Here is a 72089-nt window from a genome sequence, read left to right as displayed (position 1 = left end):
GTTTTTTTGGCTACTGTCAACTCTCCTGAAGTCACTGAAGCTCAGGGTTGTCAGTGCCAACATTTGATACGCCTGCTTTACAAACAAAAAACAGAAACATTGATTTCCCTCGTACATCTCTTTTTCAGAAAACATGTGATTCTAACACGTCGCATATTGAGGAGGAGTGTGTCATCCATGCATGTGACCACCACACGCTGAAGTACACCTTTTATACTGACTCTCTCTCTCTCTCCATCATGGAGGACAACGTGCAGCCCCTTATTCATGCAGATGAAAGACAAAACAATGGCAGAGCAAAAGAAGAAGGAACTTCACGGACAGGAGATTTCGTCAAAAGCATTGTATATGCAGGGCTAGACGCCATAGTGACCGGCTTTGCTCTAATTTCCTCTATGTCAGGCAGCCATCTTTCTTCTGGTGAGGTCTTCTTTTTTCAAGTTGTGTCGGTTGTCATCCATTTATTGAAGATACTAGCAAACATGTTACAACAATTTCTTCTGCAAATCTCCATTCAGGCCATCAATTCTTAGATCTGTGATAGAAGTGATATGTTGGTGTTGGTCATCTTGTGCAATGCAGTGGATGTGCTGGTGTTGGGCATCTCAAACTTGGTGGCTGATGGCATATCAATGGGATTTGGTGATTTCCTTTCAAGCTCTGCAGAGACGGACATGGCCGCAAAGGAAAGGGAATCAACTAAGCACAAGATGATGGACAATGCTCGGCAAGAATTGGTGGAGCTGATGGCAACTTGCCAAGCTCTGGAAATGACTACAGATGATGCCCAATTGGTTAGTTTCTTTGAACTATTGCCAACTTTTTGCCTACAAGGTCTCTCATCTGTTAGGAGTGACTTGTAATTCAATATCACCAAGTTGACGGAACGTCACAAAGTTCGAAACGGCATTCCTTGCCACGAGGTTGAGCAGGGGAAGAGGAAACTAATGTGCAGTCGGTGATAAGGGTTTTTCCGTTGGATTATCAAAAAAAGAAAACTATCGCCAATTTTTTAATGTTTGTGATTTTGTGCTGCTCGGATAACTGTTAGAAAGATGTTGATAGTGTGAGAGCAGGTGGTGAGAATTCTCTCTAAATATGAAGACATCATTGTGGAGGAAAAGATTACAGCAGAGTGTGGAATGCTGCCTCCAGATGAAGCAGATAAGCCATGGAAGAGTGGATTGGTGACTTTCATTGCTTTCCTAGTCTTTGGGAGTAACCACTTCTTTCCTATATCATCCTCATTCCATTCACAGATAACCAAACTATCAAGTTCATATATAGGGACTTGTGTGCTTTCGGCAGCTGCTCTTGCACTGCTTGATGTGGCCAAAGCAAAGGTTTCAGACAGAAGGTACGTGGTGTCTGTTCTCATGATGCTTTCTAATGGGGCCATGGCTGCTGCTGCTGCTTATCTTATAGGGTGGGCACTCATACATGTTGCTGGGCTTGAAAAATAATAGCATATTTGTATGAAGAACATCATAGTTTCTAGTCTCCATATGCTGCGTCGTCTCTCTCTCTCTCTCTCTCTCTCTCTCTCTCTCTCTCTCTCTCTCTCTCATTTTAGTTTGGAGATCTTTTTGTAATGTACTGGTGAATGAATGAAATTCCAAAGTGCTCAGTTCTTTTGTTTGTCAGTTTACATGATATCCACTCTTTGGCTGTGTGTGCCTTTGGCCGATTGGTGATTCAATTATTAGATTCAGCTGTGTAATTTGGAAGGGTGATTGCCTTTTTATCAGTTGGCTTAACAATGTCCAGAGACAGCTACGGCAAGAACCACCTATTTTGGTGACTTGTTGGTGATGTTTGAGGGGTGACAACCAATTTTTCTATAATTGTTGGGTTACATCAAGGATCTGCTTTAAGTCTTTTCTTATTTGCTATAGTGATGGATGAGCTTACGAGATCAATTCAAGAAAATGTGTCGTGGTGTATGTTGTTTGCTGAAGATATTGTTTTGATTGATGAGTCTAGAGTTGAGGTAATTAATGCTAAGTTAGAACTATGAAGACAAACATTGGAAGCAAGAGGTTTTAAGTTGAGTAAGAGTAAGACAGAATATATGGAATGTCGGTTTAGTAAGCAACAAAGTAGTGATAGGAGTGTAGTGAAGCTTGGTGAGCAAGAAATACCGGTGGATGATTGTTTCAAATATTTGGGATCTATCATTCAAAAGTATGAAGAAATTGATGGGGATGTAAATCATAGGATAAAGGTTGGGTGGATGAAATGGAAAAGTGCAACAAGAGTGTTGTGCAATCGTAGAATGCCATTGCGGTTGAAGGGAAAGTTTTATAGGATGACTATTAGGCCCGCTTTACTATATGATACGGAATGTTGGGCTGTCAAGAGACATCATATTCAAAAAATGAGTGTAGCTGAGATGCGTATGCTTATATTGATGTGTGGAAATACAATAAAAGATAAGATTTAGAACGAGAAGATACGTAAGAAGGTAGGCGTTGCACCCATTGAAAATAAGATGAGAGAGAATCATTTACAATGGTTTGGACATATTCGGCGAAGGCCTAATGATGCTCCAGTTAAAAGGATGGAGAAATGGGAGAATATATTAGTTAAAAGAGGTCGGGATAGGCCTAGGAAGACTTGGATGGAGATGATAGGAAAGGATATGAATGCTTTGAACCTCACCGAGGACATGGCAGTGGATAGAAATGATTGAAGGAGAAGGATTCATGTGGAAGACCCAGAATGATTTTCTTTTTTGGTTCATATCGCCAACCCCAATTGTTTGGGATGAAGGCATAGTTGTTGTTGTTGGTGGTGGTGCTGTTGGAGGTCTTTCAAATTCAATTTGACTGTGCCTAAAAAGTAGGCTTACTAATTTGCAGCTTTATAGTTCAATTTGCACAACTCTGAAAAGTAAGTCTACTTAATTAACTACGGCTTTTAAGGACATACTAGTCCTCCACTGGTCCCTCCCCATGAACATGACACCTAGAATATGGATGTTGATGAACTTCTGTCTCGTAGAATGTTAATTTCGCATGGTGGCCGCGTGTATAAGGGAAATATTTTCATTTATAGAGGGGCCAACCTCTTGCCCTTAATTTCAAATGCAGGCATCACATTTATGAATTTACTAATCTCTGATAGGGGTAGGCAACCGCCCCGCCAGCCCGATGAGCCAAGCTGACCCAGCTCGTCATGGGCTGGGTTTGGTCCATGATTTTAAGTTCGAGCCCATTAGATACTGGGCCAAAACCCGACTCGTTATATACGTGGGCCCTGTTCGGGCCAGATGGGCTTGAATTATTTATTATTTTTTTAATAATATAAAATTTTTAAAAATTAACTATTACATAGTGACTTTGTTAACGATTATTATTTACCTAATTAGTTGCATAAAAACTTGTTATTTGTTAATTATTACTATTTACCTAATTAGTTACACTAATTAAGAATTAGTTGCATGAAAACTTATTATTTCATTAACCCATAATTTCAGTCAAGCATTTATGCATTTTAAGATTGGGTCAGGCCGGACTTGGCCCGCTTCACATTGGCCGGTTAGGCCATGGGCTTCTCTTCAAATCCGAGCCTGTTAAGAACCGGGCCAAAACCTGGCCAGATGCCCACCTGCCTCTCTTTTTTTCTTAGAAACTGTCGAAACAAAGGCTTACTTTTGCCAATCAACAACTAACAATATTTTTTAGGATGAATGAGGGGTTTTTCATTTTCATGTCAATACAGGAGACCAAAAGGTTCATGTTTTTCCATATAACGGATGTGATATTTGATAGTGTCAAGAAACCTATGTCGCATATCAAAAATTTCATAAGCATATTTTTGGATTAAGGACAATTTCTACTGTATAAGGGTGCGTTTGATAGCCGAGATAATTTATCAGTGATCAAAATATCAAGGAAAAGTTTTCTTGGTAACTGTGTTTGACAGTAAAAGAAGAAAAAAACTGGTCATGCTCAACAACGTAGTGACATGATTATTGAAGGGCTTGTCTTCGGTTCATCGGATGACGGTTTTCCATGTTCAATACATGATTTTTTTGACAGGGAAAAAGTTTTTCTCAAAGAAAGAAATTTTAATAAATATAGCAGGAGGCCAGTGATCAACACATAAACTTAAGATCCACGGTTACGATTGAAGTGGCAGCGTTAACTCTTAAGGACTTTTTTCTTTGCATAACATATTCAAATTGAAGGGTTTTCACGAGTATTGCTTCATTGGACACAAGGTCAAAGCAGTAGGCTCTCGCGGATGGGAAGGGTGGCTTTGGGGTTTTACTGAGTGTGTCAATCATAGCGAGAGGAATTGGGTGAAATTACATTGTACAGATGCAATGTGCTGCTGCACCATATCACAATCCATGTGCTGTTGGGCCCCACTCTGACAACTGTACAACAGAAGACGTGGGTGATCAAGTACAGCTGCACATGGCATTTGTGCAATGTGATTGCAGTGTCAGAACCAATAATCTAATATGTTAACATATGTGGTTATAGTAGTTATTCATGTCTTTATTGTAATAATGATGTCTTTCATTCTCTCTCTCTTTCTCCTCTTTTTTTTCTCTTCCCAAAGTTCATCTATGATAAACTATATTCGATTGATCTATATTGATTTAATTATTTACGTTCAATTATAATAATCTCATTTTATTCTATCTTGTAGTCCAACTTTGACCTTTTAATTTACATGTATGATGTTGTTGAACTCCTTTGTTTATGTTTTTTCAAGCCTTATTAATATTTATGAAAATCTTATATCATCAATTTTTAAACCTTATAAAAACCTACTTACACATTGAAATCGAATGATCCAAGAGCCAATTATAGACACATATGTATGGTCAGACTTAAGAAAAACATGAAAAAAAACTTTCAATAGCCCCGCTAACTTGCTGTTAGCAGCTATATATATATATATATATATATATATATATATATATAGAGAGAGAGAGAGAGAGGACCATAACATCAAACAACCTTAAACGCTGGACACTTGCACCATTAGCGGCAGTCACAACTGCTGCTAATGTGCTGTGCGAAAAAATAGGAATTCATGACCGCCACTAATTTCAGTTTCAATTAAAAATTTATCACCACTATCCGTGCTCATCCACTGTTAAGGGCCTCTCTCTCTCTCTCTCTCTCTCTCTCTCTATATATATATATATATATATATATATATATATATATATATATATATATATATATATATATATGGTAGCTGCCTATCACTTTTTTGGGCTAGCACTACCCTACCCGGGCTTTTGAAGTTTTTTTGCATGTTTTTAAGGTGTCAATGGGTCGGGTTTGACCCCGTATCAAACCCTATGGGGTCAGGGTTTGGTGATAAATAAAAGTCCCAATTAGAATCCAGGTCGGACTTGAAAGATCCAATTGATATATGGAGCCGGGTATGGTTTGTGAAATTTCATACCAGACTCGAGCTCGACCTGAGTTCTAATTAAGATTTGCAATTTTTTAATGTAAAGAATGATAAAACAATATTATTTTACCGATCTAGTTCATGTAATCCTTATAGGATCCAGATATAGTTTTTTCTATAGTGGGTCAGATTAGACTTGGATTCGGACCTGGTATCATCATCTCAAATCAGGTTTGGATCTGGTTTCACTTTATCCAAACCCATTGATACCTGTGAACACCCCAAATTTTTCAAAATCTTTTAAATATCCCCTTTCTGCCCCTAAATTCATTTTTTGAGCAATTGAGTCATTTTTAAATCTAAATTCCAGTCCATTTCTCAAGTTTTACTGAAATCAAATTCATTTTATATGTTTAAATTGATTTCGGATCTAGATCCATTGTCCAAATCCAAATCTAAATCTCCTTGTTCAAATTTTAAATTTAAATTATAGAAAATACCAAAAATAGTCTTTAAATAGCTCGGACAGTCCATTCGACATCCGTTTGGATCCATCACATGTATTTCTCAATTCGAGCTTCAAAAACTCAAACATTTTCTCAAAACTCGGGTCCGAACCCATTTTCTGAAGAAATTTCCTCGAAATAGCCTTGAAAACCTTCTTTTTGTAAATATTTCTCAAAAATAAAAAATAAAAAAAAATTTAAATCCTGGTTTTGCCGTACATTTTAGGATTTTGTATTTCCCAAAATACAAAAAAAAAAAAATACTCGAAAAAGAAAAAAAAATCAAAAATAAATGAAGAAAATTGCAAAATAGTTTTTAGAAACCCGTTTTAGAGAAAACCTTTTTAAAAAAGGCCTTTTTTTTGAAAATCTGATTCTCGATGTTTAAAAAAATCGAGTTAGGGTTTTGAAAACCCTAACTCTCACTTCTCTCTCCCTCAGCCCCCATCAGCCGCCGCTCTCCTTCCCTCTCCATGGCCGAACCCTCCTCCATCGCCCTTCAATTTCCCCATCTTCGGCCCTCCATCACCAACAACCTCATCTCCAGCCTCCCATCTTCAACCGAACCTCCTTTTTTTGCCTCTTTAAAAAGTAGCTTAAGAAACCCTAAAAGGGGTCGTCTTCTACCCCAGCACCCCTCTTCTCCTTCACAATCGCCTTTCCCCTGCATCCCCTATTCTCCGTTGGCATCAGCTCCCGCCCTCGATCGAATGAAGGGGATCCTGCAATAAAGAGAAGACCCTGCAAGCAGAAGGAAAATCGTGCTTCACCCCCCTTTTCCTCTTATTCTTTTTTTTTTTCCATTTCGGTCTTGGATTTCTTCCCGATCAGTTGAAGAAGATCGACTGCTCGAGGTAAGGTAATTAATCATCATCTCCCCTTTGCATTTTCTGTAAAATCGTTATCCCTTAGCATTCCCCTCTTTTAGCTTTCACTTTTTTTCCTGTTTTCATTCCTTTTTAGGCATTAAGGGTTCGATCGACCTGCATATAGCAGGATCGATCCACTCAGTGCCATAGCAATGGAATCTCTAAATTCCAACATTTGTTTTTTATTTCTTTAAAAAAAAAATTTTCTTTAAAGATTTTAGTTTATGTTCACTGGATGCTCCATGTTGTTCTAATCCATTGGATGGATATCATGACGTACTTGCATTGGTTTAATTGGTCATAGCGTCCCTTCATTTGGATATGTTTTCTAGCATCATATTATACCAATATCGGCCTGAAGATCACTTATGGGTTTGAGTTTGGAAATGGATGATAAAACCTTACTGTCTGAGGATGTTTACAGCACCACCCTCATCCATAGCCTGATGGTTCCTATCTAATCAATATGCCATGCCAAGTTGTGAACAGAGCCATATAATCGATTGTCAGATCAATGGGAGTTTTTATTGCTGCCTTACATTTATGTTTCTCTTTTGCTGTCTTCGTTTTATCATTATGATTCCCATCTTCATTTTTTTCTCTTGTTAATCTGACTTCATTATGTCAGCACCATATTTAGCATATGGGATTGCATCGGTACCATCATTGGTCAATTCAAGTGCATAACAGGGCTTACTGCAAAGACTTGTTATTGAGAAATTCCTGGATCTCTTATCAAGTCTCCTGCAGAACAAGCCTTTAAACAAGAGTCGCAGCTCCCTTTCAGCAGATACACAGGATCGTCAGGCTTTGGAAAGGACCATTCAACGTCATCATCATTGTTTCAGACGCATAAGCAACTAATGATGGATTTTGCACTGGAGGTTTCAACATTGTTGACCGTCAAACATCTCAGCAGCTCTCGCGATGTATTTTTCTGCATCTTTGCCACTGTATCTAGAAACTGCTGCAATGACTGGATTCAATGTTTTGAAATCCTAATTGGCTGTCAGAGTTGAAGGATAATGTTTCTCTCCTATGGAGAGTTACTTGAAGATATTATTGAACGAATGCTGAGAAAAGATTCTGTGCTTTTTTTTGTTGTTGTTTCGAAGAGGCATCAGAGTCATCAAAGTGAGTCGCCAAGTCCGTTTTCCCTGATAATCTGGTTGATTAGCTGTTCTAATATTTGCCGCAATGATGAGTTCTACAATGTGAGTTGGTCTCACTCCCGTCCAGTTGGGAAAATGGCCATGGTATGTCAGCTTATAAAAAAAAAGGGGAATTGCCTGCTCAAGTCATGTAAATAGGAGATTTAATCCTCTTGCTTTATCTCATTTCATTAAAATTTGATTTGAGGTGTCTTCATTTTTCTGATATTACTGACATAAGCACTATTACATTTTTTTTTATTGTCTACGAATTCCTCATTTCGAATTAATCTTGTTTACTTACCCACAGTAATATTCCACGCACTACATTATTCCCCGTGTGCATTCTTCTTAGTTTAGGTAAGGGCTCTTTATCGTATATCTGTTGAATCCATAGGTATCGGTATGTCATCTTACCTACATTTTCTTTTTACCTTGTATCCACAATGTTAGCCCATGACATTCTTGCATCATTGTTCATTCTAATCTTCTGTTTTATATTTTTTTTTTGTTTTCGTTGTTGTTTTGTCTGCGTCTGTTGGTCATGTCTATGGTATAAGTAGTTCATGGCATACTGTTGCTATAGTTTATTAGCTTCCAGCTCACTATCGCTCAATTCATTCCCTCATAGCCCTGTATATCTATTTCATTCTCTGCATGACGTCGATCCCCTCATTCCCATGTGTAATATCATCTTTGTTGGTTTACATCATAATCATTCCCTATTTCCTGTGCATGAGGCGAATATGAACAAAATGAATACTAGGGCAGTATTTATGCTATGGATTGTGGAAACCTGTATATCACAGAACCTTTGCCCGGTGAAAGTGAAAGAGCCGTTGACTCTAAGGGTGACATATCATCGACCTGGTGGTGATTTATTATTTGCTTCTAACCTTGAATCTAATAGTTGAGTTCTGCAGGGAAGGTGGCCTTAAACTGAGGCGCATGTTGTACCTATTACCTGTTTTAAATCCAACCTGCTGCAAAAGAGGACATCAAAAATTTTGTTATATTCTATTACCTAATTAAAATTCTGTTACCTTTTCTTTCAAAATGTTGCAGTATTGATTCTCAGTTCTTCTTTGCATTTTACCTACTTGCAGAGATCTTCCAGATACTCGGGATGAGCTTCAACACAGCCCCACTTTACACACTCATCTCCATCCGGATGATGAGCCCAACCTTGCTCTTATAAGGTGTTAATGTTCAAGTCAAGGTTACTTGTGAATAATTGATCCCTGTACAGTTTCGGGGCGCAAGGTTCGAGGTTAGTAATCCAAACTTTGAGGATAGAAATGATGGCGTCATCTTTGCCACCTAAGTGATCTTATTTTGTTTAAAATGCTGTAAATATAAATTTATTTTACATTTTGTTCAGAAAATACTTCCTCTGTCAGATTCATCACTATCAATCGTCTTATAAAATTCGTTTTCCTTTTTCTGTTATCGATGTATGTCTTATATTATTCTGTAGCCTTCATGCTAATAATACTAGTTGTAAAGGTTTGTTACATGACCACCACAGCTCCATTGTGTTTTGCAGCTACCATAATACTTGTTGTGATTTTCATGTTAACACTCATAGCAGTAACTATGCGCCTTTAGCAAGGCTCAGTTCTGATGAAGTTCTCACTGTCCACAGCTGCCTTCATGCTATCTACAGCATATTCACCTTGAATATACCTTGTACCCCATTGCACTGTTGCAACACCATTGACAATAGCACGAATGTGCTCTGTCAATACATTATCGCATTGCCCATTGTGTATCTATTTGTATACAGCCTTAGTACCTATTAGCATACCCATTAACCCAAGGCATCCAACGTATGCCTTCATTAGTTAGAACATCATGAAAGACATCCACTTTCCATACATCTGGGACATTCATTATCCATACTTGTATCATACTTCCTTTTTAGTGTATGTATTTACACAAGTATTCGCATATTGCAAATGTGTATCTAGCTGTCCCCTTTGTAATGCCATTCAATTGTGAGATTCATATGTTTCGCAACTAGTCTTCACCATTATTTTAGGACATTACATGTATATTTCTGATATTATGTGTCTTAAGGTACATCTCATCATTTGTCTTGCAACTCCTTTTAGTATGATCTTAAGATTCCATGTAATATTATTATTTTCTACATACGTTTTCCTCTCAGGTTAACTTGAGTTTGCAGGGATCAAGACTACTTCTCTTCTTAGTCTAGGAATTTGAGTTTAAATTTCACCTGACAATGTAATAACTAGATACAATGAAAATTTACATTATTTGTATTAGAATAGAATGAATATGTATATATCTTCTAGAATTGCTTGATTCATGACATTTTCCTCTTTCATTTTCAAAACTTCACAAATGGAAACACGAATGGCACATGCACCATTTCGTAAGAGGTAGTTAATCCTAAGTTGATGATTTACATCAATGGCCATAGTCAGGATGTAAACAAGACTTACGATTTTTATCTTTTACGAAATAACACTGGATCTACACTGGATCCGTTTTCAAAATTCATCATATTTTCCTTAAATATTTTCTTCTTTTATCAGACTTTAACTTAAAATTAATTCAAAATATATACCAATGGCCATAGTCAAAGTATATTGAGAGTTAATTTCATTTTAAATTCTATAAAAGCACCAAATGTGTTTCATTCTTCACCTGAGCTTAAATATAGATTATTTTATAATACATTCAATGACCATAGTCAAGGATGTATTATCTTCAATCTTATTTTGACTCATTTAAAGAATGGAATAGCTTTTCAAAAACCAAATTCAAAATCCTTCAAATCCATTCATCATTTAGAATAGAACTGTATCATATTTTCAAAATTTCTTTTTCAAAACCCCAAGTGATGTTAATATCCTCTTCAATCAACCTTTGATTCTTGTAAAAACCAATTCATCTTTTCATTTTCAAATTCTACTTCATTTTTCAATCTCAAAGTCTAATTTGACTTCGAAATTTCAAATTCATTTTATATTCAAAATTCCAATTCAAAACAGATTTCAAAGTTCAATTTAACTTTAAAAATTCCAAATTCAAATTATATTCAAAACTCCAAATCAAATCCAAAGTTCAATTTAACTTTGAGATTCTCTTCATCTTCTAAAATTCAAAATCAAAGTCTAAATTGACTTTGAAATTCATTTATTCAAGATTCAAATTATAAATTTCAAGGTCAATTCAAATTTTGAAATTCTTGATTCATCTTCTAAATTTAAACAACTCCAAAAATCCATTTTAGGATACAGGATTCAACATTTATATCGGGTCTCAGAGTTCAGATCCAGTTCTCCTTTAGGATCCAAACTCAAATTTCACTTTGGATCTCAGAACACAGATCCAAATCCATGTTAGGATCCAGAATCCAATTCTACATTGGATCTCAGACTTCAGATCCAAATCCATGTTAGGATCCAGAATCGAATTCTACATTGGATCTCAGACTTCAGATCCAAATACATCTTAGTATTCAGAACCCAATTCTACATTTGGATCTTAGACTTCAGATCCAAATCCATTCTAGGATCCAGAATCCAATCCCAATTCTAGATTTCAAATTCATTTTCAGATCTCATCTGAACTCCCTAAATCCATTTCTATTTTTTAAAATACCATTTGATTTTCTCAGATCCATTCTAAGATTCAAATTCAATATCACTTCAAAATTTCGTCTTATTCTCCTAAATCCATGATTGAATTCAAAGTCCATTTCTGACTTTGAAACTTCATCTCTTTTCATTTCAGAGCTTCAAATCATTCTGTCTCAAAGCCAAGATCTATTCTTCCAAACTCTAAATTACTTCAAAGACTTAGAACTTCTCTGATCTATCTCAAGTTCTAAGTTAGATTCAATCATTTCTTCACTCCCTTATCAAGTTTATCCCTGAAATACTTGGAAATTTCTAAATCAATTTTTAAAAGAGCATACATCCTTGCATTGCACAAGCATGATTCTTTGTGCATTTAGAGTTAGAATAAATTCTTAGATTACATTTAGGCAAAGCAAAAGGCATAGATTTGATCCTTGGTTCGATTACCCCTGGTAAAGGCGCCAGGAACGGTCGAACCTCATACCGACGAGCGAATCCCGTCTCTCCATTTTTCCCGCAATATTTTCAAAACAGAGGTGAGTTATTTTTCTAAATATTTTTCAAATAAAGGTCAAGTGAAAACGCGCAAAATGGTTCCTCTTCTCTCTCTCTCTTTCTTTCTTTTCTCTTCTCTCTTTCTTTTCTTTCTTTTATCCTTCTCCCTTCAAAAAGGAGAAGAATAGAGGTTATAAAAGGGAAAGAGAAGGAAGAGAGAGAAACCATAAAGAGAGAAAAAAAATTGCGATGATCACAGGTTTGGCGACCGAGATGGGACTCGTCTTTGTCCGGTTGAATCTATGCCTTTGCTTTGCTTTTATATTTTCTAAGTCTTTATTCTACAAATGTCAGCTTCATTTCCATGCAAACCTTAGGAGCCTAGATCTTGTCCTAAGCTGACATCATTGCATATAGGATCTAAGTATGGTTTGGTAGGACCATATTGAGGATATTATATCCATGTTCACATTAGACTTAGGTCTTAAATACAACTCTCCTCAATTTTAGGGATTGAATGTAAACAATGTATGCAAGTGTATGCTTCTTCTTATTTAAATTTATCTCTTTAGGACTTGCATTAGAGCCTTCTGATCTTATTTGCATGTTGATCATATTTTGAAAACAACCTTACCTATATTGTCCCGGTCTTCACGTTGCTGGGCTGTCTCACTGAACCATAGTTCGGGAGAGAGCCTCACAACTAGACCACTTATTTGGGTTCGCGCCCCCCTACCACGTACCTAAGGGCCATAGTCCGAGGTATATCGGTAGGTGCTCAAGGATGTTGGGAAGCCTTTACCTTAGAACCGGAGTAAATACTTTATATGCCACGTACTTCGAGCTTCGGCTTGAGTATATCGGCGTATCTTGATTGAAATCAGATGATACAAATCTTAGAGTTAGGATTAAGGTCCTATCAGCCATTTCAAATATTGCATATAGAGTCAGCTTTAGGGAGTGTTGTTTGTGTATCCTTGCTTGTATATCTGTGATTGTGTGATATTTTATATCTTCCTTATATTTTCCAAAACCCTGGGTATATATTTCAAAATTTCCTCTTTGTTTTTTTTTAAAACCCAGGTGTATTATTCTTTCTCTTCTTCTTCTTCCTCTAAAAAATCTTCCAAATTCTTCTGATCCTGCCTGCAAGTTCTTCAAAATTTTAAATCCTTACCATTTATTCTCAAAATTCTATTTTTCCTTTTATTTTTCTTCTATTTTTATATTCTTGTTTATATTTTCATAAAAATCTCTTTCCATCAAGAGATATCCTTTTCAAAAATAATATTTTCTTTTCATATTTTCAGTTGGTTACTCTCCCTCGTAGAGTAAACAACGCAATTGTCACAAATTTGGTGGCGACTCAATCCCTAGTAATGGGATACAATTAAATTTTTAACCTAAATCCTTCCTCTTTGTCAAAATATCTCCAAAAAGTTTCTTTGGTCTAAAAACCTCCACTTTTCCTCCATAGAGAGTTCTGATATTTCAAAAATGGTCACTACAAGAGGGGGAAAAGAAACAGATCCTCAACTCAGCGACAGTGAGGCGGAAGAGATGAGCTCTCCTAAATCAGTCAGGGGACAGGGTCAGAGCAAAAAAGATGACATCGACCCCGCTATGTATGACATGTTCCAAAAGATGATGGCAAGGATGATGTCGGAGCAAGCTGAGGCCAAGCTGAAAGAGGCAACTCCTAAAAGCAAGCTGAAGAAGAAGCCTGTGAAAAAGACAATTAGAATCATAAAAAAAAAGGTGCAGCCAGACACTACTTCGGAGGAATCAGAGTCAGTCGAGGAAGAGTCAGAAGAAGAAGAGCAGATTGTCTACAAGCAGAATCCTCCAAGACAGTCCGTAAAAATAACTGCAGAAGAGCCTGAATCTGTCAACAAGCCCAAGTCTGGGGCTCCAGCAGAGGACCTGATGAGCAAGCAGATGAAGGAGATGAATCGAGCTATTAAGGATATTCAAGCCAAGGGTAAGGGCAAGCAGACCTACACCGGCGAAGATTTTTACGATGGTCTAGATGGGGATGATAACCTGGAGAATCTTCCCCGCAAGTTTCTCAAATTTGACGGGATTGGCAACCCTAAAGCCCACTTAGCCACCTTTTATGCAGAGTGCAGCCGTTTCAGGAAAGATAACAGGGCTCTATTCATCTGTTTTCCCCGCAGTCTGGAGGGTATAGCAGCCAGGTGGTATGCAGACCACATCAATCCTATCGAACTACGAGAGTTCGATAAAGTAGTCAATTTGTTCATAGAGCGTTTTCTATTCAACACTGAGGTTTCCCCTATGCTCAATCACCTTTACAACCTAAAGCAGAATAAGACTGAAAGAGCAGGAGAGTTCATCCACAGGTGGAGAAGTACCTGCAACAAGATGAAAGTTCTCATTCCAGAGGAACATGCATTGCAAATAATCCTCAGTAATTTCTCTCAGCCCCTGAGAAGCCTCATTGCCACCTCTCCAGCAAAATTCTTTATCAAGTTGATTGAACGAGCCGAATGGCTCGAGGCAGGAATAGAAAGTGGGCTTTACGAGGGCATGCCTCTTGCCAAAAATATCCAAGATCAGAAAAAGAAAGCGCAGTTCACTCATGCAGCTGATACCTCTGGCAATGATCATGACAGTAGCAGAAGAAACAGAAATGACAGCAAGAATGGCCAGAACAACGGCACAGCTCAAAGGGAGAAGTCTTCTAAGCAGAATAACAAGCTGTCTCAGTCTAACTTTCCGCAAAAGGAGAAGATAAAGCGCGAAGGTTGGAGTAATGACCGTGAATTCACTCCTCTGAAGCAAACGCTCGAAGAAGCCCTTGAATTCATGCTGGCCAAAGGATTGGTTAAACTCCCGAAAGTCACGGATCCTCCCACGGTCATGGGAAGGTTCACAAATCAGTTCTGCAAGTTCCATCGAGCAGTGGGGCATGACACCGATCACTGCTTCGTCTTCAAAAATATTGTTCAGGATTGCGTCGACAAGAATCTCTTTGCTGAAGATGAAGAGGAAGATGACCTAGCCGTCATGACCAAGTCTCTCCCCGGCTACTCAGAAGACTGAAGATGTCAGAATTCTCCTACCTTTTCCCTTTTTGCCAAGTCATCTTGTAGGGGGCCAGTCAGCCCAGTCCTTTTGTGACCTTTTGGTCAAAGTGTTTGTAAATATTTCAGTTCTTTGTTATCAGTTTTGCTCTTCAATGAAATGTCAATTTTCCTTTATATCTCTAAATATCCCAATACTTTCTTCCTCTGCCACATAGGGGCATTTGCTTTTGAAAATCTATATTTCAAAAACCTCTTCATCAGCTTCTGTTAAAATCACATTTAAATTCCTGTTCTTTTCAGAATGCGGGACCAAACCTGACATCATTCATGAGAAAAATGATATTACTTATGAGGGCTTTTTCAAAAATCATGAAATTTTTAAAAATCTTCGTTATGACCAAGGAGTTCAAATATTCCTTGGTCTAACCTTTGACAAAAAATCAACCTTCGTGCTGATCATATCTTCAAAAATAAGTTTTTCAAACCATTATATTGAAAGATCAACCCTTATGTTGGTCTTATCTTCCAAAATGAATTTTAAACTTTTATATTCAAAGATCAACCCTTGTGTTGATCTTATCTTTCAAAATGGATTTTAAATCTTTATATTCAAAGATCAACCTTTGTGTTGGTCTTATCTTTCAAAATGGATTTCAAATCTTTTTAGATCAACCCTTATCTTTCAAAGTGGATTTCAGAACCTTTATATTCAAAGATCAATCCTTGTATTGATCTTATCTTCCAAAATGGATTTCAAATCCTTTTATTCAAAAGATGAACCCTTTGCGTTGGTCTTATCCTCTAAAATTGATCTCAAAACTATTCAAAGATCAACCCCTGTGTTGGTCTTATCTTCCAAAAATGGGTTTTAAATCATTATATTCAAAGATCAACCCCTGTGTTGGTCTTATCTTCCAGAATTGGGTTTTAAATCATTATATTTAAAAATCAACCCCTGTGATTGATCTTATCTTCCAAGGTTGATTTTTAACATTATCTTCAAAAGATCAACCCTTGTATTGATCTTATTATTAACAATTTCGAACTGTTATTTTTAGAAATCAGATCTATTGTTGATCTTCTGCTTCAAAATTAGATTTCAAAACCGTTGCCTTCGAAAATTAACCCTCATGATGATCTCTCATGTTTGATTTAAAGGATCAGATCTTGCGCTGATCATCCTTCTTGTGGTGGATTTTCTTCCCCTAAAATGATTTTTCATTTATCCCTTAAATGAACATTTTCCTTTCAAGATCCCATATGCAGGCAGGATCAGAAAAACTCATTTTTCTTGAATCTTATAAATTTTCAGTTGAATTTGATATTTTTATCAGTTTCATTCATTTTATTCAAGTTTATATCAATTTTATCAAGTTTATCAATATTTCCTCAATTCCATTAAATTTTATCAATCTTTTTACCCTTTCAGGTTAAGGGATAAACCTGATGCCTCTTTCCCATGAGGTATTTCCTTTATTCTTATTTTTCCCGCTCAGGTTAAGGGATAAACCTGACCCTCGTTGCCCGAGGTGTTCCCATTCAGGATAAGGGACAATCCTGAAACCCCTCGTAGGAGCCACAATGCTACCTATGAGGATTCTTTCGTAAATACAAGTTTTGCCAATCTTTATTGATTCTCTAGATTTATATCAATTTTCCTTCATTTTACTTTTCTTAAAATCAGGATAAAAAGATAATCCTGAGACCCCTCGTAGGAGCCACAACGCTACCTATGAGGATTCTTCTATAAATACAAGTTTTGCCAATCTTTATTGATTTTCTAGATTTATATCAATTTCCCTTCATTAAATTTTCTTAAATTCAGGATAAAGGGATAATCCTGAAACCCCTCATAGGAGCAACAATGCTACCTATGAGAATTTATTTCCAAAATAAATTTTCAAAATTTCTTTCCTTCTTCTCCATTTTTATAAATTTTGTTCTTCTCCCCTTTTAGGTTAAGGGGTAAACCTGAATCATTCGTTTCTAAAATTCTCATCAAATGTCTATTCCACTTCTCCTTCAGGATAAGGGAAAATCCTGAAAACGCCGACAAATCATTCTCGATCAAATCTCAAATATCTTAAAGAATGTCGGTGTCCCCTTTTTCTTCAAATCTCCATCAGAAAACCCAGTACTTACACTGGGGCATTTTTTTGAAAAATTCAATACTCATACAGGTAAGCCTAGCACTCGTGCTAGTGTTTGGCTGACCGATCAGTTGGCCCTCAGGTCACAATCTTTCCTCAATTTTCCTCAAATTCTGTCAATCTTCCATTAATTCCTATCCCTTCTCATCAAATTCTCCTTTAAGATTCGAGTTTCGACTCGAACTTCCAACTCTTTCCCTAAGATTCGAGCCCTGACTCGAATTTTCTAGCTTTCCTTTGAAAATTTGGGTCTTAACTCGAGTTTTCTTTCCTTCAAAAATCTAAAAAACTTTCAAGTATTCCTTTGAGATTCAAGCCTTGACTCGAACTTTCCTGCTTTCCTTCGAAAATTTGGGTTTTATCTCAAGTTTTCTTGCCTTCAGTAAATGAAACTTCAAAATTTTTGATTCGATCCCTGACTCGAACTTTCCTACTTTCCTTCGAAGATTTAAGTTTTATCTCGAGTTTTCTTGCCTTCAATAAATGAACTTTCAAGTCTTCCCTTGAGATTCGAGCCCCGACTCGAACCTCCCAGTTTTCCTTTGAAAATTCGAGTTTTAAACTCGAATTTCCCTGTTTTCCTTGTAAAATCCGAGTCCTGATTCGGATACTCTTTCAAAGGCTTACCTTCAAAATCCAGTTTTATATCAAGCTTACCTTCAGAACTTTAGATTCACATTTACCTTCAGAATTCAATCTCACGTTGGATTCTTCCTCTGAATCCCACTGATGTGTCAAAATTTTATGTTAAGCAAAGGTTTCGTCATCAAAGGATTTCAGGAATATCTAACCAAATTTCCATAAAATAGTTGTTGATCTCAAACTTTTATTATATAAAGAATTTCCTCAAATCTCCTTAAGTATTCCTTCCAAAAGGGTGAAACTTCTGTGAAGAAAGGCTCAAACTCCAAATTTTCTGTTGGTCAACCAAGAGGATGAAGAAAAATCTTCGACATGACCGGTAAAGGAAATATTCAATGATGCTGAAGAGCCATAAATGAGCTGATATTGATCATAGCTATGTCACATTCTTAAAGATTATTCTTTGGCATTAAGACAGTGAAAATATCCTGGGCAGTCAGAAAAGAACCTACCCAATTCATGTCTCCTCAAGTCAGCTAAGTTGCAAATCAAATATCCGCAAAGGGGATCTCTCAATTGTCGTCAAGATAAAGGCGAATTAAGCGAGTAGACCCCCGGGGCTAAAGAAGATTTGAAACATCTCCAAGATGACGGAGTTTGTGACGGATCCTTCCAGGGAAAGTTCGGATCACCGTCGAGATGAAGGCGGATGTGATGGACCTACCGACAAACCCTAAAAGATATTTGATTCCAGCTATCATCTAAGTACCTTTGAGCCAATACCATCATATATAATCCCTGAGATAAATGAAGGATCGGAACATCTCCAAGATGAAGGAGTTTGTGACGTACCCTTCCCTGAAAAAGAGAGAAAAGTCAGGACATCTCCAAAATGAAGGATGATGTAAAAGCCCAAGAAAGCCCCATGACTCAAAAGAGTGCAAAAAGATCATCATGAGAAAATGCCCAGGATATCAAACTGCCCAAACTGCAAAGAATCTTCTTCATCTATGTGAAATTCTTCTATCAATATCTTCTCATTTAATTACTTTTATGAAGCTAAGAATATTTCATCTCCTTTCATATCAAGGAAATTGATAGCATCCTTGAAGAAGACCAACAACTAAATTTGACTTTGATCCTGGATTCTATAGAGTTAACCTAGTTGGGGGTAATACTCTAGGTGGAAAAGGGAACATCTTCCAAAAAGTGCTTACCTTAAAATTACCTTAAAGCAACTGAAAATTTTATCATTTTAGCAAAATCTTCCAGCTTTCCTGATAAAGAAATAAGAACTTGACATCTGTTTTGATACATCTTGGTGTTGCCTTCCCCGTCTTTCGCTTTGTCGAGAGACTCACCTTCTCCTTTTCTAAAAAGGATTGCCTTCTCCGTCTTGTCGAGAGATTTGCCTTCTCCTTGATAAAAGGATTGCCTTCCCCGTCTTTCGCTTTGTCGAGAGACTCGCCTTCTCCTTGATAAAAGGATTGCCTTCCTCGTCTTTCGCTTTGTCGAGAGACTCGCCTTCTCCTTTTCTAAAAAGGATTGCCTTCCCCGTCTTTCGCTTTGTCGAGAGACTCGCCTTCTCCTTGATAAAAGGATTGCCTTCCTCGTCTTTCGCTTTGTCGAGAGACTCACCTTCTCCTTTTCTAAAAAGGATTGCCTTCTCCGTCTTTCGCTTTGTCGAAAGACTCGCCTTCTCCTTGATAAAAGGATTGCCTTCCCCGTTTTTCGGTTTGTCGAGAGATTTGCCTTCTCCTCGATAAGAGGATCGTCTTCTCCGTCTTTCGCTCTGCCGAAAGACTCGCCTTCTCCTTAATAAAAGGATCGCCTTCCCTGTCTTTTTACGTTGTCAAAAGATTTGCCTTTCTCCTTGATTAAATGATCGCCTTCCTCGTCTTTCGCTATGTCGAGAGACTTGCCTTCTCCTTGTTAAAAGGATTGCCTTCTTCATTTTTCACATCTTATATTCTCCTTACCTAAAGAATTGCCTTCTTCATATCTTACATTTTACATTCTCCTTGTTAAAAGGATTGCCTTCTTCATATTTCACATTTCGCCTTCTTCTTACTATTGCCATCTTCGTCGCCATCTTCATATTTTCGCTTTTACCTTCTCATGTCCAAAGGATTTGCCCTCTTCCATCTTTTGTCTTGTCAAGAGATTTGTCTCCTTGATAAAGGGTTCGCCTTATTCATCTTTCATTCCATCGAAAGATTCATCTCCTGTCACCTTATTCATCGATTTGTCTCACATATCCTTATTTTCATCTCTTACATTTCCCATAAAAGTTGTCTCATCTCTCCTGTCCCAGCACGGTTTTCAAGAAATCCGTATGGTTGTTCCCACTCAGGTTAAGGGTTAAAACTTGTACTCCCTGCGAGAGGTCATTAAATTGAAACGCTGATTTAGTCTCAGCAATGAGACGTCCAAGTTCATCCCTTTTTCAAAACTTTAGGGAACCCCATTTCCTTCCTCCTCTCACAAACCCCTTTCGGATTTGTTCGTCCAAACTCCGAAGGTCCCATCATGGTCTCTTCATTCGAGGATTCCGTATGGTCGTCCCTTTCAGGTTAAGGGTTAAGCCTGAACCTCATATCACAAGGTATCTTCCTTCTTTAGGTTTTGGTTAAACCTGAATCTCGTTTCAACGAGTCTCCCTCGTTTCGACGAGGTGTTTCCTTCCAAGTCCCATCATGGTTCTTCCCATCACGGAATCCATGATTTGTATATCTATCCAGAATAGGATCCCATTTGAGCTTCATCTCGCGAGACATTCTCTCATAAATGTCCCATCAAGGTCCTCGCATATTCCTTTCCCCATTCAGGTTATCTTGATATATCTTTGTCCCATTCCGGTTAAGGGCTAAGCCTGAGTCATTCCAAAAAGCTCATATCGCCTCATTCATGAGACTAGATCAAAACCATTTCATAATTTCAGGATCTTCACCCGAAGTCCCACCACGATTTCCTCCTTTCTATTATCTAGTCATATCATTTTCGAGGATTTCGCCTTCCCAAGATCCATTCAGGATAAGGTTTTAAGCCTGAAAACCATGTCTTTTAAATCAATTCTTCGACACCCAGTTCAGATCTGCTGACTGGGGCATTTTTCAAAATTTGGAGTGTTTTCTTTGCCACTAAGCTCATCTTTCAACCGGCTTAGTAGCAAAGAGGGGCATCTGTGAACACCCCAAATTTTTCAAAATCTTTTAAATATCCCCTTTCTGTCCCTAAATTCATTTTTTGAGCAATTGAGTCATTTTTAAATCTAAATTTCAGTCCATTTCTCAAGTTTTACTGAAATCAAATTCATTTTATATGTTTAAATTGATTTCAGATCTGGATCCATTGTCCAGATCCAAATCTAAATCTCCTTGTTCAAATTTTAAATTTAAATTATAGAAAATACCAAAAATAGTCTTTAAATAGCTCGGACAGTCCATTCGACATCCGTTTGGATCCATCACATGTATTTCTCAATTCGAGCTTCAAAAACTCAAACATTTTCTCAAAACTCGGGTCCGAACCCATTTTCTGAAGAAATTTCCTCGAAATAGCCTTGAAAACCTTCTTTTTGTAAATATTTCTCAAAAATACAAATTTTTTTTTTTTTTAAATCCCGGTTTTGCCGTACATTTTAGGATTTTGTATTTCTCAAAATACAAAAAAAAATAAAATAAATAAAAATACTTGAAAAAGAAAAAAAAATCAAAAATAAATGAAGAAAATTGCAAAATAGTTTTTAGAAAGCCGTTTTAGAGAAAACCTTTTTAAAAAAGGCCTTTTTTGGAAAATCTGATTCTCGATGTTTAAAAAAATCGAGTTAGGGTTTTGAAAACCCTAACTCTCACTTCTCTCTCCCTCAGCCCCCATCAGCCGCCGCTCTCCTTCCCTCTCCATGGCCGAACCCTCCTCCATCGCCCTCCAATTTCCCCATCTTCGGCCCTCCATCACCAACAACCTCATCTCCAGCCTCCCATCTTCAACCAAACCTCCTTTTTTTGCCTCTTTAAAAAGTAGCTTAAGAAACCCTAAAAGGGGCCGTCTTCTACCCCAGCACCCCTCTTCTCCTTCACAATCGCCTTTCCCCTGCATCCCCTATTCTCCATTGGCATCAGCTCCCGCCCTCGATCGAATGAAGGGGATCCTGCAATAAAGAGAAGACCCTGCAAGCAGAAGGAAAATCGTGCTTCACCCCCCTTTTCCTCTTATTCTTTTTTTTTCCCATTTCGGTCTTGGATTTCTTCCCGATCAGTTGAAGAAGATCGACTGCTCGAGGTAAGGTAATTAATCATCATCTCCCCTTTGCATTTTCTGTAAAATCGTTATCCCTTAGCATTCCCCTCTTTTAGCTTTCACTTTCTTTCCCGTTTTCATTCCTTTTTAGGCATTAAGGGTTCGATCGACCTGCATATAGCAGGATCGATCCACTCTGTGCCATAGCAATGGAATCTCTAAATTCCAACATTTGTTTTTTATTTCTTTAAAAAAAAAAAATTCTTTAAAGATTTTAGTTGATGTTCACTGGATGCTCCATGTTGTTCTAATCCATTGGATGGATATCATGACGTACTTGCATTGGTTTAATTGGTCATAGCGTCCCTTCATTTGGATATGTTTTCTAGCATCATATTATACCAATATCGGCCTGAAGATCACTTATGGGTTTGAGTTTGGAAATGGATGATAAAACCTTACTGTCTGAGGATGTTTACAGCACCACCCTCATCCATAGCCTGATGGTTCCTATCTGATCAATATGCCATGCCAAGTTGTGAACAGAGCCATATAATCGATTGTCAGATCAATGGGAGTTTTTATTGCTGCCTTACGTTTATGTTTCTCTTTTGCTGTCTTCGTTTTATCATTATGATTCCCATCTTCATTTTTTTTCTCTTGTTAATCTGACTTCATTATGTCAGCACCATATTTAGCATATGGGATTGCATCGGTACCATCATTGGTCAATTCAAGTGCATAACAGGGCTTACTGCAAAGACTTGTTATTGAGAAATTCCTGGATCTCTTATCAAGTCTCCTGCAGAACAAGCCTTTAAACAAGAGTCGCAGCTGCCTTTCAACAGATACACAGGTCGTCAGGCTTTGGAAAGGACCATTCAACGTCATCATCATTGTTTCAGACGCATAAGCAACTAATGATGGATTTTGCACTGGAGGTTTCAACATTGTTGACCGTCAAACATCTCAGCAGCTCTCGCGATGTATTTTTCTGCATCTTTGCCACTGTATCTAGCAACTGCTGCAATGACTGGATTCAATGTTTTGAAATCCTAATTGGCTGTCAGAGTTGAAGGATAATGTTTCTCTCCTATGGAGAGTTACTTGAAGATATTATTGAACGAATGCTGAGAAAAGATTCTGTGCTTTTTTTTGTTGTTGTTTCGAAGAGGCATCAAAGTCATCAAAGTGAGTCACCAAGTCCGTTTTCCCTGATAATCTGGTTGATTAGCTGTTCTAATATTTGCCGCAATGCTGAGTTCTACAATGTGAGTTGGTCTCACTCCCGTCCAGTTGGGGAAATGGCCATGGTATGTCAGCTTATAAAAAAAAAAGGGGGAATTGCCTGCTCAAGTCATGTAAATAGGAGATTTAATCCTCTTGCTTTATCTCATTTCATTAAAATCTGATTTGAGGTGTCTTCATTTTTCTGATATTACTGACATAAGCACTATTACATTTTTTTTATTGTCTGTGAATTCCTCATTTCGAATTAATCTTGTTTACTTACCCACAGTAATATTCCACGCACTACATTATTCCCCGTGTGCATTCTTCTTAGTTTAGGTAAGGGCTCTTTATCGTATATCTGTTGAATCCATAGGTATCGGTATGTCATCTTACCTACATTTTCTTTTTACCTTGTATCCACAATGTTAGCCCATGACATTCTTGCATCATTGTTCATTCTAATCTTCTGTTTTATATATTTTTTTTTTTTCGTTGTTGTTTTGTCTGCGTCTGTTGGTCATGTCTATGGTATAAGTAGTTCATGGCATACTGTTGCTATAGTTTATTAGCTTCCAGCTCACTATCGCTCAATGCATTCCCTCATAGCCCTGTATATCTATTTCATTCTCTGCATGACGTCGATCCCCTCATTCCCATGTGTAATATCATCTTTGTTGGTTTACATCATAATCATTCCCTATTTCCTGTGCGTGAGGCGAATATGAACAAAATGAATACTAGGGCAGTATTTATGCTATGGATTGTGGAAACCTGTATATCACAGAACCTTTGCCCGGTGAAAGTGAAAGAGTCGTTGACTTTAAGGGTGACATATCATCGACCTGGTGGTGATTTATTATTTGTTTCTAACCTTGAATCTAATAGTTGAGTTCTGCAGGGAAGGTGGCCTTAAACTGAGGCGCATGTTGTACCTATTACCTGTTTTAAATCCAACCTGCTGCAAAAGAGGACATCAAAATTTTTGTTATATTCTGTTACCTAATTAAAATTCTGTTACCTTTTCTTTCAAAATGTTGCAGTATTGATTCTCAGTTCTTCTTTGCATTTTACCTACTTGCAGAGATCTTCCAGATACCCGGGATGAGCTTCAACACAGCCCCACTTTACACACTCATCTCCATCCGGATGATGAGCCCAACCTTGCTCTTATAAGGTGTTAATGTTCAAGTCAAGGTTACTTGTGAATAATTGATCCCTGTACAGTTTCGGGGCGCAAGGTTCGAGGTTAGTAATCCAAACTTTGAGGATAGAAATGATGGCGTCATCTTTGCCACCTAAGTGATCTTATTTTGTTTAAAATGCTGTAAATATAAATTTATTTTACATTTTGTTCAGAAAATACTTCCTCTGTCAGATTCATCACTATCAATCGTCTTATAAAATTCGTTTTCCTTTTTCTGTTATCGATGTATGTCTTATATTATTCTGTAGCCTTCATGCTAATAATACTAGTTGTAAAGGTTTGTTACATGACCACCACAGCTCCATTGTGTTTTGCAGCTACCATAATACTTGTTGTGATTTTCATGTTAACACTCATAGCAGTAACTATGCGCCTTTAGCAAGGCTCAGTTCTGATGAAGTTCTCACTGTCCACAGCTGCCTTCATGCTATCTACAGCATATTCACCTTGAATATACCTTGTACCCCATTGCATTGTTGCAACACCATTGACAATAGCACGAATGTGCTCTGTCAATACATTATCGCATTGCCCATTGTGTATCTATTTGTATACAGCCTTAGTACCTATCAGCATACCCATTAACCCAAGGCATCCAACGTATGCCTTCATTAGCTAGAACATCATGAAAGACATCCACTTTCCATACATCTGGGACATTCATTATCCATACTTGTATCATACTTCCTTTTTAGTGTATGTATTTACAGAAGTATTTGCATATTGCAAATGTGTATCTAGCTGTCCCCTTTGTAATGCCATTCAGTTGTGACATTCATATGTTTCGCAACTAGTCTTCACCATTATTTTAGGACATTACATGTATATTTCTGATATTATGTGTCTTAAGGTACATCTCATCATTTGTCTTGCAACTCCTTTTAGTATGATCTTAAGATTCCATGTAATATTATTATTTTCTACATACGTTTTCCTCTCAGGTTAACTTGAGTTTGCAGGGATCAAGACTACTTCTCTTCTTAGTTTAAGAATTTGAGTTTAAATTTCACCTGACAATGTAATAACTAGATACAATGAAAATTTACATTATTTGTATTAGAATAGAATGAATATGTATATATCTTCTAGAATTGCTTGATTCATGACATTTTCCTCTTTCATTTTCAAAACTTCACAAATGGAAACACGAATGGCACGTGCACCATTTCGCAAGAGGTAGTTAATCCTAAGTTGATGATTTACATCAATGGCCATAGTCAGGATGTAAACAAGACTTAGGATTTTTATCTTTTACGAAATAACACTGGATCTACACTGGATCCGTTTTCAAAATTCATCATATTTTCCTTAAATATTTTCTTCTTTTATCAGAATTTAACTTAAAATTAATTCAAAATATATACCAATGGCCATAGTCAGGGTATATTGAGAGTTAATTTCATTTTAAATTCTATAAAAGCACCAAATGTGTTTCATTCTTCACCTGAGCTTAAATATAGATTATTATATAATACATTCAATGACCATAGTCAAGGATGTATTATATCTTCAATCTTATTTTGACTCATTTAAAGAATGGAATAGCTTTTCAAAAACCAAATTCAAAATCCTTCAAATCCATTCATCATTTAGAATAGAACTATCATATTTTCAAAATTTCTTTTTCGAAACCCCAAGTGATGTTAATATCCTCTTCAATCAACCTTCGATTCTTGTAAAAACCAATTCATCTTTTCATTTTCAAATTCTACTTCATTTTTCAATCTCAAAGTCCAATTTGACTTTGAAATTTCAAATTCATTTTATATTCAAAATTTCAATTCAAAACAGATTTCAAAGTTCAATTTAACTTTAAAAATTCTAAATTCAAATTATATTCAAAACTCCAAATCAAATCCAAAGTTCAATTTAACTTTGAGATTCTCTTCATCTTCTAAAATTCAAAATCAAAGTCTAAATTGACTTTAAAATTCATTTATTCAAGATTCAAATTATAAATTTCAAGGTCAATTCAAATTTGGAAATTCTTGATTCATCTTCTAAATTTAAACAACTCCAAAAATCCATTTTAGGATCCAGGATTCAACATTTATATCGGGTCTCAGAGTTCAGATCCAGTTCTCCTTTAGGATCCAAACTCCAATTTCACTTTGGATCTCAGAACACAGATCCAAATCCATGTTAGGATCCAGAATCCAATTCTACATTGGATCTCAGACTTCAAATCCAAATCCATGTTAGGATCCAGAATCGAATTCTACATTGGATCTCAGACTTCAGATCCAAATCCATCTTAGTATTCAGAACCCAATTCTACATTTGGATCTTAGACTTCAGATCCAAATCCAATCCTAATTCTAGATTTCAAATTCATTTTCAGATCTCATCTGAACTCCCTAAATCCATTTCTATTTTTTAAAATACCATTTGATTTTCTCAGATCCATTCTAAGATTCAAATTCAATATCACTTCAAAATTTCGTCTTCTTCTCCTAAATCCATGATTGAATTCAAAGTCCATTTCTGACTTTGAAACTTCATCTCTTTTCATTTCAGAGCTTCAAATCATTCTGTCTCAAAGCCAAGATCTATTCTTCCAAACTCTAAATTACTTCAAAGACTTAGAACTTCTCTGATCTATCTCAAGTTCTAAGTTAGATTCAATCATTTCTTCACTCCCTTATCAAGTTTATCCCTGAAATACTTGGAAATTTCTAAATCAATTTTTAAAAGAGCATACATCCTTGCATTGCACAAGCATGATTCTTTGTGCATTTAGAGTTAGAATAAATTCTTAGATTACATTTAGGCAAAGCAAAAGGCATAGATTCGATCCTTGGTTCGATTACCCCTGGTAAAGGCGCCAGGAACGGTCGAACCTCATACCGACGAGCGAATCCCGTCTCTCCATTTTTCCCGCAATATTTTCAAAACAGAGGTGAGTTATTTTTCTAAATATTTTTCAAATAAAGGTCAAGTGAAAACGCGCAAAATGGTTCCTCTTCTCTCTCTCTTTCTTTCTTTTCTTTCTTTTATCCTTCTCCCTTCAAAAAGGAGAAGAATAGAGGTTATAAAAGGGAAAGAGAAGGAAGAGAGAGAAACCATAAAGAGAGAAAAAAAATTGCGATGATCACAGGTTTGGCGACCGAGATGGGACTCGTCTTTGTCCGGTTGAATCTATGCCTTTGCTTTGCTTTTATATTTTCTAAGTCTTTATTCTACAAATGTCAACTTCATTTCCATGCAAACCTTAGGAGCCTAGATCTTGTCCTAAGCTGACATCATTGCATATAGGATCTAAGTATGGTTTGGTAGGACCATATTGAGGATATTATATCCATGTTCACATTAGACTTAGGTCTTAAATACAACTCTCCTCAATTTTAGGGATTGAATGTAAACAATGTATGCAAGTGTAGGATCCATATTCAGAACCCAATTCTACATTTGGATCTTAGACTTCAGATCCAAATCCATTCTAGGATCCAGAATCCAATCCCAATTCTAGATTTCAAATTCATTTTCAGATCTCATCTGAACTCCCTAAATCCATTTCTATTTTTTAAAATACCATTTGATTTTCTCAGATCCATTCTAAGATTCAAATTCAATATCACTTCAAAATTTCGTCGTCTTCTCCTAAATCCATGATTGAATTCAAAGTCCATTTCTGACTTTGAAACTTCATCTCTTTTCATTTCAGAGCTTCAAATCATTCTGTCTCAAAGCCAAGATCTATTCTTCCAAACTCTAAATTACTTCAAAGACTTAGAACTTCTCTGATCTATCTCAAGTTCTAAGTTAGATTCAATCATTTCTTCACTCCCTTATCAAGTTTATCCCTGAAATACTTGGAAATTTCTAAATCAATTTTTAAAAGAGCATACATCTTTGCATTGCACAAGCATGATTCTTTGTGCATTTAGAGTTAGAATAAATTCTTAGATTACATTTAGGCAAAGCAAAAGGCATAGATTCGATCCTTGGTTCGATTACCCCTGGTAAAGGCGCCAGGAACGGTCGAACCTCGTACCGACGAACGAATCTCGTCTCTCCATTTTTCCCGCAATATTTTCAAAACGGAAGCAAGTTATTTTTCTAAATATTTTTCAAATAAAGGTCAAGTGAAAACGCGCAAAATGGTTCATCTTCTCTCTCTCTTTCTTTCTTTTCTCTTCTCTATTTCTTTTCTTTCTTTTATCCTTCTCCCTTCAAAAAGGAGTAGAATAGAGGTTATAAAAGAGAAAGAGAAGGAAGAGAGAGAAACCATAAAGAGAGAAAAAAAAATTGCGATGATCACAATACCTCCACATGTTTTCCTTAAATCTGACAATACGGATGTGTTCTACATGTTTGATTTTATAAGAATCGACTCTTGGATTGTCTGTTTCCAATAATAGCTTTGCAGAACTTTTCAGCATGGCAAGTTTTCCGACATAGCTTATGTTTGTCGGACCTACGCATTACCGAGTCTGTCTTTAGTCAAATTTAGCATGATCCGATTTGGTGTCAGATGAAGATCAGCTAAAATCATCTGACATTTACATATATTAGAGTTTGGATTTTAATTAGATCAGAATTTTGCTCAGTCTCGAACTAAAATTCAGATGCAAAACTCAAGATTGAGTCCAAATTTTGGCCAGTGAATCAATGAATCCAGATTGCCTCGGGTATCAGACTTAGGACTCAAACCGTTTACATCCTTACTACAACTTGTCAATTATGCACCATAATCTAAAGGTTGGCTTATCATTACACAAACAACATCAACTATCAAACCCAGAGGTTTGGCCTAGTGAGCTGGAGCCCAAACTAATAGACAGGCAGTCTAGGTTCAAATTTCATGGGCGTCACCTCTTGCATAAGCTGAAGCTTGGTGACTCCCTGGGGTCGAGGAGTAAACCCTCAAAGTTTTATGCCGACATGCTGAGCCAGTGCGGTTAGGTCTCTGCGCCTGGGGTGGTTTCTCCGAGTAAAACTAAAAAAAAAAAAAACATCAACACAAATTAAGTTATGGAAGCAGGTAAAATTCATTGAATTCCTATCTCCATTATCTCGGGCTGTTGTCGGCTTTCAAACCTAACATGATTTTAAATCAGCATTCATACGGTCATATCGCATCAGGCTCCGGCTGAATTTTGTAGTTCAAGCCCGAATCAAGTCAAGCCTGCCTAACCTGATTAGATAATCAGATCCTAATAGGGATGGATCCAAGTGCATGCATATGACTCCTTAGGCCAGGCCCGTTATCTAGGTCGGGCTTAAAGGGCCCGGGCCAACCTGAGCCCGGGCCTGACGATTATAATTGAGTCAGCTGGGTTCAGGCTTGGATATGGGTCAGGCCCTTATCGGACACAAGAATAAACACACGCATGGACACGACATGGGTACGCATCAAATGGTGATCATTGTGGTAACCAGTAACGAAGAAGATAAGCTGGAATCAGAACCCAAGTTCCACTGAATTTTAAATCTTTATTATTACTAAAAAAGATTTCCTTTATTCCCATTGTCTGAGCCACCATTACCAAACTACAAATAATGATTGGTGGGGTACTGCCTCACGTACTTTGGATACACATGCTATGAAATCCGTTAGATCTCATAGATTCGACGGTCTATACGTTGGTACAGCGGGTGACGTTTCAATCAACCAATTACCAACTGATGTGCTCAAGGACCCAAGGTCCACAGATGAACGCACCAGATCCGAGTTAAGGACGTGCTTATCGCATCGTTCCTCTCCGTATCTTTGAATATAGAGGGGGAACAGAGATTTAACTGCAGAGAGAAAATGGAGGGAACGTACGTTCACAGTCTCCCCGACCCATGGCCGCCGCTTCAAACCTCCCCTCTCTTCTCTCACTCCCTTACAGCCCTAGGGTTCCGCCGGCGTGGCGTATCCGGCAGCAACCGGTGGTTTTACGGCGTGCTCCTCGGGCGATTGGCCGGAGAATCGCCCGGTCGGCCTACATCTCCCCTCCCGTCTCCGACCCGAACGCCGGGAAGATCGACGGCGATCGGCCTTCGGCGAGCCCTAACTCTCCGAAGGTTGCGCCGGAGACGGCAATTAGCTGGAGCCTCTTGGGGAGCTTGCTGAGCAGGCAGAAGCTGGGGCTTGCGATCTCTTTCTTCTCTCTCCTGGGCTGCACCACCTGCACTCTCTCGATGCCGATCTTGTCCGGTATCGTCTTCGAGAGCTTCTTGCTACTCCGTTCTGAATCTGTTGTGCTTTTTATGGAATTGAAGGGAATTTTGGTTGCAGGGAGGTTCTTTGAGGTGCTCGTGGGGAGGAGAACGGAGTCGGTGGGAGTTGCTCGCGAAGGTTGGGATTCTGTATGTGCTGGAGCCCGTCTTTACTGTTGTTTTCGTTGTGAATATGAGTAACATCTGGGAGAAGGTGATGGCGGCGTTGCGAGCTAGGGTTTTTCGGAGGATATTGGTTCAGAAGGTGCATTGCGTTGAACTGGGGGCTTATTTTTTGTCAATTACGTTCCTCTTTAGCCGTTTGATTGATACATGTTCTGCTGGAAGTTGACTTCATTGGGGATTTCTGGCCGGACCATTCAAATTTCTTGATTCTGCTGTAACCGGGTGTCCTGTTGAGAGGATATTTCGTTTGTGAATTGCTCATCAATAAGAGCCAGAGAGGGGAATCTATTTATTGATTTTTTGTTTTTCAGTGAATCTGATCGAAAGTGAAGATGGTAATTGTGCGTTTGGATGCAAGCTTTTATCTGGAATGTGGGATTAGCTGGAATATCATAGTGTGATACCCCAATTTGTGCCATTTTCTTGGATAAGCGAGCACTTCTGAAAGCCCCCTGACCATTAGAGCATCTCCGACGTGTTTCCATGTGGAACTCGATAGGAGTTTCCATCTGTATTGCTCTTAGTTGTTATCAAGATTAATATGGCAATGAGATTTTCACTTTTCTCTATGCCTTGAAATTCCTCCACAAACACATTATTTTGATTTGTCTGTGATATAAGGTGAATGACATGGTTTCATTTGCTTTCTTGTAGGTGGAGTTTTTTGATCGATACAAGGTATGGTTATGCATATTCCTCTACTTCTCTTATTGTAGTGATAGAAAGTAGGGGTATAATTGATCCTACTACTCTTGAAGTTTGAACGGGTATACCTTGTGATGGCAGACATTTGAACTTGTGACCTAAATAATTTAGGTAGGGTTTCGTGTACGTAAAGATGGTAGGAGATAGGTAATGGGTCTTTAGTAACAAAGCTTTTTCCCTCTGTATCTTTTGGTGAGTGGGTTGGGGAAAGGGGGGGGGGGGGGGGGGGGTTGTCTTTGGGTTTGGGAGTTTTGAGAATAGCTGTTGAAAGATGGGGCAATGTCTTGTGTCTTTACTAGCTTTCTTGAACCAACTAAGTGTGTGCCATCATTTCCACGTCTCCATTGTGTGCCCTTCTTGTTTTCGTCACCTGACAACAATGTTCTCCAGTCTTGTTTCTTTTGAGTAAATTTCATCAGCATGGCTTTATTATCTTGTTCTTTTTCTTTTTTTTCTATTTAAAGTCTAAGAAACTCAAGCATATCTGAGAAGGGCATGTTGGATCCTGGTATTGGATCTAGTGTGGACATAGGGTCTCACAAATGAAACCCATAACCCATACATATGTTGGATCCAGGTATCAGATCCAAAATATGGATCCATATATTGGATCTAGAGTTAGTCATTGGATCTCACAAGAGAATCCAATGACCCAAGAGTAGTGAGCCCTTGAAATGTGAGTCGCCCAAAGAGTGGTGGATCCGCAACTCATTGGATTCCCAATACGGTTGGAATATTTGAGCCACTAAAATAGTGGTGGGCCCATAATTCATGGGATTCCCACATCGTGTTGGAGAAGAACTGTTATAAAAGACTAGACTGGGAACCGACTACCTAGAGGAGGCTAGATATACCCAGCCCCTGCATTCTGCAGGCAAGATCAATATCTATATCAAGGTGATGCCCCCCTGAAGCAGGTTGTTTACCAATCAAAACACCTTTCCCTCTTCACTTTAGTTTTCTCTCCTCCCTCACACTGCGCACACCCCGATTCTAAACCCAACAGTGGTATCAGAGCTTGGTTATCTAGTGTGTGTGGTGGTGCCCAACGGTCGTGAGCTTCCCTCGCCAAAAAACCCAATAACCGCCAGCAGTGCTGCTTGCGGGAATCAGCAGTAGAGGAGATTGACTAGGCAGCCGTAGAGAGGACTTTGATTGTTGTGGAGGGGAGCCCAACATCGAAAGGGATTATCCATCGAACGACCATGCCTGGCAGTTCTAGCTGACGGTGTGAGGCGGCGGAAAAAAAAAAACAGAAAAAAAGGGGAGACAGAAGGAATACCCCCATCAGTCAGCCACACCTGCGGCTTGCTGGAACGACGTGCCGGAGACTGGAGACAACAAAGGAAGCTGTAGGAAGGAAAAAAAAATTACCCTGTTTTTCTGTTCGTCGACGGTGTTTTCTGAGGGTGAGGGAGAGTCTATCCCTAGCTTTCGCTGCTAGCGTCAGGGTCAGAGAAAACCCTCCTGCTTTTGGTTGCTGCTGGCATCAGAGGAGGAGGAAAAATCCCCTCTGTCTGGAGGTCACCGGATTTCAGCGATCCATGGCGCTTGCATCAGAGGAGGGAGGAAAAACTCTTGTCGTCGGTCTCCGACGACCCCTGCTGTATATGACAGAGGAGGCGGAGGAAACCCCTTTTCTCCGACGGGGGGTCGTCGTCGTGCGTCAGGGTGGAGGAAGAACCCTGGGTTTCCTGCCAGCGTCAAGAGCAGCATCCGCCTACTTCAGGGGCGAAGCAACCCTCTCTTCTCCGTTGTGGTCGCAGTGCGTCAAGGGCAGAGGAAGAACCCCATGTTTCCTGCCAGCGTCAGGGGCAACATCCGCCTACTTAAGGGCGGGGCAACCCTCTCTTCTTTGTCGTGCCTCAAGGGCAAAATAAGAACTCCCTTCTCCGTCGAGTGGACGTTGTTGAAGTTAGGGGTGGAGGAGCCTCCTCCACCAAGCTACTACCCTGCCGGAAATGGTGCCAGAATCACAACGGCGGAAGAAGAGGAATAGAGAAGGATTTAGGGGTTAGAGTTTGGAAGAATCAAGAAACTCGATTTTTTTAGTTTTATACGTTTCTTATTGAAATTACGATTCTATCCATGTCCTTTATTAATTCGTCTTTGTTAAAGTTACATTACAGATTTGCCCCTACACTTTTTCTGTTTTTTCGTCTGTGCCCTCTGTTTTAAAGAACAGAGGCCTCTATTTCTGGACAATTCTGAAACATGTTTTTTCTTTGGAAAATACCTGAGACAGTTACAGTTTTTGTTTTGTTCAGAACAACTCTTGCACTTTTTGAAATTACAGAAAACCACTTGAAATTTTCTGTTTAACTTAGAAAGTTCTGAAAATTTTGTTCTAGTGTTCTGGTTTGTTGTTTTTGCCTGGAACTGCCTTTTGACTTTTCTGATTTTGCAGAAAAGCATTTTTGGTTTGCTGAATACCTCCCAGTGCTTTACCCATACACGTTTGGATCTATTATTTGGATCATGAATTGTTTTCATGAGTTTGATATTCTGCTAAGGATTCCATAGAATTTAGATATATTACATTTTTTATGATAAAAAAACTCATGATTTGTTTTGTTTCTTGGATCCAGTTATAATCTGGATTAGATCTCTATCTTGGTCGGGGAGAGGTTGGATTTTTAGCATGCATCTATATTGAATCCTGAAATACTTTGTGTAATTGGAGATTGATTTTTATATATTTTATGAGTTATTCATGTTTTGGTTCATATTAATATATGGATTTGTTAAGTTGGATTGGATCTGATTTTTTTTAGATCTGATGTTTAGATCAATATTGGATCTGATGCTTGGATTAATATTAGACTTGTTTAAACCTGAATAGATCTAGTTGAATGTTTTTTTATCTAGAAAACACGAGTGAACATGTTTGCACTATTATCATACTTGAATGGGTCATGTTATGAGTTTTGAGGTTATTTGGGTGTTGAGTAAAATAACTCATCAAAGGATTGAGATCCAGTTTTAAAATTGTTTATGACTCAAAACTTGTGGCATGATATATACCTAATTATGGTTCGAATGAAATTTGTACGTGATACATGTGAGTTGGATCCATATGAGATCTGAGAACGTTTTATATGATTGCATTGCATGTGCTTATGGATATGCTTGTTTGGTTATGTGGATCTATTGTGGTTCCAAATTAGTGTAATGGCATTAAGTTTATTTAACTTGGTTATGTGGAACCATGTATAATTTGGATAGTTCTTTATTTGGTCCTCTTATTGGATGGATGTAAGACCCATGTGATTCAAAAAAAAAAAACTTGGACCCGGGTCAGATCTGACCCGAATCCATAATACCCATTAGGGTTATACGAATGCGACGTAGGGGCGAGGGTCTTTTAAACCCTCTGTGCCCCTTTCCCCCTCGATTGAAAAGAGAAACCCTTTGAGGGTTTCCCGAATCTCCCCCCTCCGTGCCCTTTAATAATCGTGCAGAGGGGAGGGAGGGCTCTCAACCTGCGCCCTCCCTGCTCTCACTTCCGGTGGCCTCCCCTCTCTGCAAACCCCAGCGAGCCAGACACCCACCTCTCACTCGCTTCCTCCCGTCCGGCGTACCTCGACGATCGCCGGACGTTGACGGCAACCTTGCATGACGCCGACCCCCTTCCAGGTACACTCTCCTTCTCCCCTCTTCTCTTTGTGTACGCTGAGAGGCCGGCAAGAGGATGTCGCCCCCCTGCCGCACCTCCCCTCTCTCTCTGTGTTCATTGGAAGAGAGAGAGAGAGAGAGAGAGAGAGAGAGAGAGAGAGGGTTCCTCTTCTCCAACAACCCTTGTTCTACCATCATTCTTGTAAAGACCATGGAGAAAAAAAAATCCGTGTCGGACACATGCTCTGCACGTGTCGGACACGTGTCACGGTCGGTCCGCCGTTTCGGACCCGGATTCGAGCTGGACCCGAGCCCGAACTCGGACCCGGCTTCTCGATCGTTCGAGAAGCCTGTGACTTTAAAAGTCACAGGCGTCTCGGGCGAGGGGCAAAACCCCTCGCCCCTTCTCTCTCATCTGCACCGCCCCCCTCACGCTACCGCCGGCGATCAGCGACGCCGGCGAGCGTTCCCGTCAGGCCGCCTCCCCAACGATCGACGATCCTCCCTGCGGCCACCTCTTCGCCTCCGCTCTGAGTTCCGGCGACCCAGTGGCCCCCGAGCTTCGCTCCAGGTCTCCCCCTACCTGCTGTCGACTGCGGCGGCCACCGACCACACTTCAGCCACCAGCTACCTCGAACACCGACGACTCGCCGTCAGCCACGGCCGCCGTCCTAGGTGCTGCAGCCGCCGGCGATCATCGCCTCCCCCTTGTTCTGCTCCCGTGAGGCCTCTTTCCCCCTTCAGTCGCCGACGTTTCGCAGCCGGCATCCTCAGCCGCCGATGACCTGCGTTCCGCCCTGCAGTCGCCCAGTGTCGGCGATTCGCCACTCGTCTCCCCTCAGCATCTCCCCTCTGGGTGGTCTTCGGCAGCCGGCAGCGTCGGCCGCCCCTTCGCTGTCTCCCCTTTCTGTCGCCGGCGACTCGCAGCCAGCGTCCCCGACGACCAGCGACTTCTCCCGTTGCCGTGGTCGTTCGAGGTATAACTCCTCTCTCTTCCTCTTTTGTTTTGGGTTGATCGACAGGGGGGCTGAGCCCCCTGTCGTCACCTCTTGTTGGCAGGGGGCTAAAACCCCCCTGCCTCCCTTTGTTTTTTGTCGACAGGGGGCTGAGCCCCCTATCGTTGGCCCTTCTTGGCAGGGGGCTCCGCCCCCTGTGACTCCTTCCTGTTTGTTGTGGGTCGACAGGGGGGTTGAGCCCCCTGTCGCTTGTTTTGGCAGGGGGTTACCCCCCCTGCCTCTTTGCTGGTGGGTCGGCAGGGACCGAGTCCCTGCCACCACCTTGGGCTTTCGGGGTGTGTCGGCAGGGACCGATCGAGCCCTGTCACCCCCCCCGTCTCTTCTCGCTTGATTGGATTGGCAGGGGGCTCCGCTTCCCCCTGCCATTTGTTTTGTTGACAGGGGGTTCCTCTCCCCCTGTCCCTTTTTGGTGTTTGCCTGCAGGGGGCGAGGCTCCCCCCTGCATTTGTTTTCTGGCAGGGGGCGAGCCCCCCTGCTCCCTTGTTGGTTCTCGGTAGGGGGAGGGCCCCCCTGCCTTTGTGTTGCTTGCCGGCAGGGGGTTAGCCCCCCCCCCCCGCCTTCAGTTATTTTCCTCTGCAGGGGGCGAAGCCCCCCTGCACTCTTTGTTGTTCCTTGGCAGGGGGTTCTATCCCCCTGCCTCTTGCATTGTGCAGGCAGGGGGCGAGGCCCCCCTGCCTCCTGCGTTGTGCCAGCAGGGGGCGAAGCCCCCCTGCTTTCTTGTTTTCGAGCAGGGGCTTGCCCCCTGCATCTCTGTGTTTTCTGGCAAGGGGCTTTGCCCCCTTGCCTTGTTCTTGCTGCCGGCAGGGGGTTGCGCCCCTGTTTCGTGTTCTGACAGGGGGTGTTTTCCCCCCTGCCTTGTTATGGCAGGTGTGGCAGGGAGCTTCTGCTCCCTCCCCTGCCTTTCTTTGTGCCTGGCAGACAGGGAGCTCCTGCTCCCTGCTTCTGCTGTTGTTGCCAAGCAGGGCTGAGGCCCCTGCCTCTGGCACCCCTGTCTGCAGGGTGCAGAGTTGCTGCATCTGCCTCCTGCAGGCAGGGAGGCCTTGCTGCCTTGTTGCTTGTTTATTTTTGGCATATGCTAACGATCTAAGCTCTCCAGGTTGAACGGTGGATCCAGCTCGCCCTTTGTGGCTCGAGCTCTTCTTTGCCTACGCTGCATGCGTACGAGGACCCGCAACCCCTTAAGGTAGGGGATTCTTGCGTGAAAGGACAATGAACTGATAAATGCTAAAATAAGAAAGATAACTAAAAGAGGATGATATATGTATACGTATAATATATATACGTATGTCTTTACCTTTAAGGACGCGGTTTCGCGATCCTTGTCCTCTTTACTTTCCTGCACTTTCCTTTTTGTCGCCGCCGCGCTATATGTGCCTAGGCTTTCTATTCCAGTCTTTACATTCCATGTCTTTTAACTCAAGGACGCGGTTTCGCGATCCTTGTCCTCTTTACTTTTCCGCACTTTACTTTTCTGCTGCCTCGCGCTTTGCGCCTTGGCATTTACTTGCTTATGTCTGTTCTGTTCTCCAGGATGCAAGTCCTGGTCCTCCTTTACGTTCTTGACTTTACTTCCTGTATTTACTTGTTGCCCCGCGCTTTATGCGCCATGGCTTTACTTCTGCTTTACTCTTCGTATTTTACTTTCCTGTGCTGACGTGCTTGCTCTTGCACTTACCTCTTGTATGTTTTCGTCTTTTCCTTGTTGTTGCGTTTCGTGCATATGCCTTGTTCGTGTATGTATCCTATCTCTGTCGCATGCTCCTTTTCCTGCTTGCGCTTATTGATCTATCGAGGTGCAACCCTATGCCTCGTGAGTCGTCCTTTACACTTGCGTAGTCAGTATAGGATCTCTTACCTCACGAGTCGCTTGCGTAGTTGCCTGCTTGTGCGTTATGATGATCGAGGTATGATCTCATACCTCGTGTGGAGCTTTAGCGTTCTACTCTCGCGGTGCGGCTTCGCCCACCGAGTCTTGTCCCTCGTTTTGCCTTTGTATTAGTATGTGCATGAGTTTGCCTCTTGTCAGCTTGCACTCCCAGAGTGCAACTTTGAGTGCATAGTGTATATTGTCTCACTTGGCTTACAAGCCACGACACACACTTATGCACTTCAGTTCTCAAAAGACATCGTCATAAGTGCAAACCTATTTTCAAGATGTATAGCTTGTAAAGCAGAGGTAGCGGTCAGACCTCCCAAATTGATGTATTTGGGATAGATGTGTTACAACCTTGGTTTGCCTATTCGATACGACTTAGATAACCTCGTTTAGGATCATGTGCACGAATGGGGCAGAGATCCTAGCAAGGTACTTGCGCCATTACTAGATCGGCGTTACCTCACCTCTGATGCGAGACCTAGTTTCTAGGCTTTCTGGTTCAACCATGATTGTAGTGCCTTCCTTTGTGAAGGTATTGTTGGATCTTTTACGAAGGATCCATGTTCCTCCTCTTGTACTTGTACCCTTAGTCACATACGATATGTTTGGGCTACGAGAGCAGAACGAGAGGTCTACAGTAACCTCTAAACGTGTATTGACACATTAAGCTAATCCTATTGATTTTCGCCTTATAGGCAGATTGCTCGCGATTGTCTATAGGATTCGAGCACGATCAGTTGGAACTGAATGAGTTCACTGCGGGTTTCTATAAAGTAGAAGCATTGGGATTTCCTGCGAGAGATCCATACCCCTCTTATCGTGGTTGTACTTTTGAACAGGTACGTTGCGTACTACGATGAGTAGGATGAGAGGCCTATGTCTGCCTCGAACATGCAATGGCATGTGTTTGAGATCACAAGAGTGATGTTTCTACGCTCACTGATGATTGACCCCCCTTTTCATCGTGATTGTATATGTGAATAGTTATGATGCATACTGCGGTGAGTAGGATGTGAACTGTGTGCTTGCCTCGAACGCGCAATGGCGCGTATAACTCACCTAAATAATAATCATGCGCCTTCACAAGCAAGATGCTAGATTGGGTTGAAAGACCAGAGCATGAGAATGAGACGGCGGTTAAAGAAACCCTCCGTCGTGCTCATTCGGGACGGTTCATCAAGAGAGAGGATGGATGGTACAAAACTCCGATGGACAGTCATATATGGCAATCTCGGGCAAAGATCCGACCTTCCTCAGTCATCGGAGGTTAGGGGAAATCCTTTGGGCCACTTCTGCAGAAGTACGGATGCGCATCCATTAGGCCTTTGTTTGCCTTTGGGGTTTACTCTCTTGGTCACAGGCCGTCCCCTTAGGAAGCGGACTCAGTCAGTCATTCGGGATATAATAAAATACATAGCATAATAGACCCCCGAATCGATCTCGGCTGTTTCTACGTTTTGCCTTGTGCGTACCCACAATGGCTTGCTCAGTAATGAGACAAGATATAACTTATACACATGATCATGAGATATGCATGTTGTGACATGCGTTGCTTGCTTGCTTGTTAGCTCGGTAGTTCGGTATGCTATTCGCTGAACTAGGTACGCCTGTTGAGGCGTTACCCTTGTTGGTTAAACTGCTTACGCAGTTCTTTGCTTAGTAATAACTAGCTTCTCATACTAGTTGATTGCTTATCTTGTGTAGCTTATGAATTGCTTGTGATGCAACAGCTTGTGCCTCCCGATTAATGTAATCGCTTGTCGATGGACTGAGCCATCCTATGGTACTTGTATATGTATTACGAGTGTTGTTATGAGTACCTGTCTTATGTAATTACTTTGCTTGACTAGTGAATAGAGTGAGTTACGCTTCACCTATTATATATGTGGGATTGCTATAATTATTTGTTTAGCACTTTGATCCTTCCTGCTCTTGTGTGTAGTTGTTTGCTTTACTAGAGCTTTGCTTACTCCACAACACATTTGGTTAGATCTGCTAGTCTTGCTTGTTTCTGCTTGAGCTAGCGTTTATCTTACTTATTGCAGCTTCTGCTCTTTCTTGTCCTTTGCACCCCTACTAGTCTGTTGTGTGACTGACCCATTTTCATGGGCAGGTGGTGAACAAGTTGAGACAGCTTGCGATGGCATGATGACGGGATGCATTCAAGGCAATGCCCTTTCCTGACGTTGCGCTCCTGGGAACTCTTTTGATGGATGCGGTATAAGGTTTCTTTGAAAGCATCTCTTTTGATTATAACTCTGCATTTCTAAAACTGTATTACCAAAATGTGGTTCTTATTTTAATTTCAATAAAATATCTATTTGAACTGCAAATCGGTTTGTAAGGGGGAATCTGCTTTTGGTCGTAATGTGCCCAAGGTCTAGGGACTTGTTGTTTTGAACCTGATCTTCCGCTGAACTTCTGTTTTAAAACTCTGATAAATGATTGATTTCAAAGCTTTCAACCTTTTTCATAAAAGGTTTCAAGTCCACGATTTTGGGGCGTTACAATTCTTCTCTATTTTTTTATTTTTATCAAAGGTACGGGTCTTCTCTTTTGATTTCAAGTGAGAAATTGAATGCCGGTTTGATTTCATGTAATATTTTGGTTGAGAAATCCATGGGAAAAATGTGTAGAGTATGTGTTCTTAAAGATCCCATGGAGGATGACCCATGGATCGTCCTCCATGGTTGTGTTTTTTTTATACTTCACCCTTTTTACGAAATAGAAATTCTATACTAGTATAACACAAAATTTATTATTGATGGGAGGGGTTCTTTTAGGAGCCCTTTACCTATTATCGATTTCCAACGGAGGGTTTTGATATGGGCTGCGTAAAAGCATGCATTTGAAATAATGTTGTATACATATGTTTTTAGAAAATATATGTGTAATGGTGTACTTATTGAAACCATTGAATATATATGTATTGTTGAATAAGTATACACAAATAGGCTTAATGTTCATGTTAGATTCTTTTGAACACGCACATGATTTGATTTGTTTACGATCATACGTGAATGTGAGCATGTTCGAATCTGCCTGTTTGGGTCTTAAAAAAAAAAGTGGGTATTCAGTTATGCTTTTTAAATTTATTTCAAGACTTGTTAATTAAGCCAAAGCTGGCTTGTTGTGTATAAAAGAGTGGGGTTTGGTTTCATATGCACGGAATTGATACGATACGCATTAACAATATACTATTTCAAGTAATTCCTAGTGCTTGTGTACACTTAAAAAGAATGTGCCCAGCCATGTGATTATTTTCCAGATTTTTGCTAAAGTACGGTGAACTTAATCTGATGAAGGAAATTTTTCTTATGCTTTAGTTTGATTTTAGCATGTTAGATATGAATTCATGTTTGTTAACATGTTATTGCAAAGTTTGTTTTGGTATAGGTGCATACATGATATGAATGTGTGCAGCCCTGAAATTCAATTTCTAGATCCGGGTTATGTTCATGTGTGTGGATGTTAACACATGTTATGAATGAAAAGTTTCATGTGCCCACAATTATGAGACATGTTTAATTATCGTGTATTTATGGATTGGTTTCAAGTGCATGTGCTTACATGAAATTGATGTGTGTTTATCATGTACAATCTTGCATAAATGTTCTCATGTACTTATGAATCATGAATGAATGAATGCGTGTTAAGTGATTTCATGAAAGCAACTTTACATGGATGGTGAATACATGCATATGACTGTGGTAGCTCATGTACATTGTTAAATTGGTATGAATGAATGTGCATTTGGAATCATGTTGGTATCATTGCATAAATTGCATATTGTTATGATTTTTGCATACGATGCATTGATGTTCAAAATGAATCATCGTGGGCCTGGTGGGCCTCGAGCGTTGGTTTGCTCTTTCTTTATATATTTTAAATGCATCGCAAAAATCACATTCATTTTGATTGTACTGTTCTATGTGTTTTCACGTGCGGGAGTCCCGTGATGGTTCTCGCAGGGGTAGATGCAAACTTTTGCCTTTGCTTTTGCATGCTGAATTACAAAACTCAATAATTGACTTTTAATAAAAAGATAATGAATAAGAACAATATAATATACGTTCTGAGATCTTTCACCGGAAGAATGAGAATCTTAGAGATTCGGTTTTGAGGGACTACATGGATACAAAAACTCTGTGTTCTTTACTTTGACCCCTGAACCCGATATTGAGGTTCTTTCTCTTGGTCACGGTTTTAGGGAGAGTCCGCCACTTGAACTTGGGGTGGTGTGTTCGACACAACTGTTGTTTTGGTATACCAAGAAAGTGACACTTGTGGGCGTGGAGGGTTCCTGGTGTCCCGACATTAGATATGGAAGTCTAATGTTCCGAAGGTGATTCGTTTGAGGGCTAAGTTTGGAACCCAGTAATAAAATACAACTTATGTACTAAGTTACTCTGAGAACCCTACTTAACCTCGGAAAATTGTACCCGTTTGGTGTATCCACGGACAACGATAATTAAAAAGAGGAACTTAAATTGTATGCATTTAATAGGGCATGCATATGGAAAGAAAAATCTTATGGAAAGATAATAAAGTATCCATGCATTGCATATAAATCATGAATATTCCTGCTATGCATTAGATCACGCACATTGTACATGTTATCTTAATTGTTAAATGTTGGTGAATTCATATTATTGTTCCTTAATACATGTCATATGGTTATATTGCTTAAATTGTGATTTCTGCTATTGCTTATATGTTCTTTCATGCTTAATAAATGTTCCCTATTACATGAATGCTTACTTGAATTATGTAATTGTCATAATTGCATTCCTCTGAATTATTGCATGGAATCTTACATATGTTCTTTATGCTCATTTATTTCATTAGAAGGATTCGTACGCAGAATTCTTCGGATTTCTGACATCATCTTTTTGTGGTTTTTCGCAGCCGCATGAGATCAGTGAAGAGACTAGCCTCTAAGAGAGCTACAGGTGTCACGTTTTTGCTAGACAGTTCACAGAGAGACAACGTGACTCAGTCTTTTTTATTTTTCTTTTACATTTGGTTCTCTATGCACTTTGAATTTCAATTATGCAATTGTCTCGAGACTTATCATTTATTATTTAGTAAATGTTTGGTTTGGTAGGGATGATAAGTGTAAGCTTTATTGTGATTGGTTGTTTTATCCAATTGGGAGTGGAACTATAAAGGCCCCGGGTTTCTGGAAAGATTTCCGCAAGGGTTTAAAAAAAAATCTGCATTTTCAAGGGGTGTGAATTGGGGTCGTTACAATGGATCTAGTGATGAATTCATAAAAGTATAATGTCGGATATGTTGTATGAATTCAGATTTGATCTAGAGTTTATGGTGGATCTCGATAGTATCAAGTCGGATATTTGAACCTAATAATATTATTTTGTATGAGTCTTGGTTTGACCTAAGTAAATCCAGATAAGTATAATGTTGGATGTGTGGTGTGGATCCATTTGAATTTGGAACATAAAGTTATGAATTTAGATTATATTTAAATCCGGATGCCCTATGGTGATTAAACATATAAATGAATTTGATATATAATCAGTTTGAATCCATAAAATAGCATAGCTTTGTGCTTGATATTGAGCCTATTCTGAATGACTTGTTTTGGTGATCTTAATAATGAGATTCATGAATATCTTGTTGGGTATGCTTTATGGATGATTCATGTTTTGGAACCACTTGATTTAACATTTGATTAATGGTTATATGATGGGTCTGAATAGTTGGATTTTATGTGACCTATGTTTTGCTTAAACTTGCATGAGATCTATTTTTTTTGTATTGATCGTTTTGGACTTAATGATAACATCTCAAGCCGGTTGTGGATATGGACTCATATAATCCAATGGATTTGGATATAGTTGTTTTGTTTTGATATGTTAATGGATCTGAATTTATACGTTGGCATGGTTTGAGTACTTATTATCATATTTGATATGTTTAAAGCCTTAAAAAATGAATGGGCTTATCATGTTTGGCATATCAAAATTTGGTAATGGGATATGAAATAGATGACTCCTATTGGATATGGATTTGCTGTATATCCAAATTGGTTTTCGATATAAGGACTTAAGTTTTAATACTTGTGCATATCACTTCTAGTTTGTGATGACTTAATGCACGTATTGTTTAAAACTTTAAATGCAATGTATTGCAAAAGTGAGAGCTTAACTATAATTTTACACATGCATGTGAATATATTTTATTTGCATATGTGGATATATTTTATTTGCATATGATGATAAATAATCATCATATGGTTTGTTTTATGAATGCATGAAGGAATATTTTTCATATGTTAGAAGCTTATGCATGGTATGCAACACGGTGTTATTCTTGCTTTTAGTAATATTTATGATTATTTGGATCTGGATATATATATATATCGATCCAAAAAGATCTGATGATGGTTGACATGATGAGAATTTAAACATGTTATATGTGATGATGCATATGAACAATGGGAGTATTAACTATGGCAAAGTTTTGAAAAGTGAGACTATTTACTATGTTTGACAAATCATATTTTATTATAAATTCATAAGTTGTGAAAATCCATATCCATAGTACTTCACTAGCGTGTATGTTGACATGATGATGTCCAATGGTATCGTTATGAAAGAGACATAAGAACTCCATGACTAACTAAGAAAGTGAGACCCCAATATGATGTGTTTGTTTGAATATGATATTTCACATTAAGGTTTATAATTTAAATTATGACATGATAAGACACTCATGTAGTTATGCGAAATGAGTGTATTAAAGGATGATTTCATGACTAAATCCATATTATGTGGAATGAATTATGGTTCATATGATGATGGAAAGACAAATGACTATGTGAGAAATAACTCATAGCATGTGTGAAAAACATCATACTTGAAAATGAAAGAAAGTGCATAGCTATGTGGGAAATAACCCATAGCATATGTGAAAATCTCGTACTTGAAAATAAATGATGAAAAAGTTCACATGATTATGTGGAAAATAACCCATAACATGTGAGAAAAATATCATATTTAAATATTGATATAAACCAAGGAATTGTGCAGGTTTATTTGGTGCATGTTTTGTCATGAAGTGTTATATGTAATACATGATGCATCATTTATGATATAATATGGGTGTTCGCCCCATATGGTCAAGTGAGAGATGTTGGATCTTGGTATTGGATCCAGTATAACAATAGGGTCTCACAAATAGAACCCATAACACGTACATATGTTGGATCCAGGAGATCCAATGACCCAAGAATAGTGGTCCCTTGAAATGTGAGCTACCCAAAGAGTGGTGGGCCAACAACTCATTGGATTCCCGATAGAGTTGGGATATTTGAGCCACTAAAATAGTGGTGGGCCCATAATTCATGGGATTCACACATCGTGTGTTATAAAAGACTAGACTGAGAACCGGCTACTTAGGGGAGGCTAGATATACCCAGCCCCTGCATTCTGCATGTGAGATCGATACCTATATCGAGGTGATCCCCCTTAAAGCTGGTCGTTCACCAATCAAAACTCCTTTCCCTCTTCACTCTAGTTTTCTCTCCTCCCTCACACTGTGCACACCCTGATTCTAAACCCAACAGGGCAACCATCAAAATCAAGCTCTTTTGTTTCTTATAGTAGTTTCTTCTCATGAATGGGGAGTTCATTAACAAAAAAATTTGAAAATATTGGAGCACCAAAACCAAGAAAGTGAAAAACAATAGAACTTGCTTCCAAATCTTAAATCAGTTTACCTAGGGTCTCAGTTCCATGTATTGAATTTTATGTGGGACCCACACGGTAAATAAACACTGAATATCAGAACCCCCCAAAAACAGCAATCTGAGATTCATATTTCAATAGAAATTCACATATCTGTAGGCTGATTTTGGGGTATGGGCTGGGCTCAGGCCATAGATACATGTATGAGTATCTCTAATCTTTAGATCTCAAATCCAAGTTTGAGATCTGAGCAGTAAGACACACTCTTAGCGTGAGTGACCCTTTGTCATTGTCCATCCCATGTTCTACCAAATCTGGAGCACCTAGTTGTCAAGACCAATGGGCTAAATCTATCTTTGGGAATATTTATGTTTGCCACACTAATCAGCAACTTATAAAGGCTTGATCTTGAAATATAATACTTTGATTTTTACAATTTCATAACAAAAGATAAACTGCACATATATGAGTTGTATAAAAAAGGATAAAAACATGAAAGGCCATTTGCAACATGTGAACCAACCATGATGCTGCTTGTGCAATGTGACACCTGTTTCCAAGTCATATTATTGATTCATAGTTTGGCTGAAGAGGATTTCAAGTTGGAATTAGAAGCAGCGTAAGGAGAAAGGAGAAAATAACTTACTTTATTTGGTATTTTTGTATTAGCCTTACTTAGTATGGTTTACTGTAAATGTTCTGTTTCCAAGTCATATTATTGATTCATAGTTTGGCTGAAGAGGATTTCAAGTTGGAATTAGAATCAGGATAAGGAGAAAGGAGAAAATAACTTACTTTATTTGGTATTTTTGTATTAGCCTTATTTAGTATGGTTTACTGTAAATGTTCTATTTCCAAGTCATATTATTGATTCATAGTTTGGCTGAAGAGGATTTCAAGTTGGAATTAGAAGCAGGGTAAGGAGAAAGGAAAAAGGAGAAAATAACTTACTTTATTTGGTATTTTTGTATTAGCCTTATTTAGTATGATTTGCTGTAAATGTTCCCTTTTCAACATTTTAATCCATTTAAAAAGGATAGTCCCATTTTCAGGATAGATGGCAAATGAAGGGTTACTGATATTTATTCACTCGATGCTTCCCTTTTTAGAGGATAGATTCTCACATTTCTAGATATAGTGATATACCATAGTAAAGCGCCCCCCCAGTCTATCTGGAATTCTCGCTTCAAACTCTTTGCACTCGAGGTTGCTGAAATACAAGAAAGAGTCTGAGGCTTGGAAAATAAGCATAACAGGGGCATTTTAGGGATTATCGTTCTGGGAGTTGCTGCCTTGCAGTGTGTTTGATAAACTAGTAGCAGATTGCGAGATTTATTTTCGAGTAACCTTGATAATGGGGATAATTTGTCGGGCTTCCCTGATTGGCTTGTGAAATTATAATAGATAAGATCAAATTTAATAAAAACCAATGCAAAGATATGGTGGACATACTTTCATTTTAGTCCTGCATTCAGCAAGCTGGTTGTTCATGGAGTTCCTAATGTCTAATACTAACCATAATGTTTGCTCTACTTCAACCATAAGGCTTTGGGGTGAGTAGCCATAGTAGCATTGCTAATCTGCTTGTGGATCTTCTGCAGGTTGGGGAGCTGACAGGTTTGTTGACTTCTGATTTGGGCTCTCTAAAAGATGTTGTGAGTGAAAACATTTCAAGGGATCGTGGATTTAGGGCTTTTTCTGAGGCAAGCTACTATTAACTGTACAAAAGTGAGCTTGATGTTGCCTACCGTTTAATGAGTACTAATCATCAGTTCATCATTTATAATTCTTACAAGCCTGACTGATTTTACTGTTAATTAATAGCAAGTTTGGACATTTATCCTTGCTTATATGACATACCTACATTCAGGTCATTGATCATGCTATAAAGATTCATTGTTGGCTTTATTCTATAATTTCCATTCTCTACTATGAGTTATTTCAGTGCTTTCCCTCTGACCGCGCATGCGCTCTCCTTATTCTTATATGAATTTGCCTGTGGAAGCTTGTTTCATTTTTACCTGTTTCGTGGTGTCATTCTTTTTTTTCATGCAGATTGCTGGAACAATATGTATACTTTTCTCGTTATCAACCCAGCTTGCTCCAGTCCTGGGCTTGTTGATGCTTTCAGTGTCCATCCTTGTGGGTAAGAACTTGTATTAGACCTAGCTTATAAAAGTCGTAATTTATTGTAGCCTCTATGAGATGAGTAAAAAATTACTGCTATACAATTGTAAGTTTGTAAGAAGCTGGAACTGCATGTTCTTGAAGCATTGAACCTTCATTTTGAAATTCTTTGATGTCCTAGTACTGCTCAATCATGTGCTTATCAGACTATTTTGTCAAATTTCATAGTTTCTGGTGGAAATGGGTGCTACATGGTTCTTTCCATGCATTTTTTGCTTGGCACTGCAGTGCATTTATTTTGTCATCATTGCTTAATAAAGTGTTCTTTTAGTATGGCTACTTGGTTTGCTTGATTACATTTCCTGCCAAAACATGTATTCATTTCCTGCACCAATAGGTACATGTGCAGATGAAATGTTTCTGAAAATATTTTGCGTGTGTTGTCTCCACAAATATAGGATGCTTCTTCATCTATATTTATAGGATTTTGTTTCAGCCTTGAAGTTGGCCTGATTTTGTGTTGTTTCTTGTTCTCACAGCTGTTTATAAACGGTCAACTGTACCTGTATTCAAATCTCATGGGATGGCCCAAGCCTGTATCTCTGACTGTGCAACTGAAACATTTTCAGCTATTCGAACTGTAAGTTGAACAAAAACAGTTCAAATCTTAGCTTCATCCTTGGAATGAGAAAAGTTCATTAGATGGACAGTTATTCTTGAATTGTCTCAATCCTAGTTACTGGAATCACTTTCACTACATGGGAATTGCAAATCTCAGGAAGCGGGAAATGGAATCCCTTAGGAATCCCGATTTTCATGACATGGGAATCCCGATTCCCATGACTGGAATCCTGATTCCTTGACTGAGAATCCCAATTCTGATGACATGGGAATCCCAATTCCCATGACTTAGTGTCCCTTATCCCTCAGGAATCACAAGTCCTATAGTCAGAAATCACTATTCCCTTAGGAATCTTGAGTTTTTCAAGAATTTTGATTCTTATGCTCATACCAATGTTGTTAAAAACGTGTTTCAAGGCGCAAAAAGCATGCCTCACCCCAAGGTGTGGCCCTTGTGCCTTGAGGCGCATCAAAATAGAGCAACAGCCCTGAGGCACATGCCTCAGGGCGAGGCACGCTCCTCAAACGTTTCAGGTCAAATGAGGGTCAAAGCCTAACTCGCACCTCAAACTTTGACCCCCATTTGACCCAAATTTGGGGGCCCGACCCCCTCTCTCGCCTCTCTCTTTGCATCTCGACTCTCCCTCTCTCGCCTCTCACTCTCACTCCCTCTCCCTCTCCCTCTCCCTCTCCCTCTCCCTCTCTCGCCTCTCCCTCTCTCGCCTCCCCCTCTCTCTCCCTGAATCTCGACTCTCCCTCTTTCTCGCCTCTCACTCTCTGCATCTCGACCCTCTCTCTCTCGCACCTCAATCTCCCTCTCTCTGCATCTCAACCCTCCATCTGCATCTCGACTCTCACTCTCTCTCTCTCTCTCTCTCTCTCTCTCTCTCTCTCTCTCTCTCTCTCTCTCTCTCTCTCTGCCGACAGGTACAATTAGCCGTTTATTTTTATGTTAGCCATGTTTTTTTGTGGTTTCTGCCAACACAAAGAGTTCAGTCGTAACTACTTGATGTTCAACAAATTTTCTAGCAGAATTTGATGTTCAACAATTTTTTTGCTGTTGTGTTTTGAGTGCTGTCCACAAGTGTCATATCTGAATTCCTTGATTCTATAGGCCTATCAAATATTGGGCATCTGAATTCCCTGTTATCAGTGTTATTTTGTGATATCAGTTCCTTGATTCTATAGGCCTATGAAATATTGGGCATCCGAATTCCCTGTTATCAGCTACTAACTATGATTTATACTTTATATTGCCTTTGAAAAGAAAAAAAGTACTGGTGTTTATATTCTCTTCAAGCTTTCTCTGGCATGGTTTAGGTTGTGGGTTCTGTTTAGTATTGAGACCGGGAATTTTATCATGTTTCTTTTTTATCATCTAGAATTTTAATTGCAATGCCATGCTACGTGCTTATGGTTTCAAGTTCGAAGTGTTATACAGATGTGATCTGATCACTTTTCTGTGTAATATATGTTGATTCTTTTATTTATTTGTATTGTTAGATACTTTTTAAAGTTTTTTTAGTTTTCAAAAAAAATTGAGGCTTACGCTTTACGCCTCGCTTCAGTTTTTGGTGGAGCGCTTCGCTACGCTTCAAATCTTTTCACAACACTGGCTCATACAGTTTCACATATTGCCTCCTAAATGATTCCTCATACCATTTTCTACTCCCTGCTTTTTGAATCCTCTAAAATTTGAAATGACCACTTCTTGATTCCAATTTTCATACTGCGTTGTGATTCATACAACTGAAGTTTTCAGTAAAATTCTTATATTAACAACTGAATTTCATTAAAAAGGAATAGAATAACCATTGAGTCCAAGTAGTATCCAGTTTTTCTTTATTAGGTTTTAGGTTAAAGGACTGAGGGCACACGTAATATTTTGCTGTTTGAGGCAAGTCCACTTAGGTTTATATCATCTATATGTAGTTGAATGTTCATTGGTTCAATTCTGATAGCCATCTTTTCATTATCAATTTTTAAGGTTGAAAGACAAATCTTGGCATCCTATTTCCAGAGCAGGTTCATTATTAACCAGGCCAAGCTAAGACTAAGTTCATTAAAGACTAGCTTCATAGTCAACTGAGCAAAGCTTGAACTGAGCTCGAGCATTGTACAAGATTGGTATAGGAAGAACACCAGATACAAAGGAATTGGATTTCTGAACCTTCTCGCGCAAGCTTACATACAAACCACCAGAAAGAACCCTAGATTTAAATTAAACCATTAGAAAGGAAACTTAAAACATAATACTTATTCTATTAAGCTGCAATGCATATTATACACACACACACACACACACACACACACACACACACACACACACACACACACACACACACACACACACATATATATATATATATATATATATATATATATTTATTAAATGAGTTAGCTTGAGCCAACCCTTTACTGGGATGATGATAGCCACCCTTCTTCAAAAGTTAAAATAAATTTTTGACTGCAAGAAATTACCGCCTGCAGAAGATGGAAGCCTAAATGCTTGGTGCTAAGTTTTTTATAATAATCAGAAATGGTGCCTTTCATTGCAAAGAATTTGATTTTGTGCTTAGCTAATAGTGAATACACTTTGAAAGCTTATTCTAGCTAATGGTACTCGTGCATGTCTTTATATGTGCATGCGTGTAAGTGAACTTGCAAACTTATGACTGTACAATGTGTGATTTGATGTGTGTGTTTGCATGCACACGTGCATGTGTGTATCACCCAAAAAGAAATTGAGTGCCCACCTCTAATGAATCTATTTTTGGGATCACTACTGTATAATGCATTTTGAACTATGCACTTTTTGTGTGGTGAGAATCACCTATTGTACTGGATTAGTTCTTCAAAATGCTTGTCTAATATATATGCCATTTTTTATTGTGCACAGGTGAGATCTTTTGGTGGTGAAAAACGACAAATGTCAGTCTTTGCTAATCAGGTGGCTTTTAGACATTTGTGAATCTGAATTTCTTGCATTGGGAATGTCTCAGTCTGGTTCATATAACTTTGTGAGTACTTTATTAAAGATTAATCTTGCTGCTCAATGTGTTCTGCGAAAATCGGTCCAGATTCTTGCATATCAAGCCAGTGGGATGAAACTTGGAACTTTGAAATCTGCAAATGAATCACTAACTAGAATAATGGTCTACATCTCATTGATGGCTTTGTATTTTCTTGGTGGAAGCAAAGTGAAGGCGGTAAGTTTCTGTGTAACACAGCACTGGCCTTGATATTGTTGTTCTATACCCTGTTTGACTTTTCACTAGCACTTATGATAGATCAATCTATGAACTGGATGGCGTATTTTTCTGCCCATGGGTCAGTCACCAAGTCATGAACCGACTTTTTGTTTGTCCATTCTCATTTTCCAAGAGTTGTTTTCTTTTGGAGTGCTATTATTAGAATTATTTTTCAGATTGTGCTCATTTAAATGTTTTCGCTTCTGATTGTTTGCAAGGATTGCCTTGGTGCTTGAATTTTATGTTATGGACTAAATGAACTAGTAAAAGAGGTCAGGGTAGGCCTAGGAAGACATGGATGGAGGTGATAGGAACGGATATGAATGCTTTGAACCTCACCGAGGACATGGCATTGGATAGAAATGATTGGAGGAGAAGGATTCATGTGGAAGACCCAGAATGATTTTCTTTTTTGGTTCATATCGCCGACCCCAATTGTTTTGGGATGAAGGCGTAGTTGTTGTTGTTGTTGTTGGACTAAATGAACTAGTACTTATTTAGTGGGAACTATATTCCCCTCTCTGCTTTTCATGGTTCTCTTAGGTTTGCTGTAACTTTTTGCTGATAAGTTTATCAATAACTTTTCTTAAAAAATATGAAACCCCCCCTTTTCCAGTCGGCTTTGATTAACTTTTGAAATTGGGCTGTAGTATTTTGGTTCATTATGTCTACACCCTCAAGACGTGGTATTTATTCTGATACTTCATTTTTATGGTAACTAATATGCTGTCTATGTAACATGTGCACTTCGAAATGGAAAGCACGCTTGTGCCTGCACTGGTACCTCTGCATTCTGCCATTTACACACTTAGTATATTGTACATGGTAAATTTTCAAATAGTTTACTATGGGACTTGTACTGTCTCCTTCACTACATTAATGAAGTTATGTTTTTGCAGTATCATGTGCACGTGTTTGCATATGTGTGTGTGTGTGTGCACATGTTGTGGGTGTTGTTCATACTGATGCAAACCTGGTGTTGTTGGTAGTGATGCAAACGGCTCAGAGTTCAGGCCCATATCATGCAGTATGTTGCATAATTCATTTAATTTGTTCTGCAGTTTTACTTTCAGTGTTGCATTATTTTGAAGCATCACAATGCATTTCATGCTTCAGATCAAAACATGCCAATTGCCAAGTGTTTGAAGTATGATGACAAATTCCACTTGTGCTTGAAGCATACCAAATTAACCAGTTCTATGCTTTGTGATGTTTGGACATTGTTTTGAAGCTTCACAATGTTCCACAGTCCGAGCTTGCAAATCCCTGTTGTTTGTCTTTGCGTTGGATTGCAGAACTTCTCAAACTAGTTGTGATGCCTATAAATGATCAATATTTCTCATTGCAGGGCGAACTCTCTGTTGGAACAATGGCATCTTTTATTGGTTACACATTCACTTTGACTTTTGCTGTAAGGCCTTTTGGCATCTTGCCTTATAGTTCACTTGGATCATCTTTACTTATGTTCCAGTTAAGAACCTGATTGTGTACCTCCCATCTGATTTTTATAAAATGTATCAGGTTCAAGGTGGTGTAAACACACTTGGTGATCTTCGTGGAACTTTTGCAGCTGTTGAGAGGATTAATTCTGTTTTATCTGGAAAGGAAATAGATGAATCACTAGCTTATGGCTTAGAAAGAGATATCCAGGGAAGGAGTTCAGATACTGAAAATATTCATCTCCTCTACAAGGGCGGTTCTGTTGAGCAAATTCAGTCACCAGACATGCATTTTATGTCAGTCCTGAAATCAAACAGCGATGGTTGTAATATGGCATGGTCTGGTGACATATGTCTTGAAGGTATGCAAGAGTTTACCTTCATAGGGTCTGGAATAGTGCTTTTGCTTTGTGTTTGCTTTTTAATGTTGATGTTGATGGGCAGAGCCAAATGGAGTGGGAGAGGGCAATTGCTCTTCTTGCCAAAAATTTTGCTATGATATTTGGGACTTTTCAGTTTAATGTATATACACTTGCCCTGCTTTGCTCCCCTTGCTGCCATGCAAGTACCCCCACCCCACCCCCTTTGACAGTTTATGTCACATAGTTACAGGTATGAAGGTGAAGGGTAACGACAAAAATATCTAAAATTATGGGTATGGGGGTACAACTCTGTGTTTGTGTGTGAGCACCATCTAAAATAAAAAGATACAAAGGCGACTAGAAATCACTCCAAAATAAGTGTCTTAAATAAGACAGCAATTAAAGGGTAGAATTTATACGTTTAAAAGATTCTATCCTCAAAGAACTGATCCACTTTAAGCATGTTTTTTCCATTTCTCTTGAACAAAGAGTTGTATGGAGCTTTGGATGCTTTGATGAATTGTAACAGGAGCATTGGCTGTCTTATAGAACATCATTTGATTTCTATCTGACCAATTATACCACCAAGCTAGAAAACAGAGGACTTTTGTTGGGATGAACTACTTCAAAGATAATTTGGTTCAACATTCTTTTCCTAGTTTCCATCGCATCTGAAAAATCTTTCCAGCTTGTGCATGACCTCCTTCAACTAGAATAGCAGTTTTCTTTAACCAAATTGTTGAACCTGTATTTGATGCAAAATAGTTTTTCTCTGACCTATAGTATTAATATCATACTAGGTTTACTTTGACTAAGCCAATGCCATCTAATTCATTTTCCTTTTTGCACTGACAGATGTATATTTCTCTTACCCATTGAGATCTGATGTGGGAGTCTTGAATGGGTTGAACTTATCATTGAGGTGTGGAACAGTGACAGCTCTGGTTGGTCCTAGTGGGGCTGGAAAAAGCACAATTGTACAACTATTGGCGCGTTTTTATGAGGTGCAATTTTTATCTCTTAATCCACCAAACTGTGTGCTTAGAAGACACTTGTTTCTTAAGTAACTTAAAATAATTGTTTGTCTTTTCAGCCAGTCAAAGGTCGAATTATAGTAGCAGGTGAAGATGTCCGAACATTCGATAAGAGTGAATGGGCTAGGGTTGTCTCCATCGTGAATCAGGTCTATACTTGACTATGCATGTTTATGTTATTATGCATAACAATGAGACATATTTGTTAGTGGAAGTTAAAAAGAGAGCTTTCCTGTTGAATGGGTGAGACACTTGAAAGAGAACATTGGTGGTGGAAAACACAATGCCATAATTGACATGATCAAGTTACCTCTGATAAGATATGAAGTCTATACATAGTATGGCTTACAACACTATAGTTAGCAAAACAGTGTAATATACTGTCAAACAGTAAAAATGAATGTTTTCCGTCCACTCTTCATATGTGTTGATTTTGTCATTCAATTGCAAACATGACATTGTCTGATCAACCTATCTATAATGCACAGTAATTTTAATCTTTTTAATACATTTATCTTGGCCAAAGTATTGATTTATGAATAGTTCTGTAGTTACCATAGTTGCAATATAAAAGATTGCTGTTATCTTTCCGAAAAGGTTTTGCTATTATGAGCTCATTATAATTGATAGAGGACTTCATGGGTCCAAGATACATTGATGTTCATATATATCTACTTGAAATATTCTTTTCTAATTTGGTTTGCTGTAGGAGCCGGTCTTGTTCTCAGTTTCAGTTGGAGAAAATATTGCATATGGTCGACCTGATGAGAATGTTTCCAAGGAGGATGTTGTGAAAGCCGCAAAGGCTGCAAATGCTCATGAATTCATAATCTCTCTTCCACAGGTTGGTCATGTTATTGATTGTGGCACTTCAAGTTCTTGATTCCTTTGGGGGTTGTAATCTTGAATTCCTTATTGTTTCTCACTTTTCATTTTTCATTCTTGTGCTTTGTTTTGGTTCAGGGTTATGACACTCTTGTTGGTGAGCGTGGAAGCTTGCTAAGTGGAGGTCAGAGACAGGTAGTTAAAAATTTGTGTTTAAAGAAGGATGAATCGAGTATCTGAACAGTGAACACTAGGAGCACTAACTGTTACATATTGCAGAGAATTGCAATTGCCCGAGCGGTTCTTAAAAATGCTCCCATTCTAATACTTGATGAGGTACAGGTCTTGGCTATTATTTATTTTCCAATCTGCAACTTTTTCCAATTCTTCCCTGCCCCACCTATTGTTCTCTGACTTGCTTGTTGCTTATTATTTAAGGCAACTAGTGCTCTAGATGCTGTAAGCGAGCGACTTGTCCAGGAAGCTCTTAACCATCTAATGAAGGGAAGGACAACACTGGTGATTGCTCATAGGCTAAGCACAGTGCAGAATGCTGACCAGATTGCTGTATGTGTCGGTGGGAAGATTGCTGAACTAGGAACTCATTCGGAGCTGCTTTCTCTGAATGGTCAGTATGCAACGTTGGTCGGGACTCAGAGGCTTGCTTTCAAATAATCCTTTGGTCCCTCCTGCCCACTGGAGAATACCATATAATCGGTTCATTGAAAAGCAAAAATTATATTACTTGTAGTCTCTTACCTACAAAAGGAAATGCTTTGAAATCGGTTCATTGCACCAGCAAAAATAGTCCTATACACAAGAAGTTGAGCATCCCTCTCCTGTATAAAGAGCCTTAGTCAGCTACTTTTCTGTGTGCGTAATGACAAACTGGCTGCCATTCTCTCTTAGTTTCTTTTTATTGTTTAAAAGCTGCCTCTTTGTCGGGGGGGGTGTATGTTCTCCCCCGATGATTCACTGAATCCCATGTCTGTGTTCGGGGGTTTGAATGAGCACCACGTATACAAGCACATGGGGCTCGTATTCTCGTGTATGTTGACATCACTTAGCATTGGAGTCTAGTGTGGTTGCAAAGACTTAAGTACCCTTTCTTGTTATTATTCTCATAAAGCGATGGTTTGAGAAAATGACAAAAATACCCTTCATTCAAAAAAGAAGAAACAAACAGTTCAAAAAAAGGACAAACATGTCCTCCATCCAAAAAGTCGAGGATGATGTTGACTCTTCAAAGTCTACACAGTGAAACGAACCTTAATCGTTTCGCCAATGGTGATCCGGTGAAACGATGGTGAGCCGACGATCCGATGGTGAGCCGGCGATTCAATGGTCATCCGACGAAACAAACCTGAGCCATCAAAAATGTCTGTTTGAACTTTTCATCGTCATCTTTTTCTTTCTTTTCCGTAAAACACTGTAAAACCCTCTCTCTCTCTCTAGAGAAGAAATCAAGGGAGGCAAAGAGTTTCCCCTGGAGAAGGCCATGAACATCAACCCTCTCACTCTCTCTCCCTTCTCTCTCTACTTTTGTGCACATCCAACAGACGATTCTACATTGCTCCATCAAACACTGATTGACCTGCACACTGACTGTAACATCGTTCAACTTGATGAGTTGTGGAGTCTGATTTAGAGTTTTTGCCCTTACAAGAGGGGGGTCCGGGGGCTTCCCCTTGGCACGGATCCCGCTGCGCGGACAGCGGGCGGGGGTCCAGGGGGGCTCGGGGGGCGACGCCCTCCGGACCAAATTTTTTTGGGGCCTTCCAACAGCGATTTATAGTATTGTCAGGCTTTTCTACAACGATTTGTAGTATTTTTAGGTCTCCAACGAGCCCCACAACAATTTATAGTGTTATCCGACTTTTCAACAGCGATTTGTAGTGTCTTTCGCAAATCACTATAGCGATTTATAGTGTTTTTGGGTCTCCAACGAGCTCCACAGCGATTTATAGTATTGTTGGATCTCACTATAGCGATTTGTAGTGTTTTCTGCAAATCACTATAGCGATTTGTACTGTTATTCAGTAAGCAAATCGCTGTAAATCGCTACCCGAATTAGGACCAACTTGTCAGGGTCATATCTCCCTAACTGGAGGTCATATTCCAAATCCGTAAAAAGTGGTGTCTTTGTTATTGAGTCTAGTTTATTCATGTAAATTTTCAGCGATTTGTATTGTCATTTCATTTCCCATTTTAACTAAAAACCAGATCTCTATTATTTTGTGTTATTTGAGTTGCATAACACCATTCTCGCTTGACATCCACATCTTGATTCTAGCATGCTTCTTGTTGGATTTTCCATTGATTTCTTTCAACCTTGCTTGAAACAAATATGTCTTTCTCACCACGACACCCGAGACCCATGTCGGGGGGAGCCCCCAGACCCCCCTCCTGTAAGGGCAAAAACTCTAAATCAGGCTATACAACGAATCAAGTTGAACGATGCTACCCACGCTGGGAGGAGCCCCCAAACCCCCCTCCTGTTAGAGTAAAAGCTCTAAATCAGGCCTCACAACGAATCAAGTTGAACGATGCTATCCACGTTGGGAAGAGCCCCCAAACCCTTCTCCTATAAGGGCAAAAACTTTAAATCAAGCTTCACAACTCATCAAGTTGAATGATGCTACTCACGCTAGGAGGAGCCCTTAGACCCCCCTTCTGTAAAGGTAAAAACTCTGAATCATACTCCACAACTCTTCAAGTTGAATGATGCTACCCACGCTGGGAGGAGCCCCCAGACCCCCCTTCTGTAAGGGTAAAAATTCTGAATCAGACTCCACAACTCTTCAAGTTGAATGATGCTACCCACGCTGGGAGGAACCCCCAGACCCCTCTTCTGTAAGGGTAAAAACTCTGAATCAGGATCTACAACTCATTTAGTTGAATAATGCTACCCACGCTGGGAAGAGCCCCCAAACCCTCCTCCTGTAAGGGTAAAAACTCGAAATCAGGCTCCACAACAGTCAATGTGCAGGTCAGTCGGTGTTTGATGGAGCAATGTAGGATCTTCTGCTGGATGTGCATATAAGCAGAAAGAGAAGTGAGAGAGAGAGAGTGAGAGGGTTGATGTTTATGGCCTCCTCCAGGAGAGATTTCTTTCTCGGATAATCCTGCAGTGCAGAGACTGAGTCTTAAATAATCATCTTCGGGGCACTTAAGTCTTTACAATCACTCCTTTTCTAGAATCGATATTTTTTTGGCAGCAATGGAGGAGAGGGTACTTAAGTCTTTGCAATCGCATCAAACTTCAATGCTAATTAATGCTGGCATACATGGGGATACGAGATGCACAAGCTTAAATACGTGGTGCTTTTTGGGACCCTCGAGCATGAGATGCCCTGTTCGGGGGGGAACATATAACCTGCTTTGTCTATTCAAATAAAAAAAAACAGGATACCCTTGTCAAGTTTATAAAGTTTGTTCTGTTTTGAGAAAAAGGACAATCGTCGAAGGATACGTGTTTGACCGCATCTCACGTGCCCACATCATTAGTTCAACATCTTCCAGGACCAGTCTTTCAATGGAAAGAGTACCTGAAAGAGGTGTTGGACAGATTATGGTCATCATTCATAGTATATAATCGTTTATCATAGCTAATGTGTTTCATATTTAATTTTTTTTATAGTCACGTATACTAACTTTCTGAAATTATTTGTAGGCTTCCAATCACTTCGCGACTGCGAAGGAGGAGCAGGACGCAAGGCTAGTGTGGCAGAAGGTGGTTTGCTGACATGATTCACAATATGAAGACTGCAACAATAAAAGCAGCTGGTGGGATAGATGATCCACTGCAGTGGAAAGACGATGACCCTTCTACTGTCAGGACATATTATTGGGATGCAATGTGTGACAAGTGGGCAAGCCATGAATTTCGAAATCGCTCAGCAAAGGCTGCATAGAACCGAGCGAAAATGCCCAATGTCCATCTACATAGAGGTAGTTTTAGGACTTTGGGGAGCCACTAGAAGAAAATGGTAACTCATCAATATATATATATATATACATACATATATATATTATCAAATTTATAAGTATTTCTGCATACTTTCTAATTGATTTTTTTATCATTTAACCTTGCAGGAAGCCGAAAAAGAAGGTCTTGTGCCTTACAAGGATGTGTTTGTTAAAACACATAAACATAAGAGCACGAGAGAGTTCGTATCAGAGAAGGCGAGAGCAACAATAATATATATTTATTGTATTAATAAACATTATAATATATAAGTTACCATGAATTATATTATCATAAATATTATAATTATTAATTATTAATTCATGCTGTAATCATTACTTTGTAGGAGTCATACGAGCAGCAGATGGTAGAGCGATATGACGATGACTCCACTCAGCATCCGCATTTTGATCCTGCAACATAGGTGACTGCAACCCATGAACCCAAAAAAGGTTGTGTGTTTGGGTTTAGGAGTAATATGAACGCCACAACAGTCGTTGCCTCCTCCAACCAGGGCTCTTAGTATTCTCCCGCCAACATCAACTATCAGCGTATGATTGACTCTGTTATTTCTGAGGATGGTGTCCGCCAGCTTCATCAGGACACAACGCGTGACTTTTTACATAAAGTCATTCATATCCTTATTCATAATGAGTTGTGCAACTTTTTTCAAAACAAGCGAACTTTGTCTGCCTTCAATATGAGCTCTGGTGCCAGTCAAATACGTATAACATTTATTTCAATACATATCTAAAGTTTCATGTCGTTAGATTTCAATACGTATATGCCTATTAACTTAGAACCTCAACACATATATGCATTATTGAATCACTATTAAATTTGTTTGACAACCTTAGAACACATCTATGCATGATTAAATCACTATAATTTTTTTTTGACAATGTTGGAATACACATATGCATGATTGAATCACTATGAAATTTTATTGATAGAATTAGAACACATGTAAGCATAATTGAATCACTATAAATTTTTTTTGACAATGTTGGAATACATATATGCATGATTGAATCACTATAAAATTTTATTGATAACATTAGAACACATGTATGCATGATTGAATCACTATAAAAAAAATTTGGCAACCTTAGAACACATATATGCATGATTGAATCACTGTGAATTTTTTTGACAGCCTTAGAACACATATATAAATGATTGAATGAGTATGAAATTTTTTTGACAACCTTAGAACACATATATGCATGATTGAATCACTGTGAAATTTTTTGACTGCCTTATAACACATATATGCGTGATTGAATCACTATGAAAGTTTTTTAACAACCTTAGAACACATATATGCATGATTTCATCACTATGATTTTTTTTTGACAACCTTAAAACATATATATGTATGATTGAATCACTAGAAATTTTTTTGGATAACCTTAGAACACATATATGCCTGATTGAATCACTATGAAATTTTTTTGACAACCCTAGACCACATATATGTATGATTGAATTACTATAAATTTTATTTGACAACCATAGAATACATATATGCATGATTGAATCACTATAAATTTTTTTGACACTTTTAGAACACATATATGCATGATTGAATCACCATAAATTTTTTATGACAGCCTTAGAACACATATATGCATGATTGAATCACTATGAATTTTTTTTGACAACCTTAGAACACATATATGCATGATTGAATCACTATGAACTTTTATTGACAGCCTTAAAACACATATATGCATGATTGAATCACTATAAAAAAAATTGACAACTTAAGAACACATATATGCTTGATTGAATCACTATAAAAAAAGATTGACAGCCTTAGAACACATATATGCATGATTAATAAAATATTATTGTTTGTACCTTTTGATTGGATACATCCATTGGTATGTAACTAGCCACCCAACCTAACCTATCATGTTAGATGAACTGGTAAATGCACTATGACATCAAAAAATGAGGGCAGAAAAATCTTATCTAGATGACACAATAAAACAACACGCATTGCACTGACTTTCTTGGGTAATGTCCTTCTTAGTGTTAAAGGAAGAAATTGATGCAATAACACATGGCAGTCATGACTCTTCAAGCAAAAAATCTTATCCTCTTTTATAGATACACATAGTGACATGCTTGTTGAATAGCCATCCGAAACTTTTATATTTTTTAACACTTTACATAATGTAGTTTCCTCCCTCTTTCTCATAGAAAAGCATGCAACATGTATAAACACTTTAGTAGGATTAGCATGCCTTCGTGCACAAGTGCATATCTTATATTTAATACTTGCAAATCGAGTTGAACATTGAACTGATCCTTTGTCTTTTTATCAATGTTCAATAACGTTTTAATGATGTTATTACTTACGTTCTTCTCGATGTGCATGACATCCAAGTTATAATGAAGCAAATTATGCTCCCAATAAAGTGATTCAAAAAAGTGCTTTTTTCCTTCCAATTTCATGAAAGATTAAGTTCGCCAATGAATGAAATATGTGCATTAGTCAATTCCTGCAACACATTCATGCTTGAAAGAGTAGATGAAGTTGTATTCACTTCAATTGTTCCATTGAATGTGTGTGTGTCCCACCGATATCTATGATCCATGGGCAAGAACCTGTAATGCCCCATATAACACATTTTCTTGTTGTTTTTTAGCCACATAGAACATGTGTCCTTAGAGCATAACGATCATGCTAACTTTGTTTTTGTACTTTACCTTGATAGATCTGTGTATGTATGAAAATCATTGATAGTCCACTTCAAAGTTATACACAATTGAAAGTATTCGCTATTTGATGCATCATAAGTGTGAACACCCTCAACCCACAATGTCTTCAACTCCTTAATAAGAGGTTGCAAAAATACGTCGATGTATTTTTTGAGAGATTGTGGACCAGAAATAAGCATTGACATCATCATGTAAGTCTGTTTCATACACATCTATAGATACAAGTTGTATGCAAAGACAACTTGTATCTATAGAAATATACAATGGAAATATACAATACAATGACTAAAACATGACTGGAATGCATATGATAATATTTAGGCACCACGTTTAAACTTAAATGAGAAATATATGTATATATATCTAAATGCTTAGATTTATGCTAAATGAAATGTGATAATGGAGGTATATTTACAGGAAAAAGTATCCACCTAAATGCTTATGCATGAAAATAAATGTATTATATATATATATACATATATATATAGATATATAGGCTTATAATGGGAAAATATGCATAATAATTGAATTTCCATAGGTAATGGGTAAATGTAGACTGAAATGATATGCAGGAATACATATAATTAGAAATATGCAAATGTGTTGTGGAATACATAAATGACCACATGAATGTAACAGTGAGTATAACTAAATTGTGAAGGAAAATGCCACCAATTACTAGGGTGTAATGGATATCTACATGAAGGACATCTTCATGAATAGGATATACATAATGCAGATTACTGTGCAAAAAGCTAATACACCATGACCTATAGAAAATTTATGCTGAAATTATGTAGCTATGTCAATGGATAAGCTGCGGCTAAAGTGTATAAGGGAAGAATGGTTGTAGATGAGCATTGATGCAAGAGGGCAATGTGAACAGGTGGGGCAGGGATGCTGTAAACATTTGGTATACAGGGACAACTTGTGTAGCAACCGAAATGTGCAATGAAATTTACAGATGTTGAATATAACTATGCACAAACGCCCTTGTATATGTATATATAAAACAAGGATGATGTATACGGGATAATGATAAAATAGTATGGTGAAGACAACAATACTGAAATTTTCAGTAAGTGCAGGAAATACCAGGTGAGATGGTTAATAAACGAGAAATGTTAGTCAATATGGAATGTGTGAGTGGCTGCTGAGTATAATCCACTTGAACCATCTGTTGTAACTTATCTGTGAACTGATATTAAGATGGTTAATAAACAAGAAATATTTTATAATACTGGAAACTGCAATATATACATATATATCCCTATTTATAACAAGTTCAATCTTAGAAATACCTGTATTCTTATCTACAGTAGGTTCTCTTGGTTTATGCAGCTAAAACAGGGATTTGACAGGTAATGGGAACACAATGGTTCAGCAAAACAGAAACAGGAGTATAGTGAAATATGCAATAGGTGGCAAAACGTATATTGTACAAGCATTACAAGGTAGGTTGCATGTTATTAAGAGGTCGAATGTTTAGAACTAATCAACAACTTCATGAATATATCAAAGGATGTTAACAATGAGCTATCACCACAGATTGCATACCTGTGTATTGTATATACATAAATGACACTCACAATGTGCAGTGTGTGTATTTACACAGTGGATGAAAGCACGTATATAACTATACCCTATCCAAATGCCATATATGATGTAGCAAAAATAAAAGGCAACTCATCATTAGGGGAATAACAAACAAATGAATCTCTCAAAACAATCCAACTTTGATCACAGCAGGCTAAGTTAAAGTAAAATCTGCAATACCAGTTACTGAAAAAATTAAAACCACACGTTTACTATATTCACATTATTTGAGTTACTGCAACTCAGATTTACATAACAAATCAAGGCTATCAGCTGTGAATATTGATAAATACAAACGTATTGCTAATCAATGTTAATAAAACTATTCAGATGCACATAGAATGAATGCAGATCAGATATCAACATCTTGAAGCCTATTAGGTACTCAAAACAAAGACCATAGACAACCGTTTGTTGAGTAATCAACCTTAAGAGCTAAATTACATGAAACATGCAGAGGAAATGCCTCTCATGCTTAATACTCTGGATCGATGAAGGTGTTGTGGGCATACCCACACAGCGTGTGATAATAAGGCTATCAAATTTATAGTATGAAATTCAACAGTAGGTAGGATGTAGGTAAAATGCACAACAAAAAAAAAAATAAGACTAATGGTTGTGGTTGAATGTATGTAGGCTACTGAGATGAGAGATTCGGTCCATGAAAGGGATCAACTGTCTCATCTGTTTAGCCTGATTGTGAAATCCTCCCAACTCCCATTTCAAACTCCTCTATTATGCTAAAACGAGACCTTAAATGGACCTTCATCTTACAACAGTGTTTGATTTAATAAAACTGAACAAAGAGATAACATAACGTAACTTCACATTACCTTGTGGATCCCCTGCACCAAACGAACCGGTAACTAGCAAGTAAGGGGTCGATCCTCTTCTACTGGGCTGAAGGAAATAGGAAGAACGCCTGTTGTCACACAGCCAACCAGGAATAGAAGGGCTTGGATCTTTGCAATCTGGATGGAAGAGATGGGATCCCAAAAGGGAAAAACTCCACGGCAGAGAAGAGGGCTTCCTGCGATAAGAACAGAAGGACCCAAAAATCATTCGGCCAGGCCCCCTTTCCCTCAAAATGTCCCCCTTTTAAAGATTTTGAGCCTCTTTCTATCAAAAGATCGCGATTTTCCTTTTCTGTTGAGGTTCCGTTACAGTTTTTTAAAATCTTGAAACCGAAATTTGATTGATTTTGAAAATCCGCCGTTTTTAGAGGGGGACGATTCTTAATTTTTTTTAAAATTTGGTTCATTTACCTAAAGTTTAGGTAAAATGAATGTTTTAGGAAGGTTGGGTTGTGGCGCCATCTAAGGCTGCTTTTATATAAAAATAAAAATAAATAGTAAAACGAAATAAACAGGAGTTTTTAGGGTAATGCCACCTCAGCCGGATTTAAAATCTTTTTGAAATAAGTTTTTGTTTGGTTTTCTTTGCAGGGAGCTCTAGTGTGGCGCCACCTATGTGTGGGTCCACTTTATTATTTTGCAAAATAAATAAAACACAAAAATTAAAGAAAAGAATTACAAATTTGCAAAACCTCGGGGTAGACCCCACGTGAAAATAAGAGAAATGCCTAGGAATTTGAGTGTGACGCCACTTCAGGGTGGGTCCCGTGTCATTTATTTGAAATAAAAGCAAATTCAAAATAAATAAATTCTTTTTTTTTGGATTTTTATAATAGTAGGCTAGTTAGAAAATACGAAGTAAAAATTGGCTTGATTTCAAAACTTAGAAGAAAAATGGTCTTTCATGGCAAAATAAAAAGATGCAGAGATTTTATAAAGAAATTCAGAGCCCTTTTACAAAAGTTTGAAATAAAGTCTTCTAAATTTAAAGTTGCATCCTCTTCTTTCCAACTGACGAAATTTTAAAATCAATATCAAAACTATTCAGATTGTTTTCTTGAGAAAACTTTTGTAATTCGGATTTCTGGGGGTTAAGACAAGGGAAACTGACTATTTTAAAAACCCCAGGGATTTGAAATCAATTTTGAAATATTTAAAACTCGAATCTGGATTGATAATTTTAAAAATCAGGATTTCTGGATCTCAAAATGACATGTTGTGCAGTGAAATGATATGAAATGTTCATGCAATGCTATGGAAAGACATGTTTCAAGAAATACTACTCTGAATCAGGAATTAGAAATTCTAGTTTTTTGTCAAGAATAGGATTTTGAAAATGTGTAGTTTGAAGATATTTTTTAGCCTAAATAGAAAAATTTTGACACTCGCGAATGAAATTTTGGACTTTCTGCAAGGTCCAATCTTAGAAAATGACCATTTTGCCCTCCAGTGATCTTGGAGAACCAAAATGTGATGATTGGTGGAGATATCAGGAAGGTGAGTGAAAATTTAGGGTGTTTACACAACAACAAGAGGGAAGCAATGAAATCAAGCAAAGGACTAGAAACTCAGAGCACTGAAGACCTTTTCTTTTATTTTTATATTAAGATTTATTTTATTTTATTTATTTAATTCATTGGGTCTGTAATAAAACCATATATTTATTTGTTTAAGCCCTCCACAGAGGGCCGCACTCTCATATACTTAATTAATCATTTTTATTTTCAAGGCAATAAAGAGTAGATTAGTTTTCTGTGGAATACAAAGTTTTCTCTCATTTTCTAAGATCGACCCAGACTCCACTACTAGTGTGAACCGGTTTTTATGATTTGATACACGGTTTGTATAAACATTTTTACTGAAAATATATCTCAAAAATACTCTATTGAAAAAGATGCATCATTGGGTACCAGATCAGGTCCAGTGTACCAACCCAGTGGCGGTCTCGATCCAAACCCATTTGGGTGGATTGAGTCTGTCGGTTTCATCGGGTCGGTCTCAACCTTGGATCAGATCTGGACCCATAAGGATTACAGGTCTGGGTCTGATCTGGAAGGCCCAAATCATGTTGAGATGACCTTGACCCATCTAGCTTTCGGGTCTGGGTCTGATCTGAAAGGTTTGGATCGGATATGGGTCCAAATCCATCGAATCAAAACCAGATTCATTTATGTTTTGGGTCTGGTTTGATCTAAATGTACTAGGTCATGATCCAGAATCTGTTTGGACTGAGTCTGACCCAGGTCCAGTTTGGATCAGGTCAAACTCGAATCCTATTTGGATTGAGTCTGACCTAGATCCTGTTTGGACCGGATCAGACCTAGATTTTGTTTTAGACTGAGTCAGATCTGGATTCTGTTTGGACTAGATAGGATCCATAATAGGGCCCAGGCACTATTCAAGCCTGAACCAGACCAGTGACCGATACGACCCTTTTTGGGACCAGTTCAGAGCTATTTTGACAGGTTCCTTTCAGTTTTTCACCAGTTTCGAGATATAGAGACCATGTTTTCATGAATCCATGAAAAGGCAGAGATTTTCTCATTCAGTTATAGGGTTTTATGAGCTTTTGCTCATGTATTATACTGGTTCATTAGGTCCAGAACCGGTTCAGAGTTGTTTTAGATCGATTCCAAATTGAAGACCCCAGGTTTTATCCTTATGAGCTTGTTTTTATAATTTTTCATGCCTTATAAGTGTTCATTGTTAAGAAAGCATGGCTTATGCATGTTAATTCATGTATTTTATGTTGGTTAAGTTATACATAATATTTTTTAAGCATGAATTATGACTAAATTCATGACATTTTATCATCAAAATTAGTTTATATATATAAGTTGAAGCATAAACTTATATTTTGACGATATAAAGTATATTTTGTCATGAATATACATGCATTAACATGTGTGCATGGGCTTGCTCCATAATACGAATATGTTTTTGCTAAAAGATCTTGATTGATCTATTCGTGCAATCATCAAAGTGATCTGAGTTGTGTTGATTGAGGATTCTTTGGACCATATTAAGATTCGTTATTATGATTGTGTGTGACTTTATGAAACAACGATTTTACCCAAAGGTAGGTTGTATTCCAAATCCACATATGGTGTAATAGTAGATATATATTCCAGCCCATGAAGTATGTTCGTATCCAAAGGTATAGTGCTGAATTGTCTTATGGTTACATAATCTGCTAGTTTCACCAACTGGAGTCAATTCTTTGTGAATTGAAGAGACGGAGCAACTATGAGTATTATCATTTCCACCAAAGTAGAACGATAATGACTCAACTATGCTTGTCTCAGAAAAGGTGAATAATAAATGGTCTCACTTTTCATCACAAGTCTCGTCTGAGCAATAATAAAGTTTTATCTTTCATTCATTGTTGTATTAGGTTCTTTTCTTATTGATGGTTCTAGTAACATTCTCCTTTTAGACGGATCTAATTTTTCAGACTGAAAAGAAATAGTGTTGTTCACTCTGGGTTATGTGAACTTTGATTTGACCTTTAGAACTAAGGAATCTCCTACTCTTACAGAGCAGAGCATAACCGAACAGAAGGTTGCCTCTAAGAAGTGGGAGCGCTCGAACAAACTTAGCTTATTGCTTTTGCAATCTCGAGTGACTAAGAATATTTGAGGCATCATTCCTCACTGCAGGACAGTGAAAGAATTTATATGAGCCATTGAGGCTCAATTTGTCAGTTTTAATAAGGAAATGGCCAATACGCTCATGTCCAAATTGGTATCTATAAAATATATCGATAACAGTCACATCTGACAACACATTTTGGAAATGAGGAATATTGCTTCTCAGCTGAATGACATGAAGTTTGCCATTCCGAATTCTTTCTTAGTCTATCTGATTTTGACTTCGTTGCCTACTAAATATGGATTCTTCAAAATCTCTTATAATACATATAATGATGAATGATCTTTTAATGACTTTTTGTCTAAGTATGTTGAAGAAGAGGTGAGACTGAAGGGTGAGAGGGTGCCGAGTGCACATATGGCCTCTCATAAGGAGAAACAAAGGTCAAGGTCAAAGAGAAGTTCCTTCAAAAGAAAGAACAAAAAGGCTTCTGGGGAGAGTTCTAACTCTCAGGCGAAAGCCAAATCCCAAACAGAAGGCTTTTTTATAAAGTCTTTCTTCTGTAAGGAGTATAAGAAGGTGGACTGCTTGAAGTATAAGAAATGACTCAAAAATAAAGGTAATAAGTCATTCATTTTTTATGAGTGCAATTTGATTCATGTTTCATTGCATAGTTGGTGGATTGATTTTGGTGCCACGATATACATTACTAACTCTTTGCATGCATTTCTGAACAAAAGGAAACTAATAGAGCATGAAAGAAGCATTTTCTTAGGAAATAAGATGTCTTTGCATGTCCAGAACGTTGGAACTTGCAGAGTAGTATTGAAATCAGGATTCATTTTGGATTTGGTTGATACATTTTATGTTTCATCCTATAGTTGAAACTTAATTTCAATTTTGAAACTTGATAAGTTTGGTTTTAGTTTTAAATTTGAAAATTCCAAGCTTGTTATTATCAAAGAATTTATTAATGTAGGTTCTGTATATGTGTGTGATGGTTTGTATCGGTTAAAAATCGAATTTTAAATTCAAGAATCCCATTCTGTTGAGAACATATTGATTGATAATAAACATGGTCTAAAGGAAGATCAATCCTACTTGCTTTGGCATCGAAGGTTAGAACATATCTCGAAAGAGAGAGTTCAAAGACTTATGAAATAAGGAATCCTTGGATCCCTTGATTTCACCAATATAAAGCCATGTGTTGACTACATAAAGGCTAAGCAATTTAACACGTATAAGAAAAATGTCAAACACAATAATGAAAAGTTTGAAATAGTGCATATGGATGTTTGCAGCCCTTTTTCACCGTGTTATATGGGTGAAAAGTATTTTATCACATTTATAGATGATTACTCACGGTATATGTATCTCTACTTATTATTTGAAAAATCAGAAGTCTTTTAAGTTTTTAAGGACTTCAAGAAAAAAGTAGAGAAACAAACCAATGGAGTTATTAAAGTTGTCAGGTATGATAGAGATGGCGAATATTATGGTCGTTTCACTAGGATGGAACAAAACAAAGGGTCATTAGCGTGATTTATAAAAGAGAAAGGCATTGTACCTCAGTATATCATGCCTGGTAGTGCTTACCAGAATAGTGTAGCTGAAAGAAAAAACTGTACGCTTAAAGAAATGGTTCGAGCGATGTTGAATCATTCAAACCTTTTCTTGACCTTGTGGGGTGAAACTCTTAGGACAATAGTGCATATTTTAAATAAGGTTCCTACGAAGGTTGTTCAGAAGACTCTTTACGAGTTATGGACAGGTAGAAAACTTTCGTTATCATATATACGCATATGGGGATGTTCGACTGAAGCTAAATTATATAACCCACATATAAAAGCCTTTGATCCTAGGACGACTAGTGATTTTTTTATTGGTTATCTAGAAAGGTCAAAAGGCTTTAGGTTTTGTTGTCTATCTCATACACCACAAATAGTGGAAATAGATAAAGCGAGATTTCTTGAAAATTGTTCTATTGGGATAGATACATCTCAAAATATTGATTTTAAGGAATTGTAGGATTTAGGTTTCATACCTACAAAGGAGAAAGACCCAGTTTTTCCTGTCATTGTCCATTTGGATAATGTCAGGGAAAGTCCGGTCAATGAATATTAATCCCAAATAAAGTCAGTTGTTGATAAGGATATACATCAACAATATGATACATAAGTTCATTTTGAACCACCTGTAGTACCTATATGAAGGTCTACGATGACTAGAAAATCTGCTATCTATCTAGACTATGTGGTGTATTTACAAGAGTTCAATAATTTCATAAATATTGATAATGATCCCTTCACCTTTGCAGAAGCCATTGAAAGTGAAAGATCAACACATTGGATCAATGTCATGAAAGAAGCGCTTGACTCTATGGCAAAGAACCAAGTGTGAGATTGTATACCTCAACCTAATGGAGTTAGACCTGTTGGTTGTAAGTGGATTTATAAGACCAAAATAGAATATAAAGGTCAAGTGAAGAGATACAAGGCTAGGCTTGTTGCAAAAAGTTTTACACAGATTAAGGGTATTGATTATAATGAGACTTTTTCTTCTGTCTCGACTAAGGAATCATTGAGGATAATCATGACCCTTGTAGCTCATTTTGATTTAGAGATATATTAAATGAATGTGAAAACTGTCTTCTTGAATGGGGATCTGGAAGAGGAGGTATACATGCAACAACCTCATAGTTTCAGTGTAGATGACTCAAATCATTTAGTTTGCAAATTGAAGAAGTCAGTTTATGGACTTAAACAGGCCTCCCTCCCGTGATATAAAAAGTTTAATCAGGTAATTATGAACTTTGGATTCACTGAAAATATTGTTGGTCAGTGCATTTATATTAAGATTAGTGAGAGTAAGTTCATAATTTCGGTTTTATATATTGACGATATTCTTCTTGCAACTAATGATTTGAGTCTATTACATGAGACACAAAATTTTCTTTCCTCTCATTTTGATATGAAGGGCATGAGTGAAGTCGCATATGTCCTTTGAATCGAGATCTGTCGTGACAGAACTAAGGGTGTCCTTGGCCTCTCTCAGAAATCTTATATCCTTAAGGTTCTTAAAAGATATGGGATAAAAAAAAATTCGCCTGGTTCTGCACCCATAGTGAAAGGGGATAAACTGAGCTTAAAGGACAGTCCTTAGGATGATAATTAAAAGGCTCAGATGACAACTGTCCCATATGCTTCAATGATTGAGATTTTGTAGTATGCGAAGACCTGCATACGACCTGATATAACATTTGTTGTAGGAATGCTTGGTAGATATCAGTCAAATTCAGGCATTGCGCATTGGAAGACAACGAAGAAGGTCATGCGCTATTTACAATGAACGGAGGACTACATGTTCACCTACAGAAAAGTTAACCACCTAGAGGTCATTTGATACTCTGGTGCAGACTTATAAGGATGTCTCGACAATAGAAAACTCACTACTGGATACATCTTCCTAGTAGCAGGTGGTATTGTCTCATGGAGAAGTAGAAAGCAGTCTACAATTGTTGCTCATACTATGGAGGAGGAATTTATTAGTTTATACGAGACTTTGTCTAAGGTCATTTGGATAAGAATCTTCATTATAGGTCTTGGTATTGTGGACTCTATTGAGAGACTACTAAAGATCTTTTATGATAATAAAGTTGTCGTGTCATTTTCAAATAACAACAAGAGTTCAACCTCGTGTCGACATATAGAGTTAAAATATTTTGTTGTTAAAGAAATGACTGAGAATCATCTGATCTGTATTGATACAATTAGAATGAAGGAAATGACTGTTGATATACTTACTAAAGGGCTAGCACCGGGATTGTATTCCCAACATGTAAAGGTGATGGGTCTTTTTTATTCCTTCTGATGTATGACAATACATTATGTGATCACATTTGTGAAAATCAATTGTTTCTCTATGACTTTGTGTATTGTTGATTTTGCATAAATGATCTCTCAT

The 72089-nt window shown here is 38.3% G+C and overlaps 2 protein-coding genes across 2 annotated transcripts; both read left to right on the top strand.

Annotated features, from left to right (window-relative positions):
- Nucleotides 1-239: 239 nt before the first annotated feature.
- On the top strand, nucleotides 240-1463 carry LOC149842658 (uncharacterized). The gene is made up of 4 exons (XM_090000714.1): nucleotides 240-420; nucleotides 583-794; nucleotides 1077-1187; nucleotides 1260-1463. Exons 1-4 carry the CDS (start codon nucleotides 240-242, stop codon nucleotides 1461-1463), a joined length of 708 nt encoding a protein of 235 aa, XP_089856840.1.
- A 31591-nt stretch (nucleotides 1464-33054) lies between these two features.
- On the top strand, nucleotides 33055-56296 carry LOC149842657 (ABC transporter B family member 28-like). Its single transcript, XM_090000713.1, has 15 exons — nucleotides 33055-33199; nucleotides 33345-33523; nucleotides 47331-47432; nucleotides 47785-47875; nucleotides 48396-48496; nucleotides 51377-51427; nucleotides 51558-51686; nucleotides 53077-53139; nucleotides 53250-53529; nucleotides 54385-54533; nucleotides 54623-54712; nucleotides 55273-55407; nucleotides 55527-55583; nucleotides 55668-55724; nucleotides 55827-56296. Exons 1-15 carry the CDS (start codon nucleotides 33055-33057, stop codon nucleotides 56061-56063), a joined length of 1866 nt encoding a protein of 621 aa, XP_089856839.1. The 3' UTR covers nucleotides 56064-56296.
- Nucleotides 56297-72089: the final 15793 nt, after the last annotated feature.

The sequence above is a fragment of the Nuphar pumila genome, chromosome 3, assembly GCF_984573655.1.
Source record: "Nuphar pumila chromosome 3, dmNupPumi1.hap1.1, whole genome shotgun sequence".
NCBI classification, from domain to species: domain Eukaryota; kingdom Viridiplantae; phylum Streptophyta; class Magnoliopsida; order Nymphaeales; family Nymphaeaceae; genus Nuphar; species Nuphar pumila.
Note: the sequence above shows the minus strand (reverse complement) of the source record. Positions and strands in the feature narration are given on the sequence as shown.

What these genes read in the sequence shown, in the direction of transcription:
- LOC149842658 (XM_090000714.1), top strand. Translation starts at nt 240, where the DNA reads ATGGAGGACAACGTGCAGCCCCTTATTCATGCAGATGAAAGACAAAAC. An exon ending in AGGCAGCCATCTTTCTTCTG is followed by an intron (nt 421 to 582) that starts GTGAGGTCTTCT and finishes TGTGCAATGCAG; the next exon opens with TGGATGTGCTGGTGTTGGGC. An exon ending in AGCCATGGAAGAGTGGATTG is followed by an intron (nt 1,188 to 1,259) that starts GTGACTTTCATT and finishes TTCCATTCACAG; the next exon opens with ATAACCAAACTATCAAGTTC.
- LOC149842657 (XM_090000713.1), top strand. Translation starts at nt 33,055, where the DNA reads ATGGCGCTTGCATCAGAGGAGGGAGGAAAAACTCTTGTCGTCGGTCTC. An exon ending in GATTTAGGGCTTTTTCTGAG is followed by an intron (nt 47,433 to 47,784) that starts GCAAGCTACTAT and finishes TTTTTCATGCAG; the next exon opens with ATTGCTGGAACAATATGTAT. An exon ending in CATTCACTTTGACTTTTGCT is followed by an intron (nt 53,140 to 53,249) that starts GTAAGGCCTTTT and finishes AAAATGTATCAG; the next exon opens with GTTCAAGGTGGTGTAAACAC.